The 70,835-nt window shown below is 38.1% G+C and overlaps 6 protein-coding genes across 13 annotated transcripts in view; 5 read left to right on the forward strand and 1 right to left on the reverse strand.

The window, feature by feature from the left end:
- Nucleotides 1–1,683, forward strand: part of LOC141764971 (N-acetylneuraminate-9-phosphate synthase-like) — a 5,610-nt gene extending 3,927 nt beyond the window's left edge. The window contains exons 5-7 of one of the 3 annotated variants that reach the window (XR_012593337.1): nt 1–151; nt 310–1,388; nt 1,466–1,683. The exon at nt 1–151 is cut by the window's left edge and continues 116 nt beyond it. Coding sequence is in view for 1 of the 3 variants with exons in the window: in XM_074630721.1 (XP_074486822.1) it covers nt 1–151; nt 310–519 (361 nt within the window). In the remaining 2 variants the exon portion in view is untranslated. Of the gene's footprint in view, nt 152–309 lie in introns of all 3 variants that reach the window. The other 2 variants (XR_012593336.1, XM_074630721.1) reach the window with 2 other exon arrangements.
- A 7,174-nt stretch (nt 1,684–8,857) lies between these two features.
- Nucleotides 8,858–34,860, forward strand: LOC141764973 (solute carrier family 24 member 2). 3 transcript variants are annotated; one of them, XM_074630723.1, is made up of 11 exons: nt 8,858–8,940; nt 13,572–14,689; nt 26,909–26,944; nt 27,293–27,413; nt 28,109–28,195; nt 28,588–28,626; nt 28,752–28,831; nt 29,004–29,141; nt 29,928–30,017; nt 31,142–31,308; nt 31,405–34,860. In XM_074630723.1, exons 2-11 carry the CDS (start codon nt 13,787–13,789, stop codon nt 31,652–31,654), a joined length of 1,911 nt encoding a protein of 636 aa, XP_074486824.1. In that variant the 5' UTR covers nt 8,858–8,940; nt 13,572–13,786; the 3' UTR covers nt 31,655–34,860. The 3 variants fall into 3 exon arrangements, with proteins under 3 accessions (XP_074486824.1, XP_074486827.1, XP_074486826.1); XM_074630726.1 differs by having other exon boundaries at nt 27,293–27,404; XM_074630725.1 differs by lacking the exon at nt 8,858–8,940 and adding an exon at nt 10,289–10,508.
- Nucleotides 34,861–36,847: 1,987 nt separating this feature from the next.
- Nucleotides 36,848–39,614, forward strand: xpa (xeroderma pigmentosum, complementation group A). The gene is made up of 5 exons (XM_074630727.1): nt 36,848–37,274; nt 37,591–37,696; nt 38,588–38,753; nt 39,017–39,134; nt 39,266–39,614. Exons 1-5 carry the CDS (start codon nt 36,983–36,985, stop codon nt 39,418–39,420), a joined length of 837 nt encoding a protein of 278 aa, XP_074486828.1. The 5' UTR covers nt 36,848–36,982; the 3' UTR covers nt 39,421–39,614.
- A 2,074-nt stretch (nt 39,615–41,688) lies between these two features.
- On the forward strand, nt 41,689–48,145 carry kpna7 (karyopherin alpha 7 (importin alpha 8)). Its single transcript, XM_074630728.1, has 12 exons — nt 41,689–41,851; nt 41,933–42,076; nt 42,625–42,710; nt 43,002–43,170; nt 44,008–44,107; nt 44,328–44,410; nt 45,306–45,392; nt 45,513–45,689; nt 46,345–46,578; nt 46,703–46,885; nt 47,593–47,739; nt 47,995–48,145. Exons 1-12 carry the CDS (start codon nt 41,786–41,788, stop codon nt 48,079–48,081), a joined length of 1,563 nt encoding a protein of 520 aa, XP_074486829.1. The 5' UTR covers nt 41,689–41,785; the 3' UTR covers nt 48,082–48,145.
- Nucleotides 48,146–49,387: 1,242 nt separating this feature from the next.
- Nucleotides 49,388–52,523, forward strand: LOC141765368 (ecto-ADP-ribosyltransferase 4-like). The gene is made up of 3 exons (XM_074631426.1): nt 49,388–49,968; nt 50,257–50,346; nt 51,492–52,523. The coding sequence occupies exons 2-3, from the start codon at nt 50,269–50,271 to the stop codon at nt 52,404–52,406; spliced, it is 993 nt and encodes a 330-aa protein (XP_074487527.1). The 5' UTR covers nt 49,388–49,968; nt 50,257–50,268; the 3' UTR covers nt 52,407–52,523.
- A 2,611-nt stretch (nt 52,524–55,134) lies between these two features.
- LOC141764976 (SUN domain-containing protein 3-like) lies at nt 55,135–58,838 on the reverse strand. Of its 4 annotated transcripts, none has more exons than XR_012593339.1 (10): nt 58,678–58,838; nt 57,776–57,869; nt 57,407–57,600; nt 57,177–57,271; nt 56,921–57,044; nt 56,684–56,802; nt 56,377–56,544; nt 56,193–56,282; nt 55,816–56,008; nt 55,135–55,677 (listed from the first exon to the last, which is right to left on the reverse strand). XR_012593339.1 is itself a non-coding variant. In XM_074630729.1 (9 exons), the coding sequence occupies exons 1-9, from the start codon at nt 58,700–58,702 to the stop codon at nt 55,901–55,903; spliced, it is 1,017 nt and encodes a 338-aa protein (XP_074486830.1). In that variant the 5' UTR covers nt 58,703–58,838; the 3' UTR covers nt 55,135–55,900. The 4 variants fall into 4 exon arrangements, 1 of the variants encoding a protein (XP_074486830.1); XR_012593340.1 differs by having other exon boundaries at nt 55,135–55,571; nt 55,678–56,008; XR_012593338.1 differs by having other exon boundaries at nt 55,135–55,617; nt 55,678–56,008.
- Nucleotides 58,839–70,835: the final 11,997 nt, after the last annotated feature.

A 70,835-nucleotide genomic window follows, 5' to 3' on the forward strand; every position in this document is an offset into this window, starting at 1 on the left:
CTTGGACAAGTCGTGGAAAGGAAACGACCACTCAGCCTCGCTGGTGCCCAGTGAGCTAACCGAGCTGGTTCGTTCCATCCGACTGGTGGAGAGGTCGATGGGGGACGGCGTCAAGAAGATGTTACTCTGTGAGAAGCCGTGCCACGATAAGGTGAGATATCCTCGCTCCACAAGGAAACAATACAGAGTCAAACATTGTTTTTAATGAAGTAAAGTCTCATTTAAAAAGATGGAGAACTTTTTAGAAAACATTTGAACTTTACTTTTGTCATTTATAATAATATCAGTCCTTTCTTTCTTTTGTTCCAGCTGGGTAAGTCCTTGGTGGCCAAGGTCAGGATCCCCAAAGGAACCGTCCTGACTCAAGACATGTTGACGGTCAAGGTGGCCGAGCCCATGGGCGTAGCGGCCGAGGACATCTTCCTAGTGGTCGGTAAGACCGTGACGGCGGACGTGGAGGAGGACGAGAGCGTCCTGCCAGAGGTGGTGAATGAGTACTCCAAGAAGAGGAAGTGCTGAGGATGGCAGACAGTTTTGAAATGGGTAGAAAAGGCACTTAATTTGAGAGGAAATGTAATTGATTCCTCTGGGGAGAATTCTTTGCCAAAGCATTTTTAATTTTCTAAAAACCGCCTTAATATAATAAACTAACCTTTGTGGCAAACAGGCTCTCTGATAAACCCTCCGTTATCCTGCAGGAGGCTCAGTAGTACTTTCAGCTCTGTGGTCAGTACTTTCTGTTACTGTAAACTAAACATACTTTTGCACTCTAGTTTTAGCACGCACTGTTGAGATTAAATGAATATTGAACACTTGAAGCTGCTGCTGGTCATCTCATCACACAACCGTGAGATCACCGAGCCCGTTTGCCAAACAGTCATTGTATTCTTGTACCTGCTCGTTAATTTAAGTCTGTGATATCAGGAAGGGTTTGTATTTGTACAAAACAAAATATGACTACTGGAGCCAGATGCTTTCCAAAACCAAAAGAAGAAATGTGCACACATTGTCTGCATCAATGCCCTCTCTCACAATTAACTAGGGATGCACCGATCCGACTTTTTCTGTCCCGATAGCGAAACCTGGGCTACCCGATACCGAGAGTACCGATCCGATACCAGTGTTCAATTAATAGGCTGCATGCCTTACTGTGTGGAAGTGACTGGGATCATTCTTTTATGTGTAAAGCAACAACAGGCTTGACTTAAATGAAATATAACAAATAAATACATAGATATAAATGTATTGAATTGTTATTTATTATTAAAATACCAGTAACTTGGTAAAAAACAAATACTTTAAAAAGTATCAGGAATTACAATTCAAGTGTAAACCTGTTTAATGCAGCAACAAATTGGTAAAAACTTAAAACAGGAATTAAAATTCCAGTATATAATGTATATTATATATAAACATAGAACTGAATTTAATAGATCGGCCCCGTTGTCACCGATACCCGATCCAGCTATTTGAGTCGGTACCGGCCTGATATCCGATTCGGTGTCGTTGCATCCCTAATAATTAACCTTGTTCACCTACTGTAGGTCACGAACCGTCCAACAATGTCCTCTCATCACGATTGTAATATGAAGGGTGTTAATATGTTAAAATCTGTGGAGACTCTGTTGAGATCAATGATGTTCTGAAAAGATGAAGCCTCTAAATAAAATGTTGCCCAGATTCCCTCCTTGACGTTTCTCCTTGTCTTTGCAACATTGCTTTCATACTGTCGTTGTCAGGGCAGGTTTGTTATGTATAGATGTGTAAAATAGCACACTACACTATGATATTCTTCTGTGTGTGCATTGCCTTGGTGAGGTCACATTGAGATCTGGAACCTGATTGATCAGGTGATCTGTGTGAATCTCAAGTGCTCTCCTCACTTTCAGTTCAGTTCCCCATCACAAAGGGCTCTCTGACGCCAAGAAAAAGTGGTGAAAATATACTCAGTAACCTACACTTAAATGGATACTGTTTTTATTTTTAAGTGAGCCGTTCTTTTAGGTATAAATCCGTTTTGCTGCCAGCTCCGTACACAACATTATATTGCTTTTCTCCAGTGCTGGTTGGCCTACTCTTGTCTGTTTCTCCTAACTGGGGGCGCGCCAACCATTATCCACTGTAACTAATACACAGACTATGGATAAGTACCTCATACAACCCCACCTCTAAACACCCGAACTGTAGTCCTTTTCATGTCATATCAGGGTAAACACAAGTGTAATTGATTAAATTAATTATGCTTCCTTTCCAGTGAGCCGTCATTCACAATACCAGAGCCCTGGCACACCTCAATGGATCAGGGCCACAGTTCATTTTATTAAAAACACCTGTTTACCCTGCAATGACATGATAGGCCTATCCCTTTAAGTTCATCAGGGCGCCTGAGGTCATCATTACAGGCTGAATGTCCCGGCTGTCACTCACCTCTGCTGTCCTCGTCCTGGAGCTTTCTCTCCAGCTTGTTTTTGTAGTTGGCCTTAGCCTTCTGCTCTGCCCTTTCAAAGTCATGTTAAGTGGATTTGTAGAGTTTCTGCATAGCAACTTAATCTGTCTGCTGAGCCAAGGTTACTAAACACAGTCACCGTCTTGGTAGGAATGCACACAGTTTCTGAGAAATGGAAGTAAGACATAATAGTCTGATGAATGGAGATCTGTCCCTGCTGTTATGTTCAGGTTTTGCATCCAAACTGCAGTGAAATCAGCCTTGATAATAATGAAATTCAATGAAACTCTAATTAAGATTAAATCCATGGATACAAACCAAAGCAACTTAAAGCCAGCTTTGAACATTTCTCTACATTTCAAATCCTTGAAAATGATAAATTATTTTACACTACAGCAGGCACCCAAATAAAATAAAATAAAATGTCTGTAATGTGATGTTTTGGATCAGAGAGGAGTGAGTCTCCAGCTGATTTGGTGTAAACACCATCTGCAGATGAAGGAGCGCGTTTGTTATTGCAGGTGTTCATGTTACATGTTTAGACGGTTTTACCAGCACAGTCCACGAGAACACTGAGTGCAACTAAACCAAATCCCAATTTAACAAGATCTGCAAGATGCTTTCTTTACAACACTTAACCACTGCTCGGTTTACAAACTTAGTTGGTAACAATGAGAACCAAAAGGTCATTAAACCCGACCGCTGGAGGCAGATGGCCGCCCACCCAGATCCTGGTTCTGCCCGACGTTTCTACAATTAAAGGGACGTTTTTTTTCTTGCCACTGTCGCACCAAATGCACGCTCACAGGGGATCCCTTGTTGGGTCTCTAAATTATAGAGTACGGTCTAGACCTGCGTCTTGAGATGACTTCTGTTATGATTTGACACTATATAAAAATTAATTGAATTGAAACATTTGTTGAGTTAATACTTCTCAGACACCAGAATCACATGATACTGGATGATAATGTCCCAACAAGTGTATATTTTGATATGTAATGGAAAGAAAAACTGAAGATTTCTGCCATTTTTTGGACCACAGATAGAAGTAATGTTGTACTTGAACCACTACATGGAGCTGTTGGACAGCTGGATTTACCCGAGCCACATTTTCAACCTATCTCTGAATCCAGAGAGGAAAGTTTTGAGAGTCCATCCAGCAAGTGTTGTAGTGAACTGACATTAACATTTATTATTGGTGCCTTCAAATGGGGTCGTGTTCACGAGAAGAGTCCATATGAACGCCCCCCTCTTGTGGTGTTCATGACCTAAGTGGAAAGTTTCTGAAAGCTCAGAGTTCACGAGTTGTGACGTGTTTGTTGACGTTGTCAGAAATGGCGGAGGCCATGGAAGTTATATTTTTTGGCGCGTAATAAGTTAATATATTGTAATTGTAATCGTATATTGTGTTTCTTTGTAATTTTCTAATATCTCTGAGGAAAATGTTGATATTCCCAACGGCCTCATCTTTCTCCTCTGTCGTTATGCCTTTGCATTTACTGCATTATGTTACCCACTTGCTAGCTTGCTAAACTGATAACCTCTGTAGCTTCTTTAGTGTATAATCACCTGAAAATAAGAATCGCTGTGTTTCGTTAGAATGAGCCGTTTATATCTGCATAGGGAGCGGAGTCCTCTTCATGAAGCCGGCTGCCGTGTTTCAGAACAGACAAACCAAACACCAGCTCTAGAGAGGGACATTCACCTTTGTCAAATCGGCCACCATAGTTCTCCTAAATGCATGCAGTCATGGGCAGAAGAAATCTGGCAAAAGCCAAAATTGAGAACTTACTCTTTATTTAAGAAAGATTACAAATGTGAAAAATATGTTAAATATAATTTGCCTCAGTCAGAGGTCACTTTGTGCACAGTTAAGATGCGGTATTTTACCACTACTTATTGAAATAGGAAGATACAGAGGTGTAACTGAAGACGAAAAACTGTACCAACATTGTGAACTAAATGAGGTTATTTAATTTTGTCTTTTAAATCATGATTTACGACAAATATTATTTAAAAAAAAGGCATGTCCCTGGTTTAGATTTGATAGGTATGGAGACTGGAGCCTTAATTTAATATCTTTTTGATAATGTTTTTGTATTTGCTGAATTTCTTTCTAAAGCATGGGACAGGAGGAGAAAAGTAACATACGATAGATACATTCCTTAGACTCTTATGCCTTTTATGTTCTTGTCATGATTGGATTTGTGTACGTGTCTTGTGCTTAGGGAGCTGTGTTTGTATATCTGTGACTGTTTATTTGATGTATTTCCATTGTGGGATGTATCCTGGAGCATTATTTGTGGGAGGTTTACGATGATGTCTGGATGATGTTTGATGTTCTGTTTGGATGATGCTGGTTGTTGTGCTGTTAGATGACGGTGGGCTAACATGCCAGGATGTTTTTTTGTTTTGTTGTTGGTTAATGTGTCTGAATTATCCCATGAGGGATGGGTTATGTAAATGACCGGACACGAAAATAAATTATTCATTCATTCTTCAACATGCTTGGCACACGGGAGAAGTTTCAGCTGTTTGCAATCTGCAACCTCACCGCTAGATGCCGCCAGATCCTACACACTGCTCCTTTAATGTCCAAGGCATGAAAAACTCTTTTCACAGACAATGACAGATCACTGAGCAACGTTTGTTGACTCATATGGACGTTTTGGTCTCTGTGAACATGCTCCTAAGCAAAGATCTGACCTCTCGTCTGCTGCTGCTGGACCGGCACTAATCCTGCTCTCTGTATCTGAGGATCAGAGGATTTCCACAAGATTATAAAAAGTTGTCTGTCCACTGGGTGTTAGGCCTCTAGTGTCATGGTGGTATTTGGGCTGCCTGGGCTGTCCTTCCATCAGCCATCTCAGCTACTGATATCATGATCCTCATGATCGACAGAGCTTTATCTGTAAAACTTCAGTTCACCACGGAGAGACGTCAGCCAGACAAACTGACATTCACCTCCAGCTGCTGGCAGATAAACACTCGCTTGAAATGTAAAACGTGTCGGCTGCAGTTCACAACAGGAAACAGGTGTGATTCTCCTGCACTGAACTTCAGTTATATATTCCTCGTTGCAGTGTTTGTGAATGACATCAGCTGACAGGAAGTAAACATGGACCCAAGCTGTTGCCTAGCAATGCAATTACGTTGAAACTGCATATAGACCTAGGCTTCGTCTGAAATACACATACTATGCACTACACAGTAATTTACGTCGTCACTTCCTGAGAGCCTCCTTGCCGGTTAGAGACGTGTAACCATGGTAACCCGTGCCAACTTCATGTGACCCAAACGACCGTTAATGAGAATCTAATTCATTTAAACTATATTTTACACCTAGCAATATGAAATATTATGCTTACAGTTAAATTGCAGCGTTATTGTTGTTACAGAGCTGTCCGTCAACGTCTGTTATGAACGTTGTCATCACTACCGCATTGCATTGTGGGATATTTATGCTGCCGCAGTGTCCAGTGTTTGCATCTTTGCATGCTGTAATATTTCACCGGAAATAGTATGCAATTTGTGTATTATTGGTTTCATACTAAGGTTTCAGACATACTGGTTGCGTCCGAAATTCCATACAACACTAATTGCTAAACTACTATGCTAAATGCTATTTAGTACACTAAAACAGTAAGTGAGATATTTTAGTATGTTCGTAACCTTAGTATGAAACCAATGGTACGCAAATTGCATACCATTTCCGGTGAAATATTACAGTACGCAACGCTGGACACTACGGCAGCATAAATATCCCACAATGCAATGCGATAGTGACGACAACGTTCATAACGGACGTTGATGGACAGCTCTCTATGCTTCAATTTAACTGTCAGTACAAGATTTCACTTTGCTAGACGTAACATATATTTTCAATTAATTCAGACTTTGATTCTCACAAACCGTTGTTTTGGTCACATGAGGTTGGCAAGGGTTACCATGGTTACATGTCACTAACCGGCAAGGACGCTCTCAGGAAGTGGCGATGTAAATTACTGGTCAGTGAGTCCGAAAAGATCCATACTGCTGTTTATTCACACAAAAATATGTTGAACGATTGTACACATATTGCATATGTAGCGCATAGTATGTGGGATATTTATGCCGCTATAGAATCCAGCGAGGCATGGGCCCAATATCAATGTCCACACTCACAGACTTTGAGGCGCGTTCCTGCAAAGTCCGTAAGGGTTTAGGGCTTATGGCTGTGATATTTCACCGGACATAGTGTGCAATTCACGTACTATAGGTTTCATACTAAGGATCTGGACAAACTAAAAAATCTCACATACTGTTAAGCGTACTAAATAGCATGTTAGTATGGAATTTCGGACGCAACCTTTCTCATCGTCATTCTGTTTCTAGGGCAACAGCTTTGGTCCAAGTTTACTTCCTGTCAGTTACTGCATTAACAAACATTGCAACAGGAAATACATTTATAAAGTTAATGTTGTCAAGTTTGAAAAGGTCTATTCATAGACTCATGATATAGATCTCACCGATCACCTGCGCCGTCCCTGCTCACAGGTAGAGGGTCTCTCTCCAACTCGTGTATAACTTAGCAGCTATTTCAGGTCAAAGCTTTAGTCAATAAGCTGCTGCTGATCCCAGCTTCACAGAGGAACATCATGAATATCTCTCTCACTTTTCACTGCCTGGCCTGCCGATGACTATGACTTAACAAATGAGCCTCTCAACCTCATGAAAAAAAAAAAAATCAAATAAGTACTTGATAGTGCAAATTGCAGTCTAATGCAAAATCCTTGCATTTCTATAACTTTCTTTGCCAAGGTTGTGCTAATGTTTGTGTCCAGTTGTATTCAGGCTACATCTTTGTATGATAACTCTAGCTATCTTAAAGTCGACCCCTGTTCTTTTTTTAATAAAGAGAAGAGCATCATAAAGTTAACCTGAAACAGCTAAAAAAAAGGTCTGGTGAGGTTTCTTCTGCGTGCCAAGAGACTTATTTTTATTTCCAGTTCTGCAGGCGATGTACCTCAGCCTACCTAGAAGGAGGGTTGGTTGGTTACGTAACCAGTTTAGCCTCTTCAGGACTTTACATAGACCTTAATATAGCCGCTACAGCCCAAATACTGAATCCTTTCCAAGGTCAAACACCTTTGCACCAAACCAAGTGTTGCCTCAGGCCGTGGCATTGCCTCATTGTTTTACAGTGTGGAAATACAGTATATAGACTGTACTTAATGTACGCAACACCTTTTATCAAAGTCATTTTTGCACAGTTTGTATTTTTCTATTTAGTTTATTTTATGTGAGATAGTCCCACAGAATCCAGAGACCAGTTGGACATACAGCCAGAGACAATCCTGAGATCCTTGATTGTGCTCTGTGCAGACTTTTTTTTAAAAAGCATGCTCCTGTTCAGAAGATAATGGAGCTGGACTGGCTGAGCAAACAGACCGACTGTAAGCCATCAAGAGCAACATTTTGCTTGTGAGGGAAAGTTAGTGGTGCGCTCCATTAAGTATGTTCCTGTTTAATTGGATAAGAACAGTGGGAGGTGAGAAACGATAGGTAGAGGTCTCTAGGTCTGGTTGGACTTAATCCCAGCAGGGTTATGTGGTTTATATGGTCTTTTTTACCAGCTGTGACAGTGGAGCTTGTGAGTCTGTGTGTGAGCCATCATGGCAAAATGTGGTCATGGAGACACCTAGGCATGGTGCAAGATGCAGTCATGAAACTTAACTTAGGTGTGTAGTTGAGATCAAAATGAAGTCAGAGTCGGAAGATGGGTGTGGTCCAAGCAAGGGCGCTGGAAGTAGGGGGGTAGGAAGCAGGGAGGGGGCCACTGGCCCCCCACTTTACGCCCCTGGTATGATGTCAAGGCTGGTGTGATCCCTTAGTTTCACTCTCATAAATCTACATCTTCACAATAACGTTTCTGTTAGTTTCTATTGTTAAATTCAAAACTCTTAATCAAACATTTCTATTTCTGATCTGCCAGTGGAGATGGATTATTTATCTCTATTTAACACTACACTTGTCCAATCTTCTCCCTCTCTCTCTCTCTCTCTCTCTCACACACACACACACACACACACACACACACACACACACACACACACACACACACACACACACACACACACACACACATACACACACACACATTGCTCAATCAAAATTTAGTTTTTAATTTAGATTTAATTTCAACTTTTAGAAATGATTTTGTTTAATATTATTTATTGTCGTTATTTTATTAAATATTTGTAAACATGGCTTATTTGGTCAAATACAGAGTGAGAGTTTATCATATTATATCTATATAGTCTCATATATAGTCTCATGTCCTGAGACCCACTGGGTTCACATTAGCATGTGTCAGTAGGCTTTATTGTTGTGCCACAAATTAAAGGATTCAGAGCAGGTGTTGCATCCAAAGCCAATTACAGACATGCAGGAAGTGGAGGACAGACGGCACGGTGATGTCACCTCCAACAACTGGCTGTTTATGACTGAAACAGGTAGTGCAATCTTTACATTCTCTTCTGCAATGTTGCAAAGTTTAGAAGTTTGTATTTGCAAGAAAACTGTACTGCATTAGAACTTGAAGGAAGTACCAAAATATAGTTAGTCAGTAGAAAGTGCAAATTCAATCATAAAGAAAATGTTCACAACAGATTAACATTTCTCATTCCTTCAAGCAAATTGCACGTGTTTTGTCACATTGTGTGCAAAAGAGTTAGTACAATTGTCTACAATTTGCACAATAACCACTTGCACGTCTTGATGATCAAAACTGATGAGTTGATTCTCAGTGAAATTGTATTCCCAACTTCTAAATATTCTTTCATAGTTTGAATCATCACATGCAAAATAGTCCATTCAATTATCAAAAATCTGTCAGACAAACATGTCTATTCCATAAATATCTATGACGAGGAGGTACAATTATTTGTCTTTTTACTGAACCTAAGCAGGTACTTTCATTGTTGCAGGGTTGTTGTTTTTTGGCATGGATGTCATCTTGTGGTACATTTTCTGTTCACAGTATATGACTTTATATGAAAGATCAAAGGTGAATTTTCTGTTTATAATACATGTAACACATTGCTACACAAATACATTTACCATATACACACGTACATATCCTGTTTCTGTGTACTACAGTGTTGCATTTTCCCAGTAAACCTTGATCTACTGTTGAAATGGGAATCTAAACAGCTCAGTTCAAAACACAGATTTGTATATATGAAATATTTCCAGGGTTGACTGTCATAGTGAAAAAACATCTAAACATTTTGACCAGTACGGCTCACACCATGACAAAACAACTTTCCATTCTGGTGGCCAATTAACTGACACAATAACTAGGCTTTTGAAGCATGAATGAAGTGTTTTGGGTGAGTTACTACCTTTTGCAGACGTGCAATAGAGTTGTGACGTCCCATCAAACAGCTGTCACAATTGCACTCACAGTATACAGAAAGTTAAAACTGTTTTAGAAAATGAGCCAAAGCGATTGAGGAAAAACTGTAAATACATGCAGAAATCATGCTGCATGCAATTCATATGCTGCAGGCGTGGTACGTCACAGAGTAATAGGGATAGTTTTCAAGGACTTTGTGCACAGCTCTATGATCTGATAGCACAGTAGGCTTCAGCCCCATCAAGCTGTAAGCTCGTTGTGTAAGACCCATTTGCTTGGGTGTGGGGATGTAAAGAAATGATACATGAGGTGGGAACAGGAGGAGGTGGAGAGAGGTCTGACGGTGGACAGTGATAGATGACACTGATCCTTGTTCTAGGACAAGGAGGGGAAAGGTAGATGTACTGGATAGAACAGGGACGGAGGGGGAGGAACATTGAGAGGGAGGGAGGAGTCCTTGGTCTCTGGGCTTCTGACCTGGCGTCTTGGAGCTCCACCTCGGCTGAGGGACGAAAATATCACTGAGGATTTACTGTTGGGTCCTTCAGACTGAACTCTGAGCTCTCTGGACTTTTCTCCTTTGGGATTCAATTGAGTGGAATATTCATTCAGAGACCTGCTGGAGTCCTTCCTGCTGAACGGGAGAAGTGTGGTATGAGAAAGGTATATATATATATATATATAATTGTGTACTTTGTGTGTGTGTGTGTGTGTGCAGCTGTAGTGTGTCTTTGCTCTGATGTCCTAATAGAGTCCATCTTGATTCTTAAATGCTGCTTTCAACGCATAAATTGGTTTTGAAAATCAATGTTTTACTGGAGTAAATTGGTGTTTCATAGCAGATTAAGAATGGGCATTGTTCAGGAAGTTCAGCAGATGAAGTTTCAACCTTGCAGCTTTTAGTTGTTTCAGTATTAAATAGTGTGCATCAGTTCTTATTTGTGACTCAAATGCACTTAATGATTTTGTTGGCATCTGCTTTTTGACTCTTTGTGCAGCGGCATCAGTGTGCATGGCCTGAGGCTAATCTAAGTATATCTTCTCAGGGATTAAATAGCTCCCTAATGAGCTTTCACTAATGTCCAAGCTTCGCTCAAAGGGGAGATTGCACTGCAGGTTCTCAGCACAATGCCAAGAAGGCCACAGCACTTAATCAGAATAGCTGCTATTAATAAACTGTTCAGTACAGACAGACAGTCAGACAGTCCTTCCAGCTGCAAGGAAATCAAAAGATTTCAGATCCAATAATATGTTATATATTTCTGTTAAGTTTACATTAACATATCAGTCACTTAAATTAATAACTTGCCCCGCAATTCTTATTCATCTGAGCCTTGAAAAATAACCTACATGAAGTTTAATCCTGGAATCTGTCAGCAGTAGGCCCAAATATAAATTTCACAGTACAGCTGGGCAATAATTAAATATGATAATTCATCGTCTTTCAATCTACATACATACTAACTCAAAATTCTCAGAAAATCTGATGTGAAATATTTTGAGGGAATATTATTTGTTATTTTGTTATTATGTTATTATTTTGTTTTTACATCACACTTGACATTACCACTCAGTTCAATGCGATTAACAAACAGTGTATGGAAATATTTATCTTTTTGGTAACATTTCATTTTACAGGTCTGAAAATTTCATGATAATTAGGTGATAATTAGCAAGTAACCAATTTGAAATTTCTTTGGAATTACTGCCAAATTACCCCAATATTTACCTCAAAATTGATCAAAAATGACTTTATTATAAACATTATTTAATAATTATATTCCGGTATTTCCCAATAGCTGGACATTTATTTAATACATTTCCAGGAAAAGAATACAAAGTTAATTGATATGCTTTATTTCCATGTCTGCTGATATATAGATAATAATGAGCAAATAACTTATTTGAAATTTCTTTAAAAAACTCCCTGAATCAGGACATCAGCTACCAGGTTACATTTGTGTAGACAATAAGTCACACAAAGGGGAGATTTGTACCTGATCAGAAGTGTCTTCTATTAGTTTTCCACCTCTGATGAAGAGCATTATATGCTATTTTAGCATATAATTATTAAATCATGTTTATAATAAAGTATTTTTTGATAAATTGTTAGGTAAATATTGGGGTAATTTGGCATTAATTCAAAAGAAATTTAAAATAGGTTACTTGCTAATTATCACCTAATGACCATGAAATTTGCAGACCTGTAAAATGAAGTGTTACCATTTTCTTCTCTCTATACTTTCATTTGAAACTGTTATATTAATTTTGCACTAAAGTTCTTAATTAAATGAGAAAATACTTTTCATATGTCAAGCATTTAATTCACACAGGAGTATACAACATATACAATAGGCTTTACCATGTAGCTATTGGATGTCGACTATGTACTTATTGAATTAACAGAAAACATGCTATGTTATGATATATATAGATATTGAGATATGAAATGACCTACTGTATATCGGTATAGAAGATTTGTGGCAGCCCTACCTCACAGTTCACATAAGCTCAGTAGCATAATATTGAGCCATTCTTTCAAATTCAACAAATATCATTGGGTTATTATTACTGATGCAAACTTTTATCTGCAAAGAAACAAGTAACTATAGCTGTGGTGTAAAGAAGATAAAGTAAAAGGTGTATTGGAGCAGTCGTAGAAAGCAGCAGAAAATTGAAACGTGAGTACCAAACAAGGCCTGTAAATGGATGGATATCAGGAGAATGAAGACAACATATTCATAATCATTAAGAAACTTATCTTTATGTATTCTCTTCTAATTTTATACACAGACTTAAAGCTGAAGTAGGTAGAAATGGAGCAAAGCTATCACACAAAGCCAGGGTTAATACCACAGTATGAAACTTTTTCACATGGCAATCTTTACTGCAACATTATGGAAACAAATGTCACCTCAGCAGCATGGTTTGGCCATTTACAAAAACAATAACACCGGTGTCCTGACATTAATCCTCTGAGGGTTAAGCAAGGCCAAAAACATACAGCTCTTAAAGCTGAAGCAGGTAGAAATGGAGCAAATATGATTAAAAATAGTTATTTTCACTCACACAGTCACTTTATCCTGACAGTAGAGCATGAGACAGGTAATCTGAAAAGAATCATGTGTCCTCCAGTGCTCCTAATGGCATCTGCCAGATTTCACAGACTGGAGGACAACAACCAATTAGAGCTGATCTGGAGCCTTGCCTTCTCTGAGCAGCTGTCAATCACTCGCAAACTCCGATCAAACGGTCAAACTAGGCAGCGCTGATCAAATATGAATCAATATTCTGTTACTGTAATGCCTATTTCTCTCCTCAAATGTCTTCAGAAACATCTTGTAGTGAACTGTTTAGCTGTAAAATGAGAAAGCTTGTGACCCGGCAGCCATGTTGAGATCAAGTTGAGGAAATACCAAGCACCGCCCACCAGCCAGAGCACAGCCAATAGAAACGCTCTCTGTCTCTGAAATGACCTGTGATTGGCCAAAGTCCCCTGGCTAGATTTTTTTAAAGCCTGAAAACAGAGCCATGAGGAGGAGCAGAAGTCTAGTTCTCTCTCAGAACACTTGAATTACAATATGCTGAAAGGTTATTATGGATTTTTTGCCCAATGACGCCAAAAACATTCTGCCTACTGCAGGTTTAACGGTTATTGTTTTAATATTTTGTTCTAATCTGCTAATCTTTGCAATAAAACCATCACTTTTTTTGTCTGTCTTGCAGTGAGTAATATGGGGAAGCCTTTGAATGGGCTAGATCCTGGAATCAGACTGCAGGGCTTCCATTGTGTTTAGACCGGGAAGCAGCATGCAAACAAATCGGTGAACCGCCGCGGCCTGTCAAACCCCCACCCTCGTAGCCACCGGCACCGCCAACCCAACTTCGGGGGGGATTCCAAACACTTCCCCTCTGCCTGACAACCTGCGCCAAAACAAACCATGGATTTCCTGCTACCCATAAGAAGACGCGCCAACGAGGAGCCTCTTCTGGGCCCTCACAGCAGCTGCTCCAGGCACCACTTCCATTGCGTCAAAAGAAAGCTGCGGCCCGGACGGATTCTGGGTTTCCTCATCAGCATGGTGGCGGTCTGCACATTCTGTTCATGGAGTGCCTTGTCGCTGGTCACAACGGTGGCCAAGGAGCTGGAATCGTCCGCTGAGGGCTCAGCAGAGGAGGCGGTGCCCCAAAGAACTCTTCTGCAGTACCACAACCTCTCAGCCGCGCGAGAGGACACGCCGGTGGCCATGAGATCATCTGGTGCAGAGAATCACGGGGACTACCCAACGGACTACTTCAGCGTGGAGGACAGGCGTGAGGGCTATGTGATTTTTCATATGTTTGGCATGTTGTACATGTTCATAGCCTTAGCCATCGTCTGCGATGAGTTCTTTGTTCCTGCGCTCACGGTCATCACGGAGAAGCTGCAGATATCTGATGATGTAGCAGGAGCCACCTTCATGGCGGCAGGTGGCTCAGCCCCAGAGCTCTTCACTTCCGTCATCGGAGTCTTCGTCTCCCACAGTAACGTGGGTATCGGCACCATCGTGGGCTCCGCCGTCTTCAACATCCTGTTTGTGATCGGGATGTGCGCCCTGTTCTCCAAAGAGGTGCTGCACCTCACCTGGTGGCCTCTGTTCAGAGACGTCTCGTTCTATATCATCGGCTTGCTCATGCTCATCTATTTCTTTCTGGATAACCAAATCACGTTTGGGGAGAGTCTGGGCCTGCTGTCGTGCTACACCTGCTACGTGACGTTCATGAAGTTCAATGCCAAAGTAGAATTCGTCATCAAGACCCTCCTGGGCAGCAACGTGGTGGAGGAGCTGGAGACTGCACCAAAGGTGAGCCTGACTCCACCCACCCATCTATCCATCCATCCACCCATCCACTCACCCATCCACTCATCCATCCATCCATCCATCCATCCATCCATCCATCCATCCATCCATCCATCCATCCATCCATCCATCCATCCATCCATCCATCCATTATCCATCCATCCATCCATCCATCCATCCATCCATCCATCCATCCATCCATCCATCCATCCATCCATCCATCCATCCATCCATCCATCCATCCATCCATCCATCCATCCATCTATCCATCCACTCATCCATCCATCCATCCATCTATCCATCATCTCATCCATCCATCCACCCATCAACCCATCCACCCATCCATCCACTCATCTATCTATCTATCTATCTATCTATCTATCTATCTATCTATCTATCTATCTATCTATCTATCTATCTATCTATCTATCTATCTATCTATCTATCTATCTATCTATCTATCTATCTATCTATCTATCTATCTATCTATCAATCCATCCATTCATCACTCTGTTAACCCATCCATTCATCCATCCATCTTCCCCTATTCCTTCTCTTTACCCACTCTCCTCCTGTCACTTTATGCTTTCACCCCATCTTGGGTGCCAGCAGCTGATCCATCCATCCATCCATTCATCCATCTACTCATACATTTAACCCGATGTTCTCCATCCTCTAAAGGGGTTTATGACATTTCTCTGAAGGAAACCTGTTTTTTTGGTCAGCGTCTCTCGGCTGAAATCTGTCGATGACTGATCTGAGAACAGCGTTACGTAGTTCACACTGAATCACAGAGTGAACCCGTCACAGCTCCTGACCCCGACAGTAGTTTAGTGTTCCTGTTCTGGGAAGCAGAGAGGGTGTTGAACAGACAGCAATCTGTCAAGCAGCCAAACCCTCTTGACTTCTCCTCTGGAGGGATATAAAGATTTGTCTTAACCCGCCACCTGCTCGGACGGCGCCAGACGCAGAACCCGACCGCGGCCTCTCGGTGCTGACTAAGTCTAAGGAACAGGCCTCGCTACTTTTAGTAATCACGTCCAGACCGAGCTCTCAGAATAGGACTGATGTAACACAGCTGGTCCACAACATGTCCCCACTTCAACTGCATTAAAATGCAAAAGACATTTTATGTTACAATACTTAAGAAAGTTAAAGAATACATTTACTTGTCGTGGATTTAATTTAATGTATTTCATAATAGGGTATTGATTTTCAGTGTTATTCTCATCTACCATCATGTTTAGTGGAGACTGTCAATTCACCTCTGAGAGTTTGTTTACTGTCACACTGATATTAATAATAATAATAATTAATTTAATTTATATAGCACACTTTAAAATACAGCAAAATCTAAACAATTGGTAAAACAATCACAATGTTAAGAAAATTTGCACAAGAAACATGCGATTAAAAGCGTCAAAATAGGAAGAATAAAATTAAAGACAAATTATAATCTGACATAAGTTAAAAGCAACTAAAATTACTATAAAAATAACAGATAACTTTTGATGCTATTGAACATTTAAGTCGTATAAGCCCTACATGTGGTCCGAACTACAAAGGCCTGAAATTATAAAAATCTATTTCCCAATTTAGAAATGACTTCATTATAGCGACAAGGGAAGCAGTTTTTTTTTACATATATAGCCAGTCATCAGAAATAACAATGCAAAATCTCACATACTCATACATAGTTTTATTTTTATTTATTTATTTATTTGGTAGGGACAGATACAAAATACATAGACAAATTGAAAACAGCTATCCGATCTAGTGTATAATAGTGTCCAATGCCAATTTGTAACACCCGTCCCTAGAAGAGCTTTTATGGAACTAGGAGAGTGACGTAAAATAAAAAAAGAAGGTTTTGACAGGAGATACAATAAAGGTCACATTTAAAAAACATGACTTTAAAGGTGCTACAGTATATGTAACTTTTAGAAAGTCCTTGTTATTAATGACACCGGTGGCCGTTAAGTGAACTGCAGTCAGCATCCTGTTGTTCGCACTCCGTAGGTGCGAGCGATCATCCTGGGCATCGGGCAAAACAGTGACGTGACATTTCAATCATTTATCACCGTTATTATCCATAATGTCCAATCTCCATGATACTAACTAGCTTACCATTTGCAAATTACTTCATCAGCTAACGTTACGAAGCAAAACCGTCCCGAGTCCTTTACATAGAAATCAGTCCACAGGCTGTTATAGGCAACCGAGAAAATCGGGGAAGGTCTCAGTTTTTAAGTTACATTACAATCTGTTCACACATTGGCAATACAAAGCGATTAATACATGTAAATTGTTACATATTGTACATTTTAAAGCTAGCCATGAATACAGATATTAAGCTAGGAGTAAGTACAGTATATACCCTGAATATTGCATACAGATAATGACATTTTGAGATGGTTGACGTCTGAGAGCATCCTATATGATGAAAACTGAAAGCAACTGAATGAAATCAGAAACCAGAAATCCTTGCAGCATCTCTTCATCAGCACGCTCTCCCTCCTCCTCGTCTCTGTCCTGACATTGGTAAAAAAGTGGTCTCTTGACTCTGGAGGAAGGACGGAACTCTGAGTGTCCTCTTCATCACATCATCCAACAGATCTAAACATAGTTGCAGAGCATCTGGTCACAATGTTAGGAGGCATGAGAACGCGTTGTGAGTTGTTTATCGTATTAGTGTTTTTTTTTTTGTTCCTCTGGAAGGCTCTTTCACAGTGTGACTCATACTCACAGTATGTTGATGTCACAATCACTAAACCAATCACTTCATGTCAGCCGGAGGAGGCTGATGGGAAAGTGTGATTTTTTTTTTAGATTAGCTCGGAGTTCTCTTTGTGCTGCTTGCTGTACGGATGCACCGATACCGGATCGGATATCGGGCCGATACTTATTCAAATAGCTGGATCGGATATCGGTAACAACAGGGCCGATCTATTCAATTCAGTTTTATGTTTATATACTATATACATTTTATACTGGAATTTTAATTCCGGTTTAAGTTTTGACCAATTTGTCGCTACAATAAAAACGGTTTACATTTGTTAATTTTTAATATTTTTTTGCCAAGTTGTTAGTGTACGATTAATTATTTTAATAATAAATAACAATTCACAAAATTTCTGTTATGTTATTTATATATTTATTTGTTACATTTAGTTTTTACAAAGTTAGGAAAGCAATGTTTAAATCAAGTCTGTTGTCGCCTTACACATAAAAGAATGAGCCCAGTCACTTCCACACAGTGATGTAGCTGATTAATTAAACACTGGTATTGGATCGGTACTCTGTATCAGCCGATACCCAAAGCCCAGTTATCGCTATCGGTATCGGGATTGAAAAAGTCGGATCGGTGCATCCCTAGCTTGCGGCAGATTCAAGACACAAAGGGGGGGATGATGATGCAAAAGGTTCAACTCACACACTTAACAAACACACAAAGAGACTATTTTGTTTTTCACGTTTGTCTTTTTCTGTCTGTGTGTGCAGAAGGAGTCAGATCTGTTGCTCTCTGATGTTCAAATCTCATACGACACTCAGGTGACAATTTACTAAAACTACTAACAGTAGGCTGATCTTAGAGCAGCTGGCCCCGTAGCCTAGACCGACATCACCCATCACTAGTTCTTCAGGGGCGTATACAAAGCACTGCTGCATATCATCTGGCTTCTGTTTGATTTGAAACATTAATTACAAATTATGTCAACACTTTATTTTACAGGTTTGCAAATTTCATAGTAATTAGGTGATAATTAGCAAATAACCTATATGAAATTTCTTTGGAATTACTGCCAAATTACCCCAATATTTACCTCAAAATTTAGCGATAAATTACTTTATTATAAACATTATTTAATAATTATTTTCCGCTATGTCCAAGCAGGTGGTAATTCATTTAATAATATAATAATACATTTAATTTATTAATAATTAATTTATTACAAACATTATTTGATAATTATATTCCACTATTTACCCAATAGCCGGTAATTTATTTAATACATTTCCAGGAAAAGAATACAAAATTAATTGATATGCTTTATTTACAATGTCTGCTGATAAATAGATAATAATTAACAAATATCCTATTTGAAATTTCTTTAAAAAACTCCCTGAATCAGGACATCAGCTACCAGGTTAGATTTTTGTAGACAATAAGTCACCCATGGTGAGATTTGTGCCTGATCAGAAGTGTCTTCTATTAGTTTTGGTTTTCCACCTCCGATGAAGAGCAGCCGCTTCTCAAGCTTAAGGACCCTATTTTAACCATTATATGCTTTTTTAACATATAATTATTGAATATTGTTTATAATAAAGTAATTTTCGATCAATTCTGAGGTAAATATTGGGGTTATTTAGCTCAGTCAATACTTTATATAATTTGCAAAGAGATGCACCCTCTCAGTGTATGAAGTAGTGCTATGATGTTGGATGTTACATTTATCACTGTGATAAATGCAGATCCCACTAAAAGTACACTTTTTGTCATTTTTATTATTATTCCAAACTGCAAAAAAGTACACTTTTTTTACTCCGATTCTATGCATATGGTGGTGTGTTCTTTATACTAGAGTTTTCCTAAAATTACATTTAAAATAATTGCAATATATGGCCTTGCTTACAGATTCACAATACTCGCAATACATCGAATCGTAACCCCTGTATCGTGATACGTATCGTATCACCACTACACAGCCTTATTACTGTATGTAGGCTACTTTTTTCTTTCCATTATAGACCATTTCTTTCCATAGATATATTGTCAGTAAAATGTAAACATAAAAACACACTGTTAAGATACAATAGTGGTTGAAAACACTTCTGGGAAGGAGGCGACTATTTGTGGTAGTGATTCAGGTCAGGACAAGTTCTCATGTTTTAGGGACCAGATGAGCTCATGATCACCAGGCTCCTCCTCTCCTTTCAATGCTTAGGTAACTGTAAACAAGAAGAACAAAAAAACAGCATTACTTGCTTTTATTTAGGTTTTTTTTTGTAGAGCTATGAGCTATTTTTTTCAGCATAGCAAACACTTATAGTATATAAAATAAATATATATTGTTTTGCCCCTGTCCCATTCACCAAGAGTGGCAATAAGATGTTTTTCCCAGGCTCCTATCATCTGGACTATGTTTAAATATCTTATCCACTTTTGTATATTTCATGTTCTTTTTGTTCTGAACCTGTGAGCACATTTATATATGTGTGTGCTCATCATTGTTGTTACAGAAGCTCTGTTTGACATTGGTGCCCTTCTGGGAATCAGCTGTTCTTCAGGCTGCCTCACCTCAGCCCAAGAACAGCTTTTCTCCATTCTGTCGTCCGGCGCTTGATGCCCAACTGCCTTGCCCTCATGTGTCGGATAGCTGCTCAATAATCCCCCGGGGTTAATGCTCTCCAATCCCATTAGGGCCCGCTAATAATAGTCAGATGCTCCCTGGAAGGAGCAAGAATCAGCAGATCACTGATCACTGCTCCTTCCTCAGCCTGAGGTCATGCTCACAACTGTGGTGTGGTTTTTTTTGTATTTTATTTTGAGCATAGTTTCATTGGATGTTTCAGGTGGTTTTGCACACAGTGTATACAGTGTCTATGTATGTATAGAGGGAGAGAGAGAGAAGATGTGATGGTTTTCTTGCTGATGGCACTAAAGACGACAATCCCCTCTGATCCCCTTATCAACTGCTTACCTGCGGTGACGACAGCAAACACACAGCCCGGCACACTGTCGCTTAGTCTCTGCACAGCTCTAACGAAATGTTCAAATATCACCCTGCAATCATTAATATCAGATCAAAATGCAGCAGTGTTGTGCATCTGCAACTCTGAAGGTTTCTTGGCATGTATAGAGAATGAAAATGTACTTATCAATAGTTATTACTCATCATATGTTACTAGTTATAGTTCTATTGTTGCCCGTAAGTGAAGGTTTTTAATATTCATGACTGCAATGTTTAATGTAATTATCCAACAGCTGAAATAATAAAACCTTTATTTAACAATAGTGATAGTGACTTCATACAGTCCAGGAGGTTCTGTTCTGGGGTCAGCACGAAGTTTAACTGATTGATTTTACCCTTTCACAGCCGGTCTAACTTTCTGATCATTGTGATCATGAACTGTTGAGGTGTTTTGTTGAGCACTTAATGCTTACTGACTGCTGCGGCATTTCTCCATGATATTGCAGTTAAAATGAGCAGTTGTGTCGCTGAAAATGATTTAAAAATTGAAAAAAAGAAGATGGTTGGTGTTTTTGCTGACAGATGTGAGTGAAAGAGAATTGTCTGACAACACGGTGACCTGTGAAGGTTGCTGTGGGACTTCACACGCAGGCTTGAAAAGTACAGGTCTAAAAGTGGTGATTAATCCTTGCTAAATCCCACAGCTTGGGGACACTGGAGAGGGACAGAGAGAGAGAGAGAGAGAGAGAGAGAAAGAGAGGGGGTAGAGCGGGTCGTGCTTTAACTGCAAGGTTAGCGGTTCAATCCCCAGCCCCTACCGTCTGCATGTCCTTGAGTGAGACACTGAACCCCAAGTTGCTTCACGGGTGCTTTTACAGCAGCTCACTGCTCCTAAATGCTTAGGATGGGTTAAATGCAGAGGTCAAATGTCATATGTACCTATATGTATGTATATATATATCAAAACTCCCAGGTCTCTGGTAGAGGACCCGAGTTTGAGGAAGACACAGATACCACCCCACAAGGGTGGGAGGGAGATTTTATATAAACAGTACAGTACCTTGTTTTCTGTCATTGTTGATAGTTGTCTGTTTCCATATACGTATGTGTCCATGTCTACTCTTGAGCATTTTTTGTCATTGTTGTTGTCTCTTTATTTGTTTATATGTCGTTAGGGTGGCCAGCTTATTCGCCCCTGCTTTTTTTATTTAAGTAATATGGTTTGACTTAGATTATGATTATTATTAGTATTATCATTTTCCTTTTCTTCATTGGCTATTAATTTGAAATAAAAATAGTAAATTTAGTCCTCTGAAGGTGGTGGCGGGCCCCCCAAAAAAAGAAAAATGAAATAATGTTTAAGTTTAGCAGAGAGAGAGAGCGAGGGAGGATATCGGAATAGTGTGGACCTTTTGAAAAGGGTGATCTGATTGTGTCCCAGTGATGACAGTGTCCCAACCTGGCTCTCAGGGGCCATGACAAATAGGGAGACACACCGTGGTGACGTTAAAATCAATTAATTAATTTAACAAAAAGAGGTTGAAATATGCAAAACAAATGATCAAAAAGGTATGGAAGGTGTGAATATCAGTAGTATCAGTAGTGTAAGGTGTGCATGGAGGGTGTAAATGTATAAAACAAGCAAAAGATTAACCGAGGAGAACCTGAGGCTGCCACATGGCCGGCGATGATGTATGCGGGGAAAGAGAGAGAGAATCAGTCATCAAGTTTTATAGTCTGGGAACACCGGGCCCAAGTGTTCCCAGAAGGCCCGGATGGCAGGTTAACAGAAACCCGACTATATAAGCGACAGCAGTGATGATGATAATTGGGATGAAGGGTGTAAATCTGTAGGATTTAGGATAGGATGAGACCGCTGAACTGGAACAGCAGCTCAGTCAAAAGTGACAACAATAATTTAAGCTTCACCTTCAGGTATCAAACAGCTCTGCTATAACACGAACAAACCCTGCAGGAACTCTTTACTTCCTAAGAGAGTACAGGGCTACAACTAACGATTAGTTTCATTGTCGACTAATCTGTTGATTATATTCTCGATTTATTGATTAGTTCTCTGGTCTATGAAATGTCAGAAAATGGTGAAAAATCTGTGTTTAGTCCACAACTTGAAGATATTCAGTTAACTGTCATAGAGGAGTAAAGAAACTAAATTCACATTCAAGAAGCTGTTACTGCACAAATGGGTTAATACAGGTTAATATAATATACCAAAAATATGTGGTTTTCATCACAGATGGATATCCAGTCAAACATAATTTCCTCATTATGTATGTGTCTCAAATCTTTTGAGTTGTGATGTTTAATCAGAGATAGACGTGAGAACCAGCTTCTGTTTTATTCTTTGGTCTTAAATTCGACTTCAGGTCATGTTAAAAATTACCTGCAGGGCTCGTAGAGGAGGTTTCTGTTCCTCCTCTGATTGTACCATTTCTTTTTTCTTTTTTACAATTACTGTCTGTAACTAACGATTATTTTCATTGCCGATTAATCTGTCGATATTTTCTCGATTAATCGATTAGTTGTTTGGTCTATAAATTGTCAGTCTTGTCCACAACTCGAAGATATTCAGTTTACCGTCACAGAGGAAGAAAGAAACCAGAAAATATTCACAGTTAAGAAGCTGGAATCAGAGATTTTTTAAAACTTTTTTTCCTTAAAAAATGACTCAAACCGATGAATCGATTATCAAAATATTTGGTTAATTAATTTAATAGTTATTTTTCGTTGCAGCTCTAATAGATAGTCTTATTTATTTTAGTTTGGATCACTATCATCCAAATTTACCCCGAAGAGAAATAGATTTAAAGAATTTAAATTTTCAGCTGTTAAAAATGACCTTTTTAAGTCAGTGACAAGAGATGTCCTCTATAAATCAATGAGCTAGATCTGAGCAAAACTTTATACATTTGTGCTTGCTTTCATCTATATATCTGTAAATGTATTATTATATCTATAAATAGAAATGGTTGTATATTACCAAACATTGTTTACACATATCTTAAAATAATGTTATCTGAGCGTAAATATCACTCTTGATTATCTTATTCTGTAACCGTTTTCTTCAGGTCCGGCTAATTTAGCAGCTACAGGTTACTGTATTGTGCACTGTATTTGGAGGATGATCGAGTTTTTGGTTTAAATTGCTTCACTTGAATTAATTTGAGACAGATTTTGGTGATCAGTCGTCGTTGATTCATGCAGGAAAGCCGAGGAGAGTTTTAACCTCACAACCACATCGGAGCGGAGATGAGAGCCGAGTGACGTAGGGGTAAAAAGGTGACAAAGATTTGCAGCTTTTTTTAATAAAGTTTAAGCACGTCATGCAATATACAAACATGTTACAAAATACAGCAATTATCTAAGTATACTGTGGTACGATTGGTACAATTTAAAATCCAGTTTTAGGTAGGTCAGGTTATATGGGTTTAGTCATCCAGCAGCTCTCAGGAGACATGTGAGCTCTAACCTACATGACCTAACGCCCAGCTGGCCTCTGCTCTTTGAGCTGCTCAGCAATCACATGGACAATACAGACAGGTGTCCAGCACGTCTTCTGTTATGTTAACTTTAAATTAAATATGTTTCTATTCGTTTTGTTTAATACAAATATTACAATAAATAAAACAACAACATGAAATACCTCCATCGTCAGTGGCAAGAAACCCGCTTTGAGATCATTGGTCACACGGCTGAATGGAAATCATGAACAGCATCTAAACGGTTAACACAACTGAAGTAAATAAAGACCAGCTCAAACAAAAATCTGGATTGGACAAATATGTGACAACTATAGAAGTGAATCCCCATTTAAAAACAAAAAGAAACGCCGACTTTAGCCTCGCTTTAGCTGCCGTAACAGCAGCAGGTGTCTTGTCAGATGCAAGCTAAAAGGATTATCTGCTCAAACTGGGGCCTGCATCATGAAAGCGTGTCAACAACAAAAACCCTCCACCACCTCTCTGCTTGGTGTCGGTGATGGTCTGTGTTTTTCAAAGAGTCAGGTCAGGACTTAGGAGGAAGTTGTTGGCTGTCTTTGTGGGACACTTGTACTCTATAATATGAATTAGAAAGTGTAGAAAAAGACGTTACCTCAGCTGTGAGATGTAATTGTTTGTGTAAGATAACTCTATATCTATATATAACTCTCTGTATATTTTTGGCATCATTGAGCAAAAATTCCATAATAATCTTTCAGCATAATGTAATTAAAGTGTTCTGAGAGAAAACTAGACTTCTGCACCTCCTCATGGATCTGTTTTCAGACCTTAAAAAATCTGTGACGGGAGACTTTGACCAATCACAGGTCATTTCAGAGACAGAGAGCGTTCCTATTGGCTGTGCTCCGGCTGGTGGGCGGTGCTTGGTATTTCCTCAACTTGATCTCAACATGACTGCCGGGTCACAAACTTTCTCATTTTACAGCTAAACAGTACACTACAAGATGTTTCTGAAAACATTTGAGGAGAGAAATAGGCATTACAGTAACAGAATATTGATTCATATTTGATCAGCGCTGCCTAGTTTGACCGTTTGATCGGAGTTCGCGAGTGATTGACAGCTGCTCAGAGACGGCAGCTGGACGGCAAACTCCAGATCAGCTCTGACTGCTTGTTTTCCTCCAGTCTGTGAAATCTTGCAGATGCCGTTAGGAGCACCGGAGGACACAGAGGAACATGATTTTTTTCAGGTTACCTGTGTCATGCACTACAGTCAGGATATAGTGACCGTCTAAGCAACTCCCTATGATTTCTAAACTGACCCATCCATCATTTTTCCTTCATTTCTAACGACAACACAAATAAATGCCTTTCCTCGGTTCTTTGCTTTATTCTTGCCCAGCCTTCATGTAGCGAACTTGCATCTAATTCATCCCGTCTAAACAATCAATAAAAGCTTTTTTTATTGAGCTTATCTTTAGATCAGTATGATAAATGTCACAGTGTGATGCAACCCACCTCTACTGGAAGGCTGCAGACACCATGATAGTTGATATAGTGGATAGTTTGTGTGGTGAAAAAGACTCGCGTGGTGAATGATTCAAAAGTTAACAAATAATAATTGATAAATTCATAAAATGACAACAGTTTGTGCAAACCTCCTTGATAAACTTGTAGTCTGTACCAGACAACACGTCTCCAAATCCCTGATTCCCACACCGCCGTGCTGTCTATGCCCTCTGAAGAAATGGGGTTGAGATTAGTGTGTGACTTCTCCTCCTGTCTCTCCTTTGTGTTGGAACAAGACCCAAAACCTAACCCCAAATCCCTTAAGGGAGTGTGTGTGTGTATGTGTGTGTTCTCCAGTCGAAGTGTGCTATATAGATACAGTACATTAGCTGTAAAGGTTGAAGATTGAGGCTGTTCTTCTTAAAAGAGTAAAAAAAAACTCTATCATTGCTTCAGTCGTGTGTTTTAATTGTTCATTCATTGTTTACTGAGCGTCAGGTGAGTAAAGGGGTTGAACTCAGGTTGAATATTAGCTTAACACTTCTGGGTTCATAATAATAATAATAACAATAACTTTAGTTATATAGTACCTTTCAAAACAAGGTTACAAAGTGCTTTACAATAAAAACATGATAAAAGTAATTAACATCCAGAAACTTAAGATCTAAACAAGATACAATTATATAAATACTGTAGTTACGACAATGCACCATCAGTTGAGAAAAAGCCATAATATAAAAGTGAGTCTTAAGAAGAGATTAAAAGGAAGATACTAAATTGGCCTGCCTGAGATCCTCAGGTAGGGAGTTGAGGGGCCCGGACGTCAAAAAGCCCAGTCACCTTTGTTGGTGAAACATTAGTATAGGGCCCCGCAGGAGGATCTCAAGCAGTGATCGGGCTCACAAGAGTCAGCAAATCACCAATATAGGCTGCAGCGAGACTATTCAAAGCTTTAAAAACAAGCAGTGAAATCGTAAAAATCAATTCTAAAACTCACAGGTAACCAGTGAAGGACAGCGAGGATTGGTGTGATGTGGTCGCTTCTCTTAGTCCGAGTTAAAAGCCTGGCGGCAGCGTTTTGTATCGGCTGCTGTCTTTGGATGTTCTGCCTGCTGATATCAGAATAAAGTGCATTGCAATAATCAAGTCTGGAGGAGATAAAAGCATGAATGACCTTTTCTAAGTCTGCAGAGGAAAGGAATGATCTGATCTTGGTCACCTGAGCATCAAATGACAGATCGGAATCAAAAATAACACCTAGGTTTCGGGCCTCTTTCTGAACATTATTAGACCAGGCACCCAGACCAGAGGAGAGATTCTGAATACTGCTATAGTGCCGGGGCTACATGGGGAAATTATAACTATTTCTGATTTGGAGTCATTCAGCTGCAGGACATTTTTGGACATCCAATTTTTGATTTCGGTAAGACAGTACAACATACAGGACACATTGGTGGTACCAGGCTTTCCAAGGATATACATGTTTGTGTTACTGTCTCCACATCCTGCTTATATATAGGAAAACATATATTATATTGCTTTCTCTCTGTGTGTTTTTAAAGATAAATGCACCTGGAGAGGATGAGAACAAGCTGACGGTGAGTTTGTTTTGTGTGTCTGTGTGTGTAACTTGTACTAGTACAGGTCATGTTATGAGATGGTTATGAAAGTGGTTTATGTGCCTGCATATATTTACAGTATATTATATTTATGTATTCTACATGTACCCTAGAGAGATATTTGAGCAACAGTGGAGACATGACATTCAAACAACTGCTCATCAGAGTGTTTGTTTTTCTCCACCTATCTTATTTCACTGTGCTTTTAGGAGTTTTTATGAATAGATAAACATTATGAATGAAGTCAAATACAAGTAAATACACATTATTTATTTTTGCATCCATATAAAAATGTCTGTATTTGTGTTGTTGTTGTTGTTGTTATAGGCCAAACCGAGGCTGCAGAGGGAAGGCAGCTGTGCTTCTCTACACAACTCACTGATGAGAAACAGCATCTTCCAGCTCATGATTCACACCCTCGATCCGCTCAGTGACGAAGGTATGGGTGGTAAGGAAAAAAAATGCACAACACCACACAAACATACACTCACTCAAACGCAACAAGATCTTTCATAGATTAGATTCAACTTTATTGTCATTGCACATAGTACAAGTACAACGAAATGCAGTTTTGCATCTAACCAGAGTGCAAACTAGTAACGTGCTGATTAACACAATGCATACATATATATTTATATATATAAATGAGGATATATGTGTGTATGTACATATACATATATACAGGTTGTAGTTAAGGTGCAAAGCATAGATATGTGTTATATTGTGATGAATAAGAGCTTAACTATAAGTTGCATACTGATGAGAAATAGAGTATTATAAAGAATAAATGGTATATACAGGTGGAGTTATATTTATATCTATACACAGAGAGGTTATGTACATAGAGCTATATGCAATACAAGATATAACGTTAAGATCGAGTGAAATAAGCACAAACTATGAAACAGAGGAAGCCCTGTGGACATGAATTAAACGAAAAGAGAGATAGAAGTGTTTTGTTGAGGTAACATTTTTCAAGATCAAGGTTTCCTCTTTCCACTTCTTGTTATTTCCTTACCTCTTTCCTATATAAAGTAGTCCTAGCACAGTGGGAAAGCATGTTTTGCATTGCACAGAGCATAATAATGAATCCCAAATATTCAGCAGACCCTGCCACACTGCCTGAATCTCATTTTGTTTCAGGACGTTTCAAAGAGAAGGCTTCAATCCTTCACAAAATGGCCAAGCAGAAGTGTAAAGACGAGGCTTCCAATACGGCCAACGGCGTCGGTGAGTAACAGCGATGCGTGAAACTATTCGTCCCACTGATGGATCAAGTGACAAATCAATTAGCAAATCATTAATCGAAGGAGAACTGTGGCTATTGATAGATGAACGGTGAAAACAATACATGAAGTAATCAACAATTTGTTGATCAGAAATGATGCTAGATTTTTGATTTTCTCTTATTTTCAAATGTATGTTATCTAAGTTATCCCTTAAATTCCTCCTCATGATTGCATAAATACACATCTGTGATATCTTTCATAAAATTGACTGATTTGTCACTTAATCTGTCATTTGATCAATTCATTATTAACTGGCATGCATGTGATGCTGTGTTACACTTGTGGGGACGACCTCGGAAAAAATTAACAAGTATATTTTGTTTCTCAACATAGGACCCCTCTCCCAGGCACAACCTCCAAGAAATGCAAATGGTACAGTTCCAGCTCTTCTCTTAACGTCATTAAACGCCATTTTTTCACTTCAAATCAATACTGTTCTTAAGTGAACAACTTCCTTAAACTCTGTTCTTAATCTTGCTTCTCTTTCTTTCCTCCAGCTGATAAAAACATCCCCAACAGTTCAAATGTTGAGGTGGAAGTCACACCACCCATGAACGGTGTTGCAGGAGGAGAAGAGGTATGGCGTTTATCTTTCAGCATTCCTCCAAGTTCACATGTTAAACCTGGTTTATCAGCACTACCAGCTCTACCTTTAAGTAGAAGAAGCAGCGGTCTAAATATTATTTATAAATGAATGTTTATGTAAATATAAAATACCGTTGATGTAAAGTAATGAACTCCTTCTTCAGGGTGGTGACGAAGAGGAAGATGAAGACCAGCCTCTGAGCCTGGCCTGGCCAGACACCAACAGGAAACGGATCACCTACCTCGCCATTATGCCCATCGTCTTTCCCCTGTGGCTCACACTGCCCGACGTCAGGAGAGAGGTGACAACACACACACGCACACACGCACACACACACACACACACACATACACAAACACAGAAAAGCATGTTTTATGTGTACAAACTAGCAACTCAGAATTATAATCAGTGGTCAACCTCCGGGTCAGAGAAGTGAAGCCAACGCTGAAGTTCTTTAAACCTGCATTCTCTCTAACAGCCAGCAGGGGGCGACTCCTCTGGTTGCAAAAAGAAGTCTGATTGTATAGAAGTCTATGAGAAAATGAGCCTACTTCTTACTTGATTTATTACGTCAGTAAACATTGTAAACATGAGTTTATGGTCTCCGTCGTTAGTTTCAAGTCTTCTTCAATACAGCATGATGTTCATTTAGTAAATTATGGTCCCATTTAGAGTCAAATAGACCATAAAGCAGGGGGTGATTTTGGTTATAACACAATGCAATCAATGCTATGTTTTTTTTTTTAATCTTATATTCACATGACTACGTATTTACATACTTTATTGAATCTTTAAACTGCTGTTTTTACAATCATTTGTTGTATTTTGAAGCATGAGAAAACTTGGAATAATTATGATTACGTATGTTTCTAGTTTAGTTAATTTACTCCGTGACCATGCTCAATAATTTTGGGATTAAAATGGGATGTTTTGTTTTTTTGGGCAGTACACTTGGATAATACTGTATTAAATGTTGCCCTTGAGTGTCGGGTATATCAGGGTCTTGAGTGGGCCAGAGATCGATCGATCGAGTGGTTGGGTGACTGTGTGGTAGATAAACTAAATGTTGTCTTCATTGTTGTTTCAGAGCTCAGCGAGGTTCTTCCCCGTCACTTTCCTCGGCGCCATCAGTTGGATCGCTTTCTTCTCCTACCTGATGGTGTGGTGGGCTCACCAGGTACTTTGCACACACACACACACACTTTGTCACAGACTCTATTGTCTGTTCTGTTTCTATTTCTGAGGCCTTTCTTATGAGTCAGTGCAGCAGTCAGGGTGTTGAATGTGTGACCACGGCAGCTAATCCCAACTAAGCTGCCTTGATCCACGGCCAGATCAACCTGTAACGCTCTATTTAAGCAGCGCAAATGCAGACAGGCCTGAAGCAGCAGGTCATGTGTGCAAGGTCACTGATAAGTGCTGGTCTCATAAGTGCAGAGCGCTGTGAGCTATAGGTGAGGTGCGTTATAGGTGGAGTGATGGTGTGTGGTGATCATTATCGTCTCAGCCTGTCTCATTACTGGTCTCATAAACTGCTGCGTAACTCTTCATTTTACAGTTCCGCTAATTTCATGGTAAATAGGTGATAATTGGCAAGTAACCTATTTGAAATTTCTTTGGAATTACTGACAAATGACACCAATATTTACCTCAAAATATATCGAAAATTACTTTATTATAAACTAATAGAAGACGCTTCTGATCAGACACAAATCTCACCATTGTGACTTATTGTCTATACAAATGTAACCTGGTAGCTGATGTCATGATTCAGGGAGTTTTTAAAGAAATTCAAATGAGTTATTTACGAATTATTATCTATTTATCAGCAGACATAGAAATAAAGCATATCAATTAACTTTGTATTCTTTTCCTGGAAATGGATTAAATGTTGAGATCAGTTGAGGAAATACCAAGCACCGTCCACCAGCCGGAGCAAACTTTCTCATTTTACAGCTAAATAGTTCACTACAAGATGTTTTTGAAAACATTTGAGGAGAGAAATAGGCATTACAGTAACAGAATATTGATTCATATTTGATCAGCACTGCCTAGTTTGACTGTTTGATCGGAGTTCGCGAGTTATTGACAGCTGCCTCTGTTGAATGAACAGCCAGTAGGAACTCTATCTAGATTTTTTAAAGCCTGAAAACAGAGCCATGAGGAGGTGCAGAAGTCTGGTTTTCTCTCAGAACACTTGAATTACAATATGCTGAAAGGTTATTATGGGATTTTTTTACCCAATGATGCCAAAAAATATCCAGCCTACTGAAGCTTTAAGCAACTTATTCTTCCTTTCAGGTTGGAGAAACGTTCTTCATCACAGAGGAGATAATGGGTCTGACCATATTAGCAGCTGGCACTTCGATCCCCGATCTGATCACCAGCGTGATTGTAGCACGAAAAGGCCTCGGTGACATGGCCGTGTCCAGCTCTGTGGGCTCCAACATCTTTGATATCACTGTGGGGTGAGTCCAGCGACAACAGTGACAAAACACACGGTGTAACGTCCATTTTTATTTGTCTTATAACGTAAACATCTCTGTTGTGCTTCCTCCCTGCAGTCTGCCGTTCCCCTGGCTCATTTACAACATCCTCAACGACTTCAGGCCGGTACAGGTGAGCAGCAACGGCCTGTTCTGCGCCATCGTCCTCCTCTTCCTCATGCTCCTCTTCGTCATCAGCTCCATCGCGGCTTGCAACTGGAGAATGAGCAAGTTTCTGGGCCTTTTCATGTTCCTGCTCTACTTCTTCTTCCTCATCGTCAGCGTCATGCTGGAGGACAAAGTCATCAATTGCCCCGTCACCGTCTGAGAGAGAGCGACTCCCGCTGGACGTCAGAAAGCAGAAATCAAGCACAAAGGAGTGGAAAAACATGCTCGCACAGACATAAACTGTCTCTTATCTGTCTCACTTACATACACAGCAGAAGACTGCACACACACACACACACACACACTCACTCAAGTGAAAGGTGAAGAAAACACACACACACACACACACACACAGACACACACACATGCAGGTTGTGAATGCCAGTTAGGCAGACTGACTTAAATCAACGCTGCAGATTCAGACCGGTGCTTCACAGCCGTCCAGCAGCCAGCATACAAGTCATTTATGGACTTTATGCCACCCCAATAGGAGACACTCCTCTATTTGTACCATGTGACTACTTTCAGTAGCCGCTATTGGTTGAAAACTGATGGACAAGTTATGTGAACGCCACCTGGGATGGAAATTTCAATGAAAGATCACCAGAGATTGTTTTTTTTTGTAACTAAAGGACCGTGTGGCAGTATACCTCCACTACTCATGCAGGCAGCCAAGTGAAGCGTATTAACTGAATATGGGGGCTTAAAAGAGACTTTTTTTGTTTGTTTTAAAGGGCAGCGAAGCACTGGAGAGATCATAAGTGTGATAGCTGCTGACTATACCTTTAGATTTGTTCATTCCACCTCCTGTATGGCTTTGCAATGTCATCGAAAGAGAAATATCCAGTATTCATAACTTGAGTATGTTCACATACAGTATATTTGAAACCCGGTCTCACAGGAAGGCGTATAAATACCACGACATCACACGGACATTTTGAGTGTCATGAGTACGCATTTGAGCCTTTTCGCGTGTCATTTGTACGCCACGCAAACGTCCGCAGTTGGGTTTAAGCAAAAAAACTACTAACTTAGGTTCAGGCAAGAAAACAACTCAGTTAGGATACGGAAAAACATCATGGTTGGGCTTCAAATAAGTACGTAAATTAAGTTAAACACGTACAGAAATAACGTAACAGTGTTACGTTCCCCCCGTTCTCCCTAGATCCCGGACGAGCCCCCAATTGTTACATTCCCCCTGACTAGGGTCCAGGGGATGGAGGGAGAGACAATAAATGTTTACCCAGGAAACAGAGAGACTGGCCACGGATGGGTGTAAACAAAATTATTCAATTTATTAACAAAAATGAAAAGCGTACAAAGACCAAACTTAAATCTACTTTCTACAAACAAACTTTCTAAAACAAAACAACGGTCTCAAACACGGGTCACCTGATTGTTGTTTGTTGGGCCAATCCACCTCCCCACCTGCCCACCATATTTTTCACTTTTTATTCTACATCACAACACTTATATGTGTTTACATTGCAGTCAGTACAGGACACATGGTGTACAAATGACAGGCAGAAATAAAAAATGGCGTACTTATTGCACATTATCGTGGCATTTATACGCCTTTCCGTGCAAACGGGCTGATTTAAGGACATATTTGGCAGAAATGGTTATTTTACATCCCATTCATGAGAATATGATGATAGATAATATAAACATAGTGCATACACAGATAGAATGGAACTATCTTGTTTTGGGTTTTTCATATAAGAAGCTTGTGAGCATGACTTTTTCTATTCTGTCTGCCTTTACATGCACCACTTTAGCAAGAGATTATTTCAGTATACCGACTAAAACTGGATGATTTTATGCACGATAATGTCAGTCAGTGTCACATTTCCCTAGTAGTGGAAGTGTTGGACTAAAGATTAGTGTTCTCCATTGTATTTTACCTGATAAACTCAAGTGTTTTTTTGTTTTTTTCAATTATGTATTTGTAAAAAGGAGTGGTCAATATCAACAGGTATCACCTGGTTTGTCATGTTTTGATGTAAAACAACTCATGTACTGTATAACATATTGCGCCGTTATGTTGACACACTACGTTCTTGTGTTCAGTGTGTGACACAGAGGCTTAGAATAAACTTATTATAAGAAACATCAAGTAGGCCCATATCTTTTATTGTAAAACAAAACACTGTGGCAAAGATTCAGTTTGTGACATTTATGTATTTGGGCTATTTTTTCCCCTCTTTAATTCCTCTCTAGTAGATCTACAGTGAAATAACGTTGTGAAAAAAGCACTTCACATCACTAGGGTGCTGCTGTAGTAATAAATTGACAATAGGTTTCCATCAACTGATCTAATGTGAATATTCTAAAGAAGTTGCAAAAAAAGATTAAACAATTAAAGAATAATACAATAAAGAAGTGTCGGTAAGACTTCATTTTACAGGTCCGTAAATTTTATGGTAATTAGGTGATAATTAGCAAGTAACCTATTTGAATTTTTTTTAGAATTACTGCCAAATTACCCCAATATTTAATTCAAAATTGATCAAAAATTACTTTATTATAAACATAAAGAAAAAATAAAGGTGCTGAATAACATCCTCCTCTGCTTTTATGTTAAAAGGTTACAGTACAACCTCGTATCAACGCAAAAAGAATAAATGCAAATGACGGTGCACTAATTAAACATTTCTAGAAATTTTAAATATTTTTGTTTCACAAGAACACTCAATTTTACTCAGGGAAAAAATTGTGTTTCTTTCAGTTTGTAGATAAATGGATCTGATTTTCCTGCTTAAATTGACATGGCAGTATCAGTTTAACACTTCCAAAGGGTTAAATGTCATATGTTTGTGTTAACAAAAATCATTTTTTTTATTTGTATGTTTTCATAAATTGCAACATTTCTTTTTGTCCAAATGAAAACAATACCATAAAATTGACCCCAACCGTTCCCTACATCTTGCAAAGTTAAAAAAAAAAGTGTTTTATTGTGTGTTTATGTGTATAAAAGACTGTAATTTAAGACTGTAAATAAGCTCCTGTGTGTAATCATAGTCAGCACACATAGTTTAACCTCAACACAACTTCTATCCTCCCGACTTAGACTATATCCATAGAGCATCACCTGTAAATCTTTCTTGCTTTGATGGATCATGTGAATGTGAGAAATGTGTGTGTGAATGAGTGCATTTAGAAATATCTATAAGAAATTCATCCATGGCCAGTTGGAATACCACGACAAATGGTAAAATGCTTTTATATTTCCCCTATAAGTATGGAATCATATTCATGTACTACTTGAATTGTGTATTATACTGTAAAAAAAAACAAAAAAAAAACATATATCATTCAACTATGTATAAAGTGTTATATGATCAAATAAATGAAACCTCAAATTTTCATTGTTGGTGTTTGGAGTTGATGGTAACTTTTGGGTAGGTTTAGAAACTTATTTAATTTTAAATAAAAATGTTGGTAACACTTCATTTTACAGGTCCACAAATATCATAGTAATTAGGTGATAATTAGCAAGTAACCTATTTGAAATTTCTTTGGAATTACTGCCAAATTACCCCAATATTTACCTCAAAATTTATCAAATATTACTTTATTATAAACATTATTTAATAATTATATTCCGCTATTTCCCAATAGCTGGTCATTTATTTAACACATTTCCAGGAAAAGAATAAAAAGTTAATTGATATGCTTTATTTCCATGTCTGCTGATAAATAGATAATAATATTAATATTATTATTATTATTATTATTATTATTATTATTATTATTATTATTAATAATAATAATAATAATGATAATAATAATAATAATAATAATAATAATAATAATAATATATGTGTCTATTATATATACAATATATAATAATGGCCATATTTTAACCATTAAATGAAATTTTAGCATATAATTATTAAATAATGTTTATAATAAAGTAATTTTCGATACATTTTGAGGTAAATATTGGGGTAATTTGGCGAAAACATTTCAAATACGTTACTTGCTAATTATCACCTAATTACCATGAAATTTGCGGACCTGTAAAATGAAGTTTTACCTAAAAAAAAGTTTGTCATCATATAATTTAGAGCAGCCTCTACAATCTCTAAAATTCTAAATGATTACTATGATTATATTATTACTTTTACACAGAATAATATAATTGCTGTAATTGCTAGGGTCAAAGGACATTCTAAATCTAACGACCCACTTTAAACAGTCAGGTCAATGTTTGAGCTCTCAAGCTCCCTCACAACACCGACCAGATTTGCAGTGTCATCTATCAGGATGTGAGCTGCTTTACTTTGACACAAGCCTCTTACAGCAGCATGCGAAGCCAGCTGCCATGATCAGCGTGATGCAACAGGGATTCACTGGACACCTGTGGACAACCGATAAGGGACACGCTCACCTGTCTGCTTTTTACTGACTCATAACTTTATTCTCATAAAATGACTTTTTCTCGTAAATTTATGACTTTTTCCCGTAAAGTTATGACTTAATTCTCATAATATTGCGACTTTTTCTCTCGTAATATAACGACTTTTTTTCTCATAAACTTACGACTTCATTCTCATAATATTCCGACTTTTTTACTCGTAAACTTATGACTTTATTCTCATTGTATTACGACTTTTTTTTCGTAAATGTATGACTTTTTCTCGTAAACTCATGACTTTGTTCTCATAATATGACTTTATTCTCATTATATTATGACTTTATTCTCAGAATATTATTACTTTTTTCTCTTAAAGTTATGACTTTATTCTCATAATATTAAGACTTTTTTTCTCGTAAACTTATGAGTTATTTCTCGTAATATTATTACTTTATTCTCGTAGTATTACTACTTTTTTCTCGTAAAGTTATGTCTTTATTCTCATAATACGATGACTTTATTCTAATAATATTATGACTTTATTCTCATAATACGATGACTTTATTCTAATAATATTATGACTTTATTCTCATAATATTACAACTTTTTTCTCGTAAACTTGTGACTTTATTATCATAATACGATGACTTTATTCTAATAATATTATGACTTTATTCTCATAATACGATGACTTTATTCTAATAATATTATGACTTTATTATCATAATACGATGACTTTATTCTAATAATATTATGACTTTATTCTCATAATATTACAACTTTTTTCTCGTAAACTTGTGACTTTATTATCATAATACGATGACTTTATTCTAATAATATTATGACTTTATTCTCGCAATCTCAGATTTATTTATTTTTCCTAATTGTGGCCCTAATCCTCCGTCGTACTGATGTAGCAGCACTAAAGAGCAGGATTAAGCCTCCTGTCCTTCACATTCCCAAGCAGAAGGTGGCGGTAATGCAGGTAAAACTTTAAAATAAAACAAGAAGAGGAAGAAGTAGAAGGAACCGGAAAAATACAACTGTCAGTTTTGTAACAACAGTCCATCGTTGCTCTCTGAATGGATCAGAACCAGTCTGGTCTGCAGAGCCTCTTCATTCATTCATATGTACAGCATGGAGCCGTCAGATTCTCAGGTAGAAGACGCTGCAGGTCTCGGCCCAGAACAGAGTCCCAAACCCGGTCTCTCTGCAGCGATGCGGGCTAAGATCGAACGGAACCGGCAGCGGGCGTTGATGCTCCGGCAAGCCCGACTAGCGAGCCGCCCCTCGGCCGCTGTGGAGGGCTCAACCTCGGCCAAAGTCTCCAAGACGATTGACTCCGGAGCCGGCTTCTTCATCGAGGAGGAGGGGGATGGAGAGGAAGAGCAGAGGACCAGGAAGGTGGTGCATCAGCCAGGTGAGTGTTTGGTGACTTGGAGTCTGCAGATGCATGTCTGTTATTATATTTACATGTGTGTGTTGAGTGTGCAGATGCATGCCTGTTATTATATTTACATGTGTGTGTTGAGTCTGCAGATGCATGCCTGTTATTATATTTACATGTGTGTGTTGAGTGTGCAGATGCATGCCTGTTATTATATTTACATGTGTGTGTTGAGTGTGCAGATGCATGCCTGTTATTATATTTACATGTGTGTGTTGAGTGTGCAGATGCATGCCTGTTATTATATTTACATGTGTGTGTTGAGTGTGTTTGTGTGTTTTGTTTCCAGCTCCAGTGATAGAGCCAGACTACCTGGTGTGTGATGACTGTCAGAAACCCTTCATGGACTCATACCTGAGCAACAGCTTTGACCTGTCGGTCTGTGACAAGTGCAGGTACACACACACACACACACACACACACACACACACACACACACACACACACACACACACACATTGCAGAACATTCAGGTTCCCCAATATCTTAAATATATGAAAAAAAAATGTCATTAAGGTTTTTTTTTAATTGTATTATGTCCTCATTATTATGCAGATCTGCCCAGAATTCGTGTATATAATGATACCATCACTTTAAAAAATCATTATTTTGTACGGCGGAGTATTAGGGCCACATTGAGTGGAAAAAAATCTGTGATTTCGAGAATAAAATCGTAATATTAGGAGAATAAAGTCATAAGTTTAAGAGAAAAAAAGACGGAATATTATGAGACTAAAGTCATAAGTTTAAGAGAAAAAAAGACGGAATATTATGAGAATAAAGTCATAACTTTAGGAGAAAAAAGTCATAAGTTTAAGGAAAAAAAAGTCGGAATATTATGAGACTAAAGTCATAATTTTACGAGAAAGAAGTCGGAATATTATGAGAATAAAGTCATAAGTTTACGAGAAAATATCTGTAATATTACGAGAATAAAGTCATAAGTTTAAGAGACAAAAAATTTGAATATTATGAGAATAATCTATATGAGAATGATTGCAGTGCATTACACGCAAAATGATTAATTTATGAATATTTCGATTTATTTATTTTGCAATGGAGTTTTCACGCATTTTAAACTTCAATATTGCAGTCGATCATGTTCATTTAATTGTGGGAAGCCAAAATTGTGATCGTGATTAATATTTGATAAATTGAGCAGCCCTAATCGATTATCAAAATAGCTGCTGATTAATTTAATAGTTGACAACTAATCAATTAATTGTGGCATCTCTACTGAAAATCAAACAAATGGATTAACACTGGACGCCTCTTTCCCCCTTCAGAGACAACGAGGAGAAGCATAAGCTGATCTCCAGAACTGAGGCCAAGCAGCAGTACCTGCTGAAGGACTGTGACCTGGACCAGAGGGAGCCTCCACTCAGGTTTACACTGAAGAAGAACCCTCATAACGCACGCTGGGGGGACATGAAGCTCTACCTCAAGATACAGGTACTCACTGGAAGACACCGAATATGTGTGTGTGTGTGTGGCAAAATGTCACAATACATTTTCCCATATTGATTAATATTGATGTTCAGCAAGAATTATAATTTGCTAACGTTAATTTAATATTAAAAAAAATGTTTAATAACACGGAAAATTAAGACTTTATAATATTGACTTTATTCTCATAATATTAAGGCCAAATAACTCCTCATTGTTCAGTATGTTTTAATGAGTCTATGTGAACTATGTGTTTATGTGTTACCCAGGTGGAGAAGAGATGTATGGAGGTGTGGGAATCGGAGGAGGCCCTGGAGGAGGCCAAAGAGACGAGGGAAGGGAACAGAGAGGTGCAGAAACAAAAACGCTTCAACAAGAAGGTCAAAGGTCGGTTTTCCTGTTTGAGCCCAGTTACATTATGCATTGTGTAAACATCAACATCTGGATGTGATATAGGTGCATCAACTCAATAAACTCTGGACGTGTGGATGTTTCATATACGGTTGTTTGTGTGTCAGAGCTGCGCAGGGCGGTGAGGAGCAGTATGTGGACCAAAGACATCAGCGTTCACCAACATCAGTACGGACCAGAGGAGCTGGTGGATCCAGAGGAGGACCTCTATAAGCATACCTGCACCACCTGCGGACATGAAGTCACTTACGAGAAGATGTAGACACAAACACACACACACACCAACACTGACTGTTGCCGGTTCGGTCTACAAAGAGAAGATTTTTGGTGCTTCTGTGGGAAACCACGGCTCTCACAAACCCTCGATCACTCCAGCTGTCTTCCTTTTTTATCGATTTCTACTGGTATTTATCAATAAAACACTCCGTCCTGTTCACATACATGGGGCCAAAATCACTCTCCTGTGTGACACTTCAGTATTAATTTCTATTTTAAACGGCTGTTACTGACCTCACCATGAACTACTCTCTATTTTTCACACACTGCCTTTTTCCGGTCCACTGCATATTGCCACACTTCCTGTTTCTTTTTTAGCATATAAAGATTCCCCGTGGCAATGGGCAAATCGAGGAAGGCATGATATTGTAACTTGAAAATACCGTCTTGCGTTAAATAGTGAATTGTGGGACCCGCCTTAAGAATACAACTTTCCTGACTTTTACAAAAATTAGAATTCTTTCCGGGTTCCATTTTTAGGATTTCATGTTTTTTGGACACAAGACTTGCAGACGGAGTCGTTGCAGATTTCAGGTCACATGTGGTCACTGTCATCATGTCAAGTCTATATGTTAAACTTGGCATTTGTGGCCTTATTAAACTTCACAACATTAAGTCACAAGTCATATGTAATTGTGGTTGAATGCAAAGGCGTTCTGGTAATAGATTCAGTAACCATTGTTATTGGGGACCACCTCCTTGCTCAATTTTCTTATTACCATTCACTCTATAACATCAATTTCCCAAATTATAATTCAAAGACATTTATCCTTCATCTATTCTTGGACAAAGATGGACCGATGCATATAAACCTCAGTCTGGTCTGAAGTTGCTGGGAAATCGTTGAGACATCTGACGAGGACTATTTCTGTGAACTAATGTTTGATATTTGGTGTCAGCTGTAAAGAGACCAGCTGTTATTGTCCAGATACTCCTCCTGTTACTCATCAAACTACAATGAGACTGAAAATGTGTAAAACATGTTTACATCTTTGTAAAATGAATGTTTATGTCATGTAGTTCTGTTAAAGTTTTGATTTAGCATCATGTCGCTTCCATTCATAAAAAATATTGAAATATTTTTTTGTTGTATTTTGGGACTGAGTGGAAAGTCTTAAAAGTCATATTATAGTATGTCAAAAAAAGAAATAAAAGTCATAGTATTTAAATATTTTTTGACATACTATACAATGGCTTTTTTTTCATGACATACTATATGACTTTTTTCGACATTCTCTACTATGAGTTTTTTTAAGATTTTTATTGACCATGTTTTTTTTTTATTATTTTGTACATACTATACTATGACTTTTTAACATACAAGCAATTCGTCATTGTCTAAGTTCAGCCAGTCACTGTAAAAAAAAAAGTGTAAAATAACGAAAATTTTCCGGCAGCAGGGGTGCCGGAAAATGTCTATTAAAAAACGGGAAAATACTGTCCGTTAATTAACATAAATAAACTGTAAAAAAAAAACCAGTAATTATCCTTATATAATTAGCCTTTATTACTGTAATTTTACGAGAAATATTTTACTTTTAACATATATTTATTGTTAGAATAGTCATACACCGTAAATCTAAGACCATTTACATATAAATCGCAAATGAAACATGTAATTTTACGTTGCAAAAGCCCAAATTTACATTAACTCAGAAGTTTTGCAAAACAAATCTGCATTTTTTCAAGAAATATTTTTAGGATTCCATGAAATCCTTTTCTTCTAACATAAATTAATTGTTAAAATAGAGTCATAAATCCCTTAAAAACAGAATAATTATCTTTAAAAATGATCAAGAAAAAGCTTAAATACAGATAATTACGATTGTGATTACAAAATATACTGTAAATCGAAGACCATTTACATATAAATCACAAATGAAACATGTAATTTTTACATTTTTTCTGTCATTTTGAAATACAGACAAAAAAAATTAAAATTTCTTGAAAAAAAAAAAAAAAAAATGTTTTTTTTACAGTGCAGTTTAAATAAGACACATTAGGAGCATGAACATCAGAAAAGGGGTCATTAAGAACATAGAGACTATAAAAGCTCTACAGATCGCACAGTACTACAGGTAATACAAAAATACATTAAAAATACTCTTCTTCTTACACATTGGCTACTGCAAAGACATGAGTCCACAGACCAATTACCAAACGCTCATTAGAGATGGATGGACAGCTGTTTGGTTGATTGAAACGCGCACAGCTGCACCTGCACGTGCATCAATCCCAGCTAATTAGACTCACCTGAGGCGGTTCTCCTCCTTATAACAACCCTGTGGAGTTTTCATTACGTTTCTGAGTGAAGCAGAGAGCAGAGTGTCCAGCGTGCGTAAACCTCCACCATGCCTACCAAGAACGTTGTCGACGAGCGGATCTCCAAATTCAAAAACAAGGGCAAAGATCCAGCAGTAAGTTCATATTGAATGTTTCAAGGCCGTGCTATTATTAATACGTTTTATATTGACCCTGCATCTCTCGACCTCTTACAGAAACTTCGAGAGAAAAGGATCTCTGTGTGCGTGGAGCTGCGTAAAGCTCATAAGGATGAAAACTTCATGAAGAGAAGAACCATAACTCTGTCATCTCTACCAGACGAGGAGGCTCTCTCTGCTGACTGCATGTCCAACGACATGGTCAGTTCACAGAAAACACAAAAAAACATTACTACTACTACTAAAAAAATGATATAAATTGTCAATATTTGTGATTTAAATATGGAATGCACCCAGTAATATGTGTAATTTGATTGTAATGTGATTATATTTTGTATTAATAATCTGAATCTGTAAAGTAACTAAAGTTGTCAGATAAATGTAGTGGAGTAAAGTCTAATATTTCCCTCTGAGATGAAGTTGAGTAGAAAGTAGCAGAACATGGAAATACTCAAGTAAAGTAGAAGTACCTCAAAATTGTATTTAAGTACTTAGTTACATTCCACCACTGAGTACATTTTATACTGTTGTGTTTTTTCAAAGCATTATTTACTCTTCATGTTGGAATAAAATAATTGTTAATTATTTAACTGCAAAGTAGTAATGTGTTTTTGATACATTCACTTTTTTTTGCATTAAATCATACCGGGATGTTTGCTGAAATTGATTAGATGTGGCACAGCCCTACCTAGAAAAATGTCCACCAGTCGACACTGGTGAGCCTCTAACTGTGTCTGTCTCTATTGTAGGTGGGCTTTTTACCCATCGAGGAGATCATTAAAGACGTGAACTCTGACTGCAAGGAGTCCCAAACCAGAGGCTGTCAGGCAGCCAGGTGAGCTCTTCATCTTTCTATAAACCAGTGATTTGTTGCATAAAATACTGGAGATACAAGTGGCTGTGGTTCCATTTGACGCCAACATGGATTTATTGATGTAGTCGATCAACAGAATTGGTCTGATAATCATGTAATAGTGTGTATCAAGCAAAAATGCCTCCATCTTCAAAGGTGAAGGATGGGGCTTCTGAGAAATTGTAATGGACACTTTCAACTTAATGGACTGCTTGAATATCTTTCCAATGTTGGGGAAAACTAACGTTTCCATTTCCTTCATCCTGTCCTCAGGAAGCTGCTGTCTCAGGAGCGTAACCCTCCTCTGAAGGAGGTCATAGATGCAGGTCTGCTGTCCCGCTTTGTGTACTTCCTGTCGATGGACCATGAGCCGACTCTGCAGTTTGAAGCAGCTTGGGCCCTGACGAACATCGCCTCTGGGACATCTTGGCACACTCGACAGGTGTGAACACTATGAAGCACAATAATAATGTTTACCATGACTTATGTTGACTGTTAGTCTGTCATGACCCTTGATAAGATGGGCTTATGAAGTGTTATGCTTCAAACATCTTAACTTTAAAAAGAGACTTTAAAGCTGCAGTGACGGTAGAAATGGAGCAAAAATGATTAAAGTTATTTTATAAAACTGAATGAGGCAGGTAATCTGAAATCATGTGCCTCTTTGTCCTGTGGTGTCTTCCGGTGCTCCTAACGGCATCTGCAAGATTTCACAGACCGAAGGGAAACAACCAATCAGAGACGAGATAAAAAAAGTGTCGAAAAAAGTTAAATAAAAATGTGTACTGTTTAGCTGTAAAATGAGTTTGTGACCCGGCAGCCATGTTGAATTCAGTTGAGGAAATACCAAGCACCGCCCACCAGCCACAGCAAACTTTCTCATTTTACAGCTAAATGGAACACTACAAGATGTTTCTGAAAACATTTGAGAGAAATAGGCATTGCAGTAACAGAATATTGATTCACATTTGATCAGCGCTGCCTAGTTTGATCAGAGTTTGCGAGTGACAGCTGAACAGCCAATAGGAACGCCCTCTCTCTGAAATGACCTGCGATTGGCCAAATAAATAGATTAGAATGATGAGAATAGATTTTTTTAAAGCCTGAAAACAGAGCCATGAGGAGGTGCAGAAGTGTAGTTTTCTCTCAGAACACTTGAATTACAATATGCTGAAAGGTTATTATGTGATTTTTGCCCAATGATGCCAAAAACATTCTGCCTACTGCAGCTTTAACAACATGGCTTGAAAGTTGAGCACACTACATATTTATGTCTCAGGTGGTGGAACATGGGGCTGTACCAGCTTTCATTGCCTTGCTGGCTTCACCGATGTTGCACATCAGTGAACAGGCTGTCTGGGCTCTTGGAAACATTGCAGGTAAAATAAGTTGAATTAATGTTTATTTATATATTGCAGTCATGCCTGGATTTTAATTGCTACATTTAGGATGTCTAACAGAGGAAATGATAAGTGATTGACCTATGAGGGCTCATGTCTTTCAAATGCTAATATGGCAGTCTGTCTTGGCCTGTAAATAAAGGGCTTCGTTTTGTAATATAAATCTGGTGGTAAACAGAATCTAACTTCTTGTTAACAGGTGACGGTGCAGCTTATCGAGACATCCTGATTGAGTGCAACGTTATCCCAGCCTTACTGGCCCGCATCTGCCCAGACACACCAGTAAGTCAAAACTTAACAAGACCAGGTCCAACTATGCACTCGAGGTCTATTTTTCAATCTCACTTGAGGATGGCTGCTTTTATCATAAAGGGTCAGGGGAAGTTGCTTGATAAGTCACCCTGATAAGTTTGCTTAAACATTTTTTAATTGTGTAGGTTTATCTACATGGACCACATTTACTGCTGACCTCTCAGAAACAGACTTGGTAAAGCTTAAAGAGCACTCCGCTGATTTACATTGCACACAAGTGTCAAAATAGATAAAGAACAAAAGACATTTCAGGGTTTTGTCACCCATGTTCATATCAAAATCTGGCACATAATTACCCACAATGCAACTCAACCACAAACTGTTAATTTGGAAATTTGGGTGTGTTATGCCCATAGCGGCTAATCTTTGCACCGCTAGCCTCAAGCAGAGATGAGGACATTCACATTAAGGATTTAAGATGGTACATAAAAAACACATGAAATCAGAGTAATGCAAGCATTAGACTATATTGCACACCTGGTTTACTCGTTAACCAGTTCTTTTAATTTTCCTCATCTCTTAAGGCAAGAGCCTGGAAGACGTTCAAATAGGCAGTAAAAACTGTAAAATAAAACCCACAATCGGCGTCATAAAGGTAACATGATGTGTCACTGCAAAGTCATCCATATTTTATACCATTTCAAGCCCGTGCAGCCTCTCACACTCACCCATTTACCAGGTGACGTCAGTCAGGTCCCTGAGGGTTCAGGGTTTAAGGCCTTAGGGGGGGACATTGGGATTGAGCCCGACTTTAGTGTGTAAAATCTGTAGAGCTCAGCTTTAACCTTTTCCTCAGGTGTTTGCCTGACGTCTAATTTCTGCTGCTGTTCAGTCCTGTTGGTCCTAATGCTTTTTATCACTCCAGGTTGGCTACCTGCGTAACCTGACATGGACGTTGTCCAACTTGTGTCGCAATAAGAACCCGTTTCCACCGATATCAGCAGTCCAGCAAGTAAGTGAAACCACAGATGGGTAATAAAAAATCCTTACAGATGTTTTGAGCAGAAGATTCCCAGTCCAGAGAAGGTGCCAGAACAACAGCAAAATGACTTAACAACTGTCGTTCCTTCAGGTGCTTCCCTCTCTGATCCAGCTGCTCCATCTCAGTGATAAGGACATCTTGTCTGACGCATGCTGGGCGATCTCCTACCTCTCAGACGGGGACAACGACCGCATCGATGTGGTGGTGAAGACTGGCATCGTCTCTCGGCTGGTGGAGCTAATGAGCCACGAGGAGCTCAGTGTCATGGTACGGTGTTGGATAGGATCATTCATATGAGGTGTGGAAGTAACACAATACATGATAAAAATTGTGATTTGAATACTGAAGCTGTAAAAATGGATGTGAAATGAAAAAAGGAGCGGTAAAGGTAACACTTCATTTCATAGGTCTGCAAATTCCATGGTAATTAGGTGATTAGCAAGTAACTTATTTGAAATTTCTTTGCAATGATTGGTTGTTGTGAATGATAAATGTAAGAAGGTGAAAATGATGAATCATGTCTGTTTTCATCATATCACATCTGGTTTAGTCAAATTGGCTTTTAAGTAATCAAATCACTAGATATCACTCCCTTTTTTAATTTAACATCCAATTTTACGGCTTAATTTTACATGCATATTCATCACCAATTTGTATCAATTAAATTCGTACTTCCACCCCTCATATATATTCAACTCTCCTAAAATGCACTATAGAACTAAAATGTTAAACATTGTACAAGATGGCATAGATCTGCATGTGACACTTGGACCAGATTGCTACTGCCTTAGTAGTGCAACATGTTGTGACACCTCAAACTTTGACTAAAGCATGGCTACTTGTAGGTTGGTCATAGGCCAGAATCTTATACCTGCACTGTCACTGCCTATAAAGTTAATCAGTTTACCCGTCTGACCTCCAGACCCCGTCTCTCCGCTCAATCGGGAACATAGTGAGCGGCTCAGACCTGCAGACCCAGGCGGCAGTCGATGGCGGCGTTCTGAAAGTCCTCCCTCAACTGATGAGGCACCCGAAGCCCAGTGTGCAAAAGGAGGCAGCGTGGGCGCTGTCCAACATCGCTGCAGGACCCTGCAGGCAAATCCAACAGCTCATCACCTGCGGCCTGCTGCCTCCTCTGGTGGAACAGCTCAGAAATGTGAGCATTTGTTTCCGTTTTGTAATGCAGATGCAAGCAGGGACTACTTTCTGTAGTTTTCACTGGACTGCAACAAATGTTGGGAGAAGCAGCTGAACAATTGTATTTTTTTATTTATTTTCAGGGAGACTTCAAAACTCAAAGGGAGGCAGTGTGGGCAGTGAATAACTTCACCAGCGGGGGCACTGTGGAGCAAGTGGTCCATCTGGTGCAGAGTGGGGCCCTGGAGGCCATCATCAACCTGTTGCAGGTTAAAGATGCGAAAGTCATTCTGGTTATACTGGAAGCCATCAACAACATCTTCATGGTGAGGAGAGAATCGGCCCACTTTTTACACCCTAATCTAAAACGTGCCACAGTTTAACTTAAAACCTGCAGTAGGCAGTTTACTTTTGGCATCATTGGGCAAAAATTCCATAATAACGTTTCATCATTCAGCGGAGGCAGCTGCCAATCTCAGTTTGGTTGGAGTTCGCAAGTGATTGACAGCCGGCTCTCATAGACAGCAGATGGATAGCAGACCTCAGATCAGCTCTGACTGCTTGTTTTCCTCCGGTCTGTAAAATCTTGCAGATGCCGTTAGGCGCACCAGAGGACAGACGCATACTTTTTTTCAGATTACCTGTCTCATGTACTACTGTCAGGATATACTGACCGTTTTATAAAAATAACTTTTTTTTAAATCACATTTTCTCCAATCTCACCTACTTCAGCTTTAAGTAGAGGTCAGTCCCTGATATGTGCTGGTAATTTGTTCCGGGAATGTCTTCCTCTAACGGACACCACCATTTGACTAAATTTAGTTCTGCGCCTACAGGTACATTACAGTCTCCCCTAGTTTGTGCTCTGTTATCTATCGTATTATTGTTTCTTCTGGATAAAATAATTTAATGGAGCCCATTTAGAACTTTAAAAACAAGAAAATCATTCATCGTATTTGCTCCAATTCTACCTTCAGCTTTAAACCGGGCAGATGACGGATGGTTTCAGTTACTGTACGTGACATTTTTTCAGGCTGCAGAGAAGTTCGACGAGACTGAGAAACTCAGCCTGTTGGTTGAAGAGCTGGGAGGACTGGACCGCATCGAGATGCTGCAGAACCATGACAACGATATGGTGTACCAGGCTGCTCATGCCCTCATAGAGAAGTACTTTGGTGACGTAAGTAGCTGAGTACATGACAAAATTCCCTACGTTAATATTTTAGAGTACATTCAAGTTTTAATAAAGGATTTTCTAAATCATACAGCGATAAAACATCTAGGTAAATTTGTGAAACTCATAGAAAACTTAGCGTTAAGCTTATTCCATATCTGAAGGTGATGGAGCCCGTATGTTTTAACCCTTTGTAGAATGGCTCCAATGTAATATTTCTATTTGCAGTTTTGAAATTGACAACTTTATTTCCCCCTCCAGGGTGAGGTCTTGGGCGTCAAGGTCGACAGTACGGATGATGCTTTTGTCTTTAAGACCCCTGATGTTCAGACTACCTTTGAATTTTAAACTCCACAATTGTGTTTTTTGATTATTCATGTTGAAATAAATAAAGTTTGTACATTCACTCTTACTAGAAGTGTATTTGATGCGTCTTAAGGTTGCATTGAATGCTTTTAAATTGGGTAGTATAAAAGGCTACAAAGTGATCTATGGTTTAGGAAAACTATGTCAAACTGATTCACAATGACCTTTGTGTAACGGAATACTACAAAGCGAGTTCAACATACCCAGGGTATCTTCTCGTTATCTGGCTTCACTAACCTAACAAATGAGATCACGCTAATGTTTGCAGCATATGACCAATCGCCAACATGGACGAGTCGACTGCTGTCAGCAGAGCGGCACATTTTACAAAGGAAGGGTCAACTATAATATTACCAAGAAGTTAAACACATAATCCAGACTAAAAGTAACAGTTGAAGCTGTGGAATGCAGGAAGGACAGCTGGCAAAAGAAAATTGCAGATGTGCAAATTAACAGATTTATTCATTTAACGGCCTGAGAAGTCGGATATATTCATCTAGATGGGGCAGTGATATTATAAAAGCCTTTCAGAATAGAATGGATGAATAGAGGAGTCGGGACGCAGCTGAAATAGTAATGCATGCCAAAGCATTATCAAATGGCATAATGTAGACTACTGTAATCTATTAAATCCTGCTTTGTCATACAGGCCTCTGGATGGTCCCACCATTGCATGATAACTACACTGAACTGCATTTTCTAAATTAAGTATTGCTATTATATTCCCCGAGCTATACAGTTTAAAACTGTTTGGCAAGCAGTTAAAGATTTCCCAAAGAAGACTAAATGTGTATTTCACCAGAAATTGGTTTCAGTTTTGACTTCCTCGTAATTAAAATGCAAACTTCACTCTTCCATTTCCAAGTAAATGAAGAATGATGACTTGACTGACTTGATTAATGCTTACTCATGGCCACTCGGTAAAGTCATTAGAGGCAGATATTGAAAAGCCAAAGTGTATAATTGTATTTTAATATTTTTTATGTAGAATACAATTTTTTTTTTTTACTCTATTTGGTACATGTGCTTAATTTTACCATGTCCTCAGTACAAAATAATCAATGTCTACAAGAACTATTATCCATAAATAACATATTCAATATGTTCTTTATTTTATAGGAAATAAGTTTTATTTAAAGTATTTTGGAAATAATGCAAATTTGGATGAATGCACTGTGCCTTCATTTTGACTGTAGAATGAGCTTTTTTTTTTTAAACTTTAATTTGAAATAAGTAATTATTTTCTAATTTGTCAAAAGATTATATCTAAACATGGTTTATAAAATTAATACTTATAAAAAATAATTTATTAAAAATAGCATTACACTGGGTAAAAGTAACCACCCCTTTCGGTTTAATTTATGGCCCAACAGAATTATAAGTATGACAGTGTTACTGGGTCAATAACAACATATTGGTATGACTGAAAAACCCAATGAAAATATAAATAACACCAAAACTGGGTCAAAACAATAATTTTTTGGGTGTGATTGGTGACCCAGTTTTTTACGTTCGTGGGTTACTGAGTTGATGTTAGATTGACCAGCATTTCTCACACACACATCTCGAAACCTGTGCAAGTAAAACCAAAACTATCTGCACGGGTGAATCCCACTTGAAGTAAGAGAGAAAATTGTGTATTTTTGTAATTTGGGTGAACTGACCGTTTAACCACGCAACTTCCATCTTTTGGAGTTGATGAAATGGAAAAAAAGTGTTTTGCTGGCTACTTAAAAATATCTGGGGAAATCCTTTTGGTTTGGCGTGACTCCACCCTGCTCTGATATAAGAGAAGATGACTGATGGCACCATACAGACCGAAGACCTCACTGGATCTGACAGTCACAGCACCTGCTGCACCGTTACCTGGTGAGATCAAATGCAACGATTGTTCAGTTCATTTTGTGGGTAGATGTTATAATTGTTAAAATGTCTCTGGTGCTAATTGATTTATAATCTGAATGTGTGTGTGTGTCTTTATATGTTAGGCATTAATATAGGTATGTATTTATATTTTCAATCTCTTTTAATCATGACTTTTTATTGTGCATATTGTATTATATGTAATGTCTTGTTTTTGAATCTGTACCTTGAGTCTGCAATAAAGTTTGAATTGAATTAACAGGCAGGAATAATAAATGCCTGTTTTCTTTTTAGGTATCTTCAATCATGATGAAGGAGAGTATGTTGATGTTTATCGTCCTTTGCTGCCTCTGTGTGAGGATAAGACCTCTGAATGCAAAGACGGTAAGATAATTAATGCATACAGTAACATGCCACTAATATCCACTGATTTTACAATATTTCACCACTCTGTAAAAAATACTTTTGTATTCTAATTATTAGTAAAATGTCTTACGCATTCAAAATGATTGATGACGATGAAGTCTGAAATTGACCTAATTGAATTTGATTAAGTTGATCAAGTTCTTATAGTCATAAATCGGAAATAAAAATGAATGACTGAATGAATTAAAATTAATTGTAAAAGTGTGTAAGGGTTTATAACATTATGATCGAAGTATATGATTCTGTTCTCATGCTCTATTATGACTCATAAATTGTTGCAGCAAATTTTGGGTTGATACCATTTAATATTTATTTTGGTGCTAAATTTAACCATTTTTTAACACTGGAGAATTAATAAAAAATCAATAATTCCTCCAAAATACCACATTAAGACACCAAGACCTTGAGGAACACCATAGAAAAAAGCCATGCTGTGATTTTGGATCAAAAACGTTTGACATTTGGAGATTTCTGCAAGAATTGAATTTTTCGGCGATAGGACGGCGAGCACGTCTGTTGTGTAAACTGCTCAGAAACCCCCTTATTGTCAATCTACCTATGCAAGTCATCCATCCTCTGAATGTTCTAGGTCTGTAGTTTGTGGCTGTAACAATTCATGAGGCTGTGATTATCCTAGAGGTCACCACAGGTCATTTCATACAGTGCGGTCAGGTTTCAATAAATGGTCCCACTACAATGAAATTGCTACTATGGGGACTAACATCATCACACATGAATACAGTTGAACTCATTGGATCCACAAGAGTCTCAGCTTTACTGTGATACCCATTTTATGTAATTCAAGACTGTTTAGGGACCCCATGCAGAAATATTCAAATACACCATTTTAGAATAGAAGGAAATGACCCATTTATACTGCATGCAAAAAAACTGCATGTGATTATCATAAAGTGGGCATGTCTGTAAAGGGGAGACTCGTGGGTACCCATATAACCTATTTTCATTCATATATCTGGAGGTCAGAGGTCAAGAGACCCCTTTGAAAAATGGCCATGACAGTTATTCCTCGTTAAAATTTAATTTAATGTTATTTTGTAAAATGCATTATCTAAATAAAACTACATGTTCTGTTTTTTCAACAGTTGCCTGAACATGACACCATAAAGGCCCTGTTGAAACGCTCTGATGTCCAAAAGGTCGATGTTGAGACATCCTCTCCACAGGAGGCTACAGTGGACCCATCTTCAGCATCTGAAGAGCCTGTAAATGTTCAGAATACCTCCGTTCAGGCTGCCGTGCAGAAAACCACAAACGCCTCGCTGAAGGCAGCAGTACAGGTCCCGTCAGGTCTGTCCAGGCTCATCAGAATCCCTCTCAGCTTGTCTCTGGACTCCGTCGATGACATGTATTACGGCTGCTCCCAGAAGATGCTGATCAACGTGAAACGCCACTACCTCCCCAGGAGCACCAGGGAAGGTCTGCACTCCACATACACAAAGCTGTGTGCCCTCAAAGCCATGAAGAATAAGGACATGTATGACCCGCTGTCCTGGAATCACTTCAGGGCTCTGTGTGCCTACACAGCGGGGTCATACGACGACCTAAACCGAGCAGTCCGTAGGGGGAAGGCTTCCTACAAGACATCGTTTCAATTCCACGCCCTCCACTTCCTGCTGTCTGACGCCATCCGGCTCCTCAAACTCAACCAAAGAAGCTGCTTCACCACCTACCGGAGGAGCAAACTGCTCTTCATCGGGGAATTAGGACAAACCATTCGCTTCGGCTCATTCGCCTCCAGCTCCCTCAACAAGGACTTGCGTCAGTTTGGACGGAGGACCTGCTTTGAGATAGAAACATGTTTTGGCGCCTACCTCAAGTCCTATTCCGAGTTTGACTCGGACGAAGATGAAGTACTGATTCCTCCGTATGAGATGTTCACTATTGTCTCTGTGAACGTGACGGGAGAGAACGACTTACACTGTGATGCTTTCTACAAGCTTGAGACTGCCGGGGTTTACAGCAGTCTCAACTGCCAGGCTGAGGACCTTTATAATTAGCAGGAGTGTCCAATTTTAACACTATATCAGTTTAGCTACTGTCACCAGATCAGCAACATGTCTATTCTATTATGCTTCACTGTCTTGAATTCATTAAAACAAATGTCTATTTAGAGATTGAGAGTTCATTCTTGACCTTTGAAGCAAAACAGTCGCACCACAACGACCATTTAGTAGCTGTTCTGGAGCTTTAGATTGTATGACATCATCTTCCTCAGCAGATGGACGTAGCCCAGTTGTCATGAAATTAGTGATGTGTCGGACGCGAACGAGCCGGCTCAAAAGAATACAAAGTTAATTCATATGCTTTATTTCCATGTCTGCTGTTAAATATATGATAATTAGAAAATAACTTCTTTGAATATGGACTTCTTCTTTTTCAATAAGTCACACAATGGTGAGATTTGTGCCTGATCAGATGTGTCTTCTATTAGTTTTCCACCTCCGATGAAGAGCAGACGCTCCTCAAGCCTAAGGGCCCTATTTTAACCATTATATGCTATTTTAGCATACAATTATTAAATCATGTTTATAATAGTCATTTTTGATAAATTGAGTAATTTGGCAGTAATTCCAAAGAAATTTCAAATAGGTTACTTGCTAATTATCAGCTAATTACTATGAAATTTGCGGACCTATAAAATGAAATGTTACCAAAATCATTAAGAAAAGGTAGTAATACCACAGTGTAAAAATACTGTACTTAAAGTATCTAAAAGTACCTTTTATTATTATTATGCTGAATGGTACATGTCTTGATGCAGTACTGTAAACATCACATTAATATTGCAGCTGGTTATGTACTGTATATATATGTATATGTATATGTATATGTATATATATATATGTATGTATATATACTGTATATCATAATGTATTAGTTGATTCAGATTATTAATACACAATATAAATCTGCAAAGTAACTAAAGCTGTCCAATAAATGTATTGCAGTAAAAACTACCTGCAACCTTTCCCTCTGAGATGTAGTGGAGTAGAAGTATAAAGTAGCAGAAAATGAAAACACTCAAGTAAAGTACAAGTACCTCAAAATTGTACTGTACTTGAGTAAATGTGCTTAGTTACATTAATACTAATATTGCAGTAACATGTATGCCCGGCTGACTGACTCCTGTCAGTGGAGTGCTGCTGCCACCATGTGTTTAATGGGAGGTTCTGCACACAGAAAGCTGGAGGCAACTTATATAAACTTCTTAAACAAATCTACTTCTGACAACACTTGAAGCAAGAAATAGGCGATGCCACTGCTGAATCTCCTGGCGACTGCTTCTCCTGCATTGAGACACCCTCCATCACGGATCTGGTGGAAATGCAGGTCGAGCATGTGCAGGCAGCAGCATGGAGGCGGGCCGGTCCAGCTTCATAGTCGTGGATCTTTCTTCAGTGTCAGCCTCGTTTTCACCAAGCAGCCAAATTAATACCCTCACTTTACAGATTTGTATTAAACAGAGCAGTCGCTGTTTTGATTATTTATGTTTTTATTTATCTGCACCATCCTTGTATTTTTCACTCAAACACAAATGGTGCAGTAGTTCAAGACTGTTCTCACAGTTTGGTACCTCAAATTACACAGCTTCTTTTCATTTCATTTAAAAATGTATTTAGAACATGTAGAATACAAAAAAAATAAAGAAAAAGAGAACGATCATACCAACAAGTGGACAACCAGAAAGAAGTAGTATTTACATACAATGAAAAGCAAAAGAAAAGCAAATTGTCAAACACTTGATGCCTTGATTTATATATTCGAAAAGGAGTAAGAAGAAGTACAAACTTATTTAATCCCACCCCTTCTCCATAACTCATTCATTAATAATTAACCAGCTTCCTTATTGAGCCATACATATACTCTAATTAAATGTTCTTAAATTTGTCTACTATAATTACCTTTTATCTCTGTCATACAGAAATATGAATTAATTACTGATATAATTATCCTTATCAAACTATAAATTTGTTATCAATCCAGAATACCAATTCATTACTTATAATATAACTTAATCACAATACCAATTACTTACTTATATATTTAACTTAATCATATTGACTAGTTATCTTTTCGTATATGCGCATATTATTATTGATAATATACAATTTATAATATACAATATGCACATGCAATACAACATGCAATACACATACACACACACACATATATATATATATATATATATATATATATATGTATACATTGCATATTGCACTACATGCGCACACTGCACACCACATACACATATACATATATGTATACATACGTATATATATATATATATATATATATATATATATATATACAATACACAGCATCTGACCATGAATACATTATTCTAAATTTGATTTTGAATTTTAAATTTGCATTATTCTTTACAGAAAAAATAGGAAGATAGACTAATACAGAATAAATATTAAGTAACCAATAAATAAATAAACAAACAGTAATAGATAAATAAACAGTAACCCCTGTAAACACCTTGTGATTGTCAAACCCCCACTTCATCCCTGTACCTTGTGAACATCATGTCTTTATACCTTATTTTAAACTGGTTTAAGTTTGGACATTGCTTTAGCTCCACAATGAAACTGTTCCATAGTTTCACTCCACAGATTGAGATACAGAAACTTTTCATGGTTGTCCGAATACTGTGAGTTTTAAAATGACCTGTTTAAATGTGTTACATACTCTGATGGTTGGAATCAAAATTCATCAAGGTTAAGTTTTTCAAGTTTATTTTTTATTTCATATCACCTGAATCTGGCATTTATGTTGTTTGTTATTCAATTTGTAAATGTTAAATTATATGTTGGAATTGTTACATGATCAATAATGTGCTTTTGTAAGATGGAAGAATGATATTTGTATGTTATTTTATACTTGTATCAAGTTCACTGCACTTGTGGGTTTCAAATAGATGATAAAACAAGCAGAAATATTTTTTTGATTTTTATTGAACAATAATCATTATTATTATTTGTGTATGGGAGGAAACCAGAGTACCTGGTAAAACCCATGCATGCACGGAGAGAATACTCTACACAGACATAGGCCGATCACCAGTCCTTCCTCTGTGCGGCAACAGTGCTGATCACTCTGCCACCGTGCAGCCCTCAAACTATGGAAGTATGGTGAACACTCACAGTACACCACACCTCTCCCCAGCAGGTGCGTATGGTGAACATTCACAGTACACCACACCTCTCCCCAGCAGGAGGTTTGCTGAGAGAAAGTATGGTGAACACTCACAGTACACCACACCTCTAACCAGCAGGTTCGTATGGTGAACTCTCACAGTACACCACACCTCTAACCAGCAGGTTCGTATGGTGAACTCTCACAGTACACCACACCTCTAACCAGCAGGTGCGTATGGTGAACATTCACAGTACACCACACCTCTCCCCAGCAGGAGGTTTGCTGGGAGAAAGTATGGTGAACACTCACAGTACACCATATCCCATATAGGAGCAAACACCGTCTTCTATATGGTCCCATAGACCCTGAAATTGTAGAGGCAAGTGTAGTCAGGATTTCCCCAGTTGCTCTCGACTTGCAGCTTCACGTGGCTGAAGACACCTGCTTCCTGATCCTGAGAGATAGAGAAATGAACAGAGAGAGTTAGTTGAGCACAAACCGAGAGGATGGGAAATAAGGGATATAATGAGTAGCCTACAATGAGGACAGACAAACTGTAATTCTTATGATATATTAGCTTGTGGGTGAAATTTAAAAAATGCATGTGCATGTGTTTCGTTGCACGATGTAATACTCACAGACAGTTTGAAAGTCTGCAATGACTCGCCGTCCTGATCATAAAGAAAGGTTCCTAGTAGGGTACCTTCATCCTCTTTAGTCTTCATGCCCTGCAAGAGAGAAAGATAGAGATCCAGTTGAGCACCTTGTTGTTCTCCGTGTATGTGACGTCTGCAGTGTAACAATTTTAAATTTGTGACTTACATAGACAGCAAACATCTTTGGGGCGCTCGAGATGCTGTCAGTTGTCTCGGTCTTTGAAATGTGACCCAGTGTCACATGGCTGATGGTCACTGGGTGGGACAGGGCTATGACTAAATGTCCACGCTCACCATCAAATGGCCAGCAGCGTCCATCCACGATTGGTCCTCCCTGAAGAATGAAAGAGTATAAAAAAAAGTTTAGATGGTATGAGGTATAACAAAATAGACAGTAAAACAATCCAAATCATTAGATGATATTGCCAAACCACATAGCCATGTGTTTTGTGTGTGTAGTTCCTAGTTCCTACCTGAGTCACAATACTTGGGTCTACAGGTGGTCTCCAAAGACGTATCAGGTATACAAGAAAACAGGTTGGTCCGGTGCATTGGTATGTTTCCGAGGACAATCGAGCTAAAACAAGGGCCCCTGCACACAAAAACACACACAAAGAAAGTGAAAAAGGGATCTCAAAACTAAAAATCACATGTGTGAATTACAATCTGACAGATTGAAAAAAATGATGAGGGTGATTTAGATGTCTCACCTTGCGACTCCAGGGCAAAGTTGAGCATAGTGTCCCCTGGTGGCTCCTTGACCCACTTTAACCTCAGCACCTCGTCCTGCAGCATTCTCATCCGCTCCCCCATCCATTCATATGTGCTCAAGGCCTGTAAGTGACAGGAGATTAATTTGAATGGTGGATGTTGACATCATTGTGTGTTTCAACATGTAGGTGAGAACATATTTGGGCTGTGATTGTGTTTTATAGGTGCACATTAAGAATAAAAAGAAGGTCATACCTTATCCCGCTTGGTTGATGGGAAAAGTGACGCTGAGGGTCCTGAGTCAAGAGAGTTGCTGTTCATGGATAGAGCCAGGGTGAAGTATACAATTCCTGATGGATGGAGAGAAACAAAGTATTGGAGAAACAGGTCAGTGATGTTTAATTCAAAAGACAGACACTCTACAGTATAAAACACACAAGCTGATGAACAAGATATGATTGTTTGTAGAAGGAGAGATCGCTTACCAAGACACACGGGCAGCATGAAGAACAGCCAGCGAATAATGCCGTTCCAGCAGGCCCCGTTGGCCCCGCTGTCCTTGTTGTCCCCGCTGGCCTCTTTGGCCCCGTTGGCCCAATTGGCCCCTATGATCTCGCTGGCCATGCTGATTCTCTTGGCGATGGACTTTCTCAGACCGTCTGGAGAAAACCTCCTTTTTCTGAAAGTATTGTATAATGAAAATGAGAAAGAGTGAGAGCTTTGAAGATGTATAATGAAGAACTTATGACTGTTAAACACATAGCCTGTGTATGCTACAGAACATACTGTATACAAGCATGACTGTGACACACACACATACACACACACACACACACACACACACGTCAGCTTACTTGTACGTAGCCGTCTCCTTGTAGGACATGACTGGTTTTCCTAGATGGTCGTAATATCCTGCGTTGGCCAGTCGAACGCTTCTATGTACCGTGACTGTAAACAAAACAAGAGAGCAGAGGAGGTGGTCAGTCACTCACTGACACAAGTTATGTCATACACTTTGACTTTTCTAACTACAACACTTCTACTGTAAGAAGCAACTCAGTGCATGTCAATAGTTTTGTGTTTTTGAGTGTCAGACACACAGAAACCAAAAAAAAAACACTCTATGTCAGAGATGTGTGGATTCAACTGAAGCCATTTTTGAGGTTGTAGTTTGTGTTGGATGAGCCTTTTAACCATCTTCTCTTCTTTTTGTGAATATAGACTGCTGTTTATTTTCCACATAGTCATACAAGTAACTTTTTCTTTAATATTTATAATATAAATAATTATATTTATCCTCTTTTATTACTTTTCTCAATGTCAGTTTTTGAATAAGTATAAATTCAATCAGTGCTCCATTACTGCCTAACCCAGTTGAATAGAGGCTTACAGGAACTACCACCTGTGCATGAAAGTCATTAAAGAAAACTATTTGACCTAACATCAAGTTGAACATATTGTTGTTGTTTTTTTGCACGATTAGAAACTTTGCAGTTATATTAGGAAATGTGCAAAAGGGAATTCATGTCCATGACTGGATTACATTTTCTCGAAAAGTGTTTCTAACATTTTGTCAAACTGCATTGGACAAAAATGATTAGAAACATCTCTCTCACACAGTCTGAATATTAATCTCTCAAAGGTAGGATTAATCACGTTACATATGAATATGTTCCAACAGAAACCATACAGAGGTATTGCTGCTCTGCTTACTGAGTGTGTGTTTCACAGATCTGTGATAGAAACAATTCTTTACCTTCACTTTGCCTGTTTGATAACATTGTGTCAATGAAGAAGTGGATGTTCAGCGTTGAGTTTTGGTCTCTTGGCGGTTTTGCAAGATATTTTGCTCTGAGAAAACAAGTGAAGAATAAGCTGAGTCCTAATCTTACTGAATTCCACAATGGCTGTGATGCGTCATAGAATTCTAGAATGACATCGTAGAACATAGAACACACGCGCACACAGCAGCGTGCAGGGGCGCCCCGGTAGCTATGGCAACCATCACTGTCACTAAGATGAATAATAATAATAATAATAATAATAATAATAATAATAACACTATGATGAAGGCATAAAACGGCCAAAAAGTCTTTTATACACATAAACACACAATAAAACACTTTTATTTTTTAACTTTGCAAGATGTAGAGAACAGTTGGGGTAAATGTTATGGTATTCTTTTCATTTGGACAAAAAGTTGCAATTTATGAAATCATTCAAATAAAAAAGACTAGTTTTTTTTTTAACACAATGACACAAAAAAATGACATTGAATCCTTTGGGAGTGTAAAACCCATACGGACATATCAGATCCATTTATCTACAAACTGAAAGAAACACAAATGCAAATTTTTCCCTTAAAATTGAGTGTTCTTGTGAAACAAAAATATATTTAAAAGTTCTAGAAATGTTTAACCAGTGCTCCGTCTTTTGCATTTATTATTCTTTCTTTTGGGGTTGATACGAGGTTTTACTGTAACCTTTTAACATAAAGGAAATAAAAGCAGAGGAGGATGTTATTCAGCACCTTTTTTATCCTCCAAGACTGATGGTTGAACATTACTGGGAGAATAAAATATAAAATATCTTATCTATATCTATCTGCTTTGTATATAGGTAGATATATAGGTGTTGTAGCTAGTATACGAGGGCAGTCATGCAGCAGGTGGCTGAACTGATGAAGACAAGATGGACGACATCGATAGCACATTTAGCTGGACAGTGAGGCCTTAAATGGGTCCCTAATAAAATATGCCTCACATCAGTCAGTATGTTTCCTTCTGCCTGCTTTAAGGACAGTTTCACTTTGCTCATTTAAAAGAAAAAGAAAAAAGAAAAACCTGAATTTCGCCAAACAAAGACAGAAAATGCAAAAACTTTAATGCAAACAGATTATCTGTATTATAAACACTTTGGTAACACTTTATTTTACAGGTCTGCACATTTCATGGTAATTAGGTGATAATTAGCAAGTACATTTCTTTGGAATTACTGCCAAATTACCCCAATATTTACAGTTGCCTAGTAAAATTATACCGGTCATAGATAACGTATTTAATTGCTTTTTATGCTGTTTTCTGAAATTTGCTGACTATGGCAAGCCAAGTTAGCTCACCTTAAAGCACATTACGCTAGATTTGAGATAAAGTTAACAAACCCCCAGTTGGACAGGATTTATTTAAACTTTTAGTACATAGTAATTTAAATTAGGGCTATTTAAGTGTTCCTACTGGGTAGCTGATTTACCTAAAAAAGATGTCCGAAAAAAAATTCTGAAAAATTTCTCAAAATAAAAGTCTGAAAAAAAATATCTGAAAAATGTCTGAAAAAGATGTCCGAAAAAAAATTCTGAAAAATTTCTGAAAATAAAAGTCTGAAAAAAAGATCTAAAAAAAGTCTGAAAAAATGTCCGAAAAAAAGTCTGAAAAAAAGATCTAAAAAAAGTCTGAAAAAATGTCCGAAAAAAAGTCTGAAAAATAGATCTGAAAAAAGTCTGAAAGAAATAATTGTGAAAAAAAATATCTGAAAAATGTCTGAAAAAGATGTCCGAAAAAAAATTGTGAAAAAAAAGATCTGAAAAATGTCCGAAAAAAAAAGTCTGAAAAATAGATCTGAAAAAAAAATTCTGAAAAAAAATATCTGAAAAATGTCTGAAAAAGATATCCGAAAAAAATGTCTGAAAAAAAAAGATCTGAAAAAAGTCCGGAAAAAATGTCAGAAAAAAAAGATCTGAAAAATGTCCGAAAAAAAAGATTTGAAAAAGTCTAAAAAAAAGATCTGAAAAATTTCTGAAAAAAAAATTTCTGAAAAAATAGATCTGAAAAATTTCTGAAAATAAAGGTAAAAAAAAAAAAGATCTAAAAAAAGTCTGAAAAAAAATATTTGAAAAATTTCGGACAAAAAAAGTCTAAAAAAAAAGATTTAATAAAAGTCTGAAAAAAAAGATCTGAAAAAAGTCTGAAAAAAAAGATTTGAAAAATTTCGGACAGAAAGTCTGAAAAAATAGATCTGAAAAATTTCTGAAAATAAAGGTAAAAAAAAAAAAGATCTAAAAAAAGTCTGAAAAAAAAGTTTTGAAAAATTTCGGACAAAAAAAGTCTAAAAAAAAAGATTTAATAAAAGTCTGAAAAAAAAGATCTGAAAAAAGTCTGAAAAAAAAGATTTGAAAAATTTCGGACAGAAAGTCTGAAAAAAAAGATCTGAAAAAAAAGTCTGAAAAATGTCCGAAAAAAAAGATTTGAAAAATTTCGGACAAAAAAAGTCTAATAAAATTCTGAAAAAAAATATCTGAAAAATGTCCGAAAAAAAAAGTCTGAAAAATAGATCTGAAAAAAAAAGTCTGAAAAAAAAGATCTGAAAAATGTCTGAAAAAAGTCCGGAAAAAATGTCAGAAAAAAGTCTGAAAAATAGATCTGAAAAAAGTCTGAAAGAAAAAATTCTGAAAAAAAAGATCTGAAAAATGTCTGAAAAAAAATTCTGAAAAAAAAGATCTGAAAAATTTCTGAAAATAAAAGTCTGAAAAAAAAGATTTGAAAAAGTCTAAAAAAAAGATCTGAAAAATTTCGGACAGAAAAAGTCATAAAAAAAAGTCTGAAAAAAGTCCGGAAAAAATGTCAAAAAAATGTCTGAAAAATAGATCTGAAAAAAGTCTGAAAGAAAAAATTCTGAAAAAAAAGATCTGAAAAATGTCTGAAAAAAAATTCTGAAAAAAAAGATCTGAAAAATTTCTGAAAATAAAAGTCTGAAAAAAAATATCTGAAAAATGTCCGAAAAAAAAGATTTGAAAAAGTCTAAAAAAAATATCTGAAAAATTTCGGACAGAAAAAGTCAGAAAAAAATGTCTGAAAAAGATGTCCGAAAAAAAATTCTGAAAAAAAAGATCTGAAAAATTTCTGAAAATAAAAGTCTGAAAAAAAATATCTGAAAAATGTCCGAAAAAAAAGATTTGAAAAAGTCTAAAAAAAATATCTGAAAAATTTCGGACAGAAAAAGTCAGAAAAAAATGTCTGAAAAAGATGTCCGAAAAAAAATTCTGAAAAAAAAGATCTGAAAAATGTCTGAAAAAGATGTCCGAAAAAAATGTCTGAAAAAAGTCTGAAAAAAAAGATCTGAAAAATGTCTGAAAAAAGTCCGGAAAAAATGTCAGAAAAAAGTCTGAAAAATAGATCTGAAAAAAGTCTGAAAGAAAAAATTCTGAAAAAAAAGATCTGAAAAATGTCTGAAAAAAAATTCTGAAAAAAAAGATCTGAAAAATTTCTGAAAATAAAAGTCTGAAAAAAAAGATTTGAAAAAGTCTAAAAAAAAGATCTGAAAAATTTCGGACAGAAAAAGTCAGAAAAAAAAGTCTGAAAAAAAATTCTGAAAAAATGTCCGAAAAAAAATTCTGAAAAAAAATATCTGAAAAATGTCTGAAAAAGATGTCCGAAAAAAATATTTCTGAAAATAAAAGTATGAAAAAAGTCCGGAAAAAATGTCAGAAAAAAGTCTGAAAAATAGATCTGAAAAATTTCTGAAAAAGATGTCCGAAAAAAAATTCTACAAAAAAGATCTGAAAAATGTCTGAAAAAGATGTCCGAAAAAAATTTCTGAAAATAAAAGTATGAAAAAAGTCTGGAAAAAATGTCCGAAAAAAGTCTGAAAAATAGATCTGAAAAAAGTCTGAAAGAAAAAATTCTGAAAAAAAATATCTGAAAAATGTCTGAAAAAGATGTCCGAAAAAAAATATCTGAAAAATTTCTGAAAATAAAAGTCTGAAAAAAAATATCTGAAAAATGTCCGAAAAAAAATATCTGAAAAATTTCTGAAAATAAAAGTCTGAAAAAAAAGATCTGAAATAAAAGTAAAAAAAAACAGATTTGAAAAATTTCGGACAGAAAAAGTCTGAAAAAAAATTCTGAAAAAAAAGTAAAAAAAAAAAAAAGATCTGAAAAATTTCCAAAAAAAAAGATTTGAAATATTTCGGACAAAAAAAGTCTAAAAAAAAAAGATCTAAAAAAAGATTTGAAAAATTTCGGACAGAAAAAGTCTGACAAAAAATCGGAAAAAAAAGTCTGAAAAAAAAGTCTGAAAAATGTCCGAAAAAAAAGATTTGAAAAATTTCGGACAAAAAAAGTCTGAAAAAAAAGTCTGAAAAAAAGTCTGAAGAAAAAGATCTGAAAGAAGTCTGAAAAAAAAGATCTGAAAAATTTGTTGAAAGACATCCATATTTATGAAGTTTGAAAACGTGTCAATTTTTCCCGAAGACAACAGGAGGGTTAAACTGGATGAACCCGTCTGTGGTTCACAGCAAGAACTGGACTGCCCTCTGGTGGTTAGCTGCAGATGTGGATGAAGTATTTCAGTCTCTTCAGTCTTTCATACATTTCAGGATATTGTACAATGGAACAGGTTATAAACAGCTTAGTGTGAGAAAGGCTAATCACTTACTTTAGATTTCTTTACATATTTATGTAAGAGCCCACTCAAGTGACAAATAATACCAGATATTTAAACAGGAGAAGCAACCAAACATGCATCAGGAAATTCTGCATAAAACACCACAACAAAAATTAAAAGGATAGAAAGAATTTTAAAAGAAATTAACACAATTTTCTCTGTGAATTATATAATTATATTATAGATATATAATAATCATCAGAGTATGTAATACATATAAACAGGTACACAAAATTACATTTAGTGGTCAACATTTAATCTGTAACATGTTTTTTTTTTACAATGAGGCTTATTTTATACATTTTACTTTTTTAATTTCTATAATATTTTGAAGACATTTAAATTCATTTTCATCAAGCTGTGTGCATCATTGTAAATATTGATATAACAAAATGTTTTTAAAAATATGGGATTTCATGATTTTCTCTACATCCCGAAAAAATAAGACAGTAACCATAGATGTCTTCATACACAAAAATATATAACATGTTGTGTTACATGACAGATATTGTAATACTAATGTCTTTAAGGACATGTTGTAGTAAATCACATTTTTGCCAATATTGCAGATAAGTGGCAGCTAGCAAGGTCTGCTAAATTAGCTTTGACTCTTAGCATTTAATATATACATTATGAATTTAACAGTAATATGAAGTTATTTTTGAAATGTAGTTCAAAATACGCAATTACTAAGCTGTATGGTAAGGACACACAACACATACTTCAGAAGAAAATGTGGTCATGTTTTTCTTGATCTTGAAGGTCACCTACACACGTAGGCAAAATTGTTGGTACCCTTCCGTTAAAGAAAGAAAAACCCCAAATGGTCACTGAAATAACTTGAAACTGACAAAAGTAATAATAAATAAAAATTCACTGAAAATTAACTAATGAAAATCAGACATTGCTTAATGAAACTGGCCTGGACAAAAATGATGGTACCCCTAGAAAAGATGTAAAATAATGTGACCATAGGGACATGTTAAACTAAGGTGTGTCCTGTAAATAGCATCACAGGTATCTTCAAACTTGTAATCAGTCAGTCTGCCTATTTAAAGGGTCAAAAGAAGTCACTGTGCTGTTTGGTATCATGGTGTGTACCACACTGAACATGGACCACAGAAAGCTAAGGAGAGAGTTGTCTCAGGAGATCAGAAAGAACATTATAGACCTTCATGTTAAAGGTAAAGGCTATAAGACCATCTCCAAGCAGCTTGATGTTCCTGTGACTACAGCTGCACATATTATTCAGAAGTTTAAGGTCCACGGGACTGTAGCCAACCTCCCTGGATGTGGCCGCAAGGGGAAAATTTATGACATATTGAAGAGACGGATAATACGAATGGTAAGCAAAGAGCCCAGAACAACTTCCAAAGAGATTAGAGGTGAACTCCAAGGTCAAGGTACATCAGTGTCAGATCACACCATCCGTCACTGTTTGAGCCAAAGTGGACTTAATGGAAGACGACCCAGGAGGACACCAAATCATAAAAAAGCGAGACTGGAATTTTCCAAAATGCATATTGACAAGCCACAAAGCTTCTGGGAGAATGTCCTTTGGACAGATGAGACAAAACTGGAGCTTTTTGGCAAGTCACATCAGCTCTATGTTCACAGACGCAAAAATGAAGCATCCAAAGAAAAGAACACTGTACCTACAGTGAAACATGGAGGAGGCTCGGTTATGTTATGGGGCTGCTTTGTTGCATCTGGCACAGGGTGTCTTGAATCTGTGCAGGGTGCAATGAAATCTCAAGACTATCAAGGCATTCTGGAGCGAAATGTGCTGCCCAGTGTCAGAAAGCTTGGTCTCAGTTGCAGGTCATGGGTCCTCAAACAGGATAATGACCCAAAACACATCTAAAAACACCCAAGAATGGCTAAGAACAAAACATTGGACTATTCTGAAGTGGCCTTCTATGAGCCCGGATCTAAATCCTATTGAACATCTGTGGAAGGAGCTGAAACATGCATTCGGAGAAGGCACCCTTCAAACCTGAGACAGCTGGAGCAGTTTGCTCACGAGGAGTGGGCCAACATACCTGTCGACAGGTGCAGAAGTCTCATTGAGAGTTACAGAAATCACTTGATTGCAGTGATTGCCTCAAAAGGTTGTGCAACAAAATATTAAGTTAAGAGTACCATCATTTTTGTCTAGGCCAGTTTCATTAGTTTGTTTTTTTAAATGATTCTGCTGAACCATAATTCAAAAACAATATCTGATTTTCATTAGTTAATTTTCAGTGAATTTTTATTTATTATTACTTTTGTCAGTTTCAAGTTATTTCAGTGACCATTGTGGGTTTTTCTCTCTTTAACGGAACGTTACCAACAACTTTGCCTACGTCTGTATAACTACAGTATGATATGTTGTCATAGAAGGGTTAATGGAGAATCATTCTGACAGTGATAGTGACCTGTCCTCTAGAAAGTGCAGGAACAGTCAGCATGAAATTAGACTTTGACACGGAGATATCTTGTTTCTATTTGTATTAGACCAGAACAGGCCAGATTGGGGAATTGCGGGAAAGACCTGTCAGAAGGGGATTAATCATTACCTTAATCAAGGGTTTGTGTTATGTTTTGATATACTGATGTACTCGATGTCTGTAAAGGGGAGACTCGTGGGAACCCATAGAACCCATTTTCATTCACATATCTGGAGGTCAGAGGTCAATGGACCCCTTTGAAAATGGCCATGGGAGTTTTCCTCACCAAAATTAAACGTAAATTTATGTATATAAACTGGAAAAACAAAGTCGGAAACTTGTGTTTGGTGGATTATTTCTCTGTTGTTACAATGCTAATTGGTATTGTATTTTACATCGTTGGAAAGCCTGTTTATTTACCTTCACAATGATGTCCAACTTGTAAGGATCATGCATTTGTGGGATGAGCAGCACAGCTGGTTATGTGGGTAGCGCCCAAGAAAAATTTGCCAAAATGCTCTGCCAATGGTAAACAGTGTATTCTCCTGTTGGTATTGACTCTTGTTTTGAGTTGTTTGGTGGATTGGATGATTGAACTCTCTATCAGTAACAAGGAACAAACAAGACATATTGGCAATTTTACACTTCATTCATTTAATACACCGTCAGGAGCCTCAGTAGCGGTGGAAGATCCATACGCAGCCACAACAGCCTGGCACCTCCTCCTCATGTTGATCACCAACCTGGTCACACGTTGCTGTGGGATGGCTTTCCATTCCTCAACCAGGATTCGTTGCAGGTCAGACAACGAGGTTGTGTTGGTCACTCTAACACGTACAGCACGCCCAAGCTGATCCTACAAGTATTGAATTGGGTTGAAGTCTGGACTCTTGGCAGGCCGTTCCATTCTCTCTACTCCCACATTGTGGAGGTAGTCTGTGATAACCCTGGCTCTGTGGGGGCGAGCGTTGTTTCTTGGAGGATGAAGTTAGGTGCCAGATTGTGGAGATATGGGATCACCACTGGCTGCAGAATCTCATCCCGATATCTCACTGCATTGAGATGGCCTTCAATGAAGACAAGCCTTGTTTTACCAGTGAGGGAGATGCCGCCCCACACCATGACACTGCCCACACCAAAACCTGTTACTCCATCAGTGCAACAATCAGCATAGCGTTCTCCACGTCGTCTCCATACTTTGACCCTGCCATCCGACTTTGGCAGAACAGAACCTGGACTCATCACTGAACATGACATTCCCCCACATGTTCAGGTTCCATTGTCTGTGTTGTCGACACCAGCGCCAACGGGCCTGACGGTGAAGGGCAGTCATTGCAGGCTTCCTGGTAGCCTTATGAGAATACACTGTTTACCATTGGCAGAGCATTTTGGCAAATTTTTCTTGGGCGCTACCCACATAATCAGCTGTGCTGCTCATCCCACAAATGCATGATCCTTACAAGTTGGACATCATTGCAAAGGTAAATAAACAGGCTTTCCAACGATGTAAAATACAATGCCAATTAGCATTGGAACAACAGAGAAATAATCCACCAAACACAAGTTTCTGAACTTTGTTTTTCCAGTATATATACAGTATATATATGTATATGTATATACAGTATATATATTCACACACACAGCAAAAAAGAACATTTCTTAGGGACCGTCGGAGGTGCGACAGGCAGAAATGCCCAGCAGGTATAACCACCTGTGCTTCAATCTTACAAATTGTATAGAGCAGTGGTTCTCAAACTTTAAGTACCACCTCAGAAAATATTTGGCTCTCCAAGAACCACCATTATGAGCGATGTTAAAATACAGTAGCGTAGGCCTACCCTATTCAGCAAAGCACAGTTCACGTAGGAGGCAGATTTATTCCTAATAAGAATATGACTTCTTGTTGGCTTTTGTCAGCCACAGCCACGCTGTACAAAGGGTTAGCACTAGAGCTGGCACTTAAACTCTTCCACACAACTCTCACACTACGCAAGGGGCAGCCTCTCACACTAGGACTGCAAGATATGAGGAACATCTGCGATGTGCAATAACACTGTTCAATATTGCGATGACGATATGACTTGCGATAAATAAACAAATATTGAAGTGTGCATATTAGCTATACATTTACATATACTGTATTTAAAATATAACTAGGCTAAATGTTGTTTCTAGAGCAGCAACAGTAATGTTTACAACAGCAAAGTCACCATATAAACTCATTAATATCTCACTGGAAACAAATCTAACATGTTAAAATATGTTAATATATAATATTCCTGACATGAAAATACTAAGTGACGTTTATAAAGACTGAAGAACACAGACTTCAGTCAGTATCAGTCCTTCCTCTGTCCTCTGTCCTCCTGTCCTCCTCACTCTGCTGCAGGTAACATTAGGGCTGATAGAGGGAAGAGGAGCTGTTTTGTTTCAGCCAGCTGATGTACAGGTGTAATGATAACGTGTCTTGGCTTTACGAGTAGTTGTAGCCGTCCCCACCGCGGCCTCTCTGATCAGCTGTTCACTGACTGACTGCTCTGTCTGTTGATGTGAGTGGAGAGCTCCGACAGAGCAGCAGAGGAGAAGACGCAGCGTTAACCATCCCTAAATATAATGATTTCTCTTATTCATCGTGTTTCAGACAGCCTTTTGCGATGTGTTCATCGCACATGTTCATATGATGACGATGAAAATACGAGTTATGGGTCAGCCCTATTTCTTATTCATTTTTAAAAAATACCACTACAAAGAGCTCACGTACCACCACAGTTTGAGAACCACTGCTCTAGAAAGTGCAGGAACAGCCAACATGACATTAGACTTTGATACTGAGATATCTTGTGTCTATTTGTATTAGACCAGAACAGGCCAGATCGGGGAATTACGGGAAAAACCTGTCAGAAGGGGATTAATCATTACCTTAATCAAGGGTGTGTGTTACGTCTTGATATACTGATGTACTCGAAAATACAAATCAGTTCTTGTGTTGACTGCAGAGACGTAAGGCTCAGGTCTTTTATGCAATAAAGGGTCTTTTGCATCTCCATCAACTTCTCTCTCCTGAGTCTGGTTTTTCACCTACATATTTGGCGTCACGAAAAACAGGTGTTGGCAAGAGCAACGAGGACGATCCTCAAGGCGCAGCCTGCTGTAGTGGTCCAGTGGTTTCTCTCTCTGTGGCGAAGGTGGCCACCAATAAAAGGTAAGCAGATTTTGCTTAAACATTTTGCCAGGGAGAGAGTGGCCGTTCTAGCCTATAGCTGATGTATGCTGGTAAGGCCTAAATAATTAAATTATTGTGGGGGGGCTCTCCAAAATAGCGAACCATATTGTGATAGAGGATAATAATATATGAAAGGGGACGGACGTTTGTGGTGGTAGTGGCCGCCTCTCTCTCTCATATTGTGGCAGGTCGTGGTAGGTAGGTAAGGTCGCTTGTTTTGGCCTTTTTTTGTTGGGAGAGTTGCTTCTTTTCGGCTTGTTTCTAGAGACTTGGTTGCGTGTTTCTCTCGTGAGATCTGGCAACATTGAACATTTGAACATTACAAAAAACAGAGGCATGTAGCCTTTAAGTAATAAATAAAAATAATTGACCCATTTTGTTCATTTTGGCGTATCAGAGGCATGTTATCAATCGATAGTCAGACGACGGACGTTACAAACTGACCGTGAATGCATCTGGTCCGTCAGCTCAGAGTACCTGGGGTAGGAGTAGGAGGCAGAGGATTTATTGTCGAAGTGAAAAGCAAACGCACCTATTTGGCAATATTTCACTTTTAATCCCAACGCTATAAGGGAACCATAACGTTAATGAGGTAATCGCCGCGAGGTGGATGGAGCCGTCACAGCCGGTATGCACGAAGCAGCGGCGCAAAGTAGACCCCCTTAGCGGAGCCTCGCAGCAAAAGCTTTACCGGAGAGGCCAGGCATACCGCCACCTGACGGTAAAGATCAGAGTCAGCGCTCTGCGCATGTTGACCGTCATCTTTTCTTGTAAAATGTCCGGTGTAATCGGTGACACCAGTGTTGTCACAAGTTTATTACCGGTGGGAATTTTCCTCAGTCACATCACTACCAACGACCCTCACAGGCATCGTACGGTACCTTCGGTACTTTAGAAAAAGAGTACCATCACTTTTTTTTTTATTTTGGCATCGACTTGGTACTGAAGTATCGGTTCTCGTGACATCACTATTCTTTACATCCGGACATAAGCCGCTTTTCCACTGCAGGAACTTTTCCCCCAGAACTAAGAACCTTTTGAGGGACTCAAAGCGTCTAAATTAAGTTCTTGGGACATTTTGCGCCCCCCAAAAGGTCCTTGTCGGGGGGTAGTACTTTCTGAAAGTACAGGGATTTTGGGGATGGAGTTTGCAGGGATGACCATCGCTGATTGGTCAAACACACACACACACACAGCGCTGCTGCTTCAAATGTTGTTTGGATTATATATATATATATATATATATATATATGTATATATTGTTACCTCACATTTACACAGGTGTTTTATATCAGTCTGTATAAGTAAAACCAAAGCGGACAAACTGAGGCAGGATCCGAAACATTTCTATTTCTGTTGGTGTAACAACCGTCTCTTGCTGCGTTTGTGGTACGGGGGCAACCGGGTGTCGGGTGCAGAAATAAACTCTGTCAAATACCACTAAATAAAGAAGCAGAGCAACATGCAGTTGTGTTTTCATCCATCTGCACAGGAGGAGAAGGAGGAGGAAGCAGTGAGGCACATCCCGAAGCAAGAACAATCCTTCATCCCCTTCCACCCCCCCACAGCTTTGGAAAACAACCATCCTGGTGGTTCGAGATCTGACAACTTAAATGGAGAGAAAGAAGAAAACCAATCTGATGTTTCTTCTTCTGGCTCTGCTTTGCATCGGCGCTGCGCAAACTGAGATCTGTCCGAGCGACCCAGACATCGGTCAGTGATATTTTCGATGATTTGATATATATTATTATATTGTAGTAGAATTGATTTCAAGATCTTTTGTTACACCTTTTTCATTTGTTCTTGTCTCCGTTAGCTGGCACG

Source organism: Sebastes fasciatus, chromosome 3 (assembly GCF_043250625.1).
Source record: "Sebastes fasciatus isolate fSebFas1 chromosome 3, fSebFas1.pri, whole genome shotgun sequence".
NCBI classification, from domain to species: Eukaryota; Metazoa; Chordata; class Actinopteri; order Perciformes; family Sebastidae; genus Sebastes; species Sebastes fasciatus.

What these genes read in the sequence shown, in the direction of transcription:
- LOC141764973 (XM_074630723.1), top strand. Translation starts at nt 13,787, where the DNA reads ATGGATTTCCTGCTACCCATAAGAAGACGCGCCAACGAGGAGCCTCTT. An exon ending in AGGATGAGAACAAGCTGACG is followed by an intron (nt 26,945 to 27,292) that starts GTGAGTTTGTTT and finishes TTGTTGTTATAG; the next exon opens with GCCAAACCGAGGCTGCAGAG. An exon ending in CAGTGACGAAGGTATGGGTG is followed by an intron (nt 27,414 to 28,108) that starts GTAAGGAAAAAA and finishes ATTTTGTTTCAG; the next exon opens with GACGTTTCAAAGAGAAGGCT.
- kpna7 (XM_074630728.1), top strand. Translation starts at nt 41,786, where the DNA reads ATGCCTACCAAGAACGTTGTCGACGAGCGGATCTCCAAATTCAAAAAC. An exon ending in ACAAGGGCAAAGATCCAGCA is followed by an intron (nt 41,852 to 41,932) that starts GTAAGTTCATAT and finishes GACCTCTTACAG; the next exon opens with AAACTTCGAGAGAAAAGGAT. An exon ending in CGATATCAGCAGTCCAGCAA is followed by an intron (nt 45,393 to 45,512) that starts GTAAGTGAAACC and finishes TCGTTCCTTCAG; the next exon opens with GTGCTTCCCTCTCTGATCCA.
- xpa (XM_074630727.1), top strand. Translation starts at nt 36,983, where the DNA reads ATGTACAGCATGGAGCCGTCAGATTCTCAGGTAGAAGACGCTGCAGGT. An exon ending in TCGGTCTGTGACAAGTGCAG is followed by an intron (nt 37,697 to 38,587) that starts GTACACACACAC and finishes TTCCCCCTTCAG; the next exon opens with AGACAACGAGGAGAAGCATA. An exon ending in CTTCAACAAGAAGGTCAAAG is followed by an intron (nt 39,135 to 39,265) that starts GTCGGTTTTCCT and finishes TTTGTGTGTCAG; the next exon opens with AGCTGCGCAGGGCGGTGAGG.
- LOC141765368 (XM_074631426.1), top strand. Translation starts at nt 50,269, where the DNA reads ATGATGAAGGAGAGTATGTTGATGTTTATCGTCCTTTGCTGCCTCTGT. An exon ending in GACCTCTGAATGCAAAGACG is followed by an intron (nt 50,347 to 51,491) that starts GTAAGATAATTA and finishes TTTTTTCAACAG; the next exon opens with TTGCCTGAACATGACACCAT.
- LOC141764976 (XM_074630729.1), bottom strand. Translation starts at nt 58,702, where the DNA reads ATGTTATCAAACAGGCAAAGTGAAG. An exon ending in ATCAAACAGGCAAAGTGAAG is followed by an intron (nt 57,870 to 58,677) that starts GTAAAGAATTGT and finishes TTTTGTTTACAG; the next exon opens with TCACGGTACATAGAAGCGTT. An exon ending in TGCAGACTTTCAAACTGTCT is followed by an intron (nt 56,009 to 56,192) that starts GTGAGTATTACA and finishes TCTATCTCTCAG; the next exon opens with GATCAGGAAGCAGGTGTCTT.